Here is a 72,089-nt window from a genome sequence, read left to right as displayed (position 1 = left end):
CGCAACTTCTGTTCGAGCAGCTGTGGAGACATCGGCCATATTTAACTAACTGTTAAACGAGTTAACTGCCCGAAATCCTACATTTAAAATTAACAAACTGTTAACAATCTGTTAAACCAACATACATGAAAACATACATGGCCGGTTTTTCCAAGTATTGTTAGAAAATTTAACGACTGTTAAACTCTAAACAGTTTGTTAATTAATAAAATTGTATGTTTTCAACACCAGTTTGGTTTAACAGATTCTTAACAGTTTGTTAATTTTAAATGTAGGATTTCGGGCAGTTAACTCGTTTAACAGTTAGTTAAATATGGCCGATATCTCCACAGGCTGTTCGAACAGAAGTTACGAATTTAAATTCTGTGTCTCTCTGTCGGGAATGTTTAGCATATGACTGGTAATATAACATTTAAAAAATACTTTGGACTGGTTTAAATACATCATTGTTCTTTTATTTCTTTCGTATTTCGTATCCATAATAGCAATGAGGAAATGTAACCTTACTTTGTAATTATTATTCAGCACGTCACCTACAACTTTCACTTGTCAACTGTTTGTTTATGGAGCGTGGCCTACTATAACAGGTTGTCATTTTATGCAAGTTTCATGACTCACTCTATAATATAGAATTTAAAGATTAATTTTAGCCAATAAAAATTATCTTACATGTGTAGAATCATTACCTACTGCTGTTGAGTAGTTAAAATAGTGCTAACACGTTATAGTTAAGTGTTGGTTATCTTAAACAAAATTATGTTTAACAAATGGAAAATACATTATCAAAGCGACAAAAATAAAAAACACTGTTAATTTAACATTCGTTAAACAAAATTAAACATTACTTGGACAAACTGGCCAACAATTTTATTAATTAACAAATTGTGTAGAGTTTAACAGTCGTTAAATTTTCTAACAATACCTGGAAAAACCGGCCATAAAACTAATATTTTTAACATAACCACGGATGTATAATAACAGATTTTTTATAAATAGTAAATATATTGCTAACTTGTACGAACGCCCACCATTCATGGCGGATTGCAATGTAAAAAAGCGCCGCACAACAGCTGGTGCATGAAATTGACTTCCATGCGTGTATGTGTCTAATGTTATATTTTTAATTCCACTGCAAACAAGTATATAAATTTCACTTCCCCGACTGGATTATGATTTGACGTTTGAACGTAAACAGTTCAAACAGCCAAAACGTATTTACATGAATGCACACAGTTGTAAAAACAAGTACAGTCTGTTATTGGCAGTTGTTTACATCCTGCCTGATTATGATGCAAGATGTATTACACCTAGCAAGCTTAATCCCACACAAATTACATGGAACCATTAACCTTCAACCCTCACTTTGTGCTCACAAAGAGCACAATGCCGCTTGAAATTGAAACCAATGCTAGACTCACAGGCCATTGGACAATGGATGAAACAGTGCTAGTTTTCAAAAAACTGCAGTATCCCATGTTAACACAATCGATGAACATGCGTTGTTCCCACTCTCTTTTCATGCGTTCCCTTATCTTGTACAGTGACACTGGAAGCAAACGTTTACAAATTTTTGTTATGGCAGGCTTAACAGTGATAGTTGTGCCTTTGAATTAAATCTCTCTACATTTCTCTGCAAGTAACATTGATTGACTGATTGATTTAATCCTGCTATTGTTCTAGAGTTGAAATTAATTGGATGGTTCTGTGAGAGAGATCATTGTATTTTGCTCTGAATTCGCATTCGTACTGGAAGTAGCTATGCCTTCCCAGCAAGCATCACCCAAATGTATATAAGCCATATATTGAGGATTATCTGTACCTACATAACAACTGTATCTGACCATTACTTTCATATGTAGGCTAATTAAAGAGAAAGGACTATCAAGACTGGCACGCAAAGATTTTCATTTCAGTATTATTCCAGAGGGAAATAGTAAATGAATGATTCATATAAAACGTGATTTTGTTTAACGCGGCCAGTGTAAATATCTGTATCAATTTATTTAAGCTTTTTTTATTCCGTTATATTTTACTTTCGTCGATAAGCATTGGAAAAAAGAGAAATGACGAATATGATTGATTGCAATATTTCAGAGGAAATGTAAATTTTGATTCCTTTTTTCACAATCATATTTTTATGTGGAAACCCTGTTTCAATATTGAAATATATGAGTGTGGCTTATCTCTAAGTTCCATGGTGCTACAGCAGTGAACATATAATCGTACTAAGTTTTATTTTTGTACTATATATAAGTTATTTTGTGATAGGTTATCGTATTTAGTACTTAAGAGTAGATGGTGCGATATCGCAATTATAAATGCGCATGCCCCTACAGAAGAGAAATACGACCATATAAAGGATAGTTCTATGAGGAATTGGAACAGACTTTTGATCAGTTACCTAGATATCACATGAACATTTTATTGGGGGATTTCAATGCTAAAGTAGGACGGGAAGATATTTTTAAACCGACTATTGGAAAAGAGAGCCTACACATAACTAGTACTGACAATGGAGTTAGGTTAGTCAACTTTGCCACATCAAAAAATTGAATTGTCAAAAGTACAGAGAATGGAGAAATTTACACGACACAGAACTGCGCGCATTGTATTCTTCACCTGACATAATTAGGAACATTAAATCCAGACGTTTGAGATGGGCAGGGCATGTAGCACGTATAGGCGAGTTCAGAAATGCATATAGAGTGTTAGTTGGGAGGCCGGAGGGAAAAAGACCTTTAGGGAGGCCGAGACGTAGATGGGAAGATAATATTAAAATAGATTTGAGGGAGATGGGATATGATGATAGAGAATGGGTAAATCTAGCTCAGGATAGGAACCAATGGCGGGCTTATATGAGGGCGGCAATGAACCTCCGGGTTCCTTAAAAGCCAGTAAGAAAGTATATAAGTTATTTAAAAAAAAACGTCTGCCCAGGCATCCTGGATTGCCAAGAATACACAACAATATTATGCATACAAGAATAACTGGCTATAGTAATTAGATTAGTTTACGTAAACGTACAACATGAATTTTAGAAATAATGTAATAATTTGCAGATTACATTGTACTTCTGGAAAACTAAGGAAATTCAATATATCAGCTTCAACTCCTTACTGAAAAATATAATATGACAATTTCAACATCAAAAACCAAAGTTATGGCGTTTAAGGGACGAATTCCTGTTCATACCAAGATATGTGTTTATAATAAGCCTATTGAACAAGTTTCTTCTTTTAAATATTTAGGATTTCATATCATTTATGAAAATGAAATTAGGCATACCAGCTAAAATTTTAAATTATAACCGAGCAATGGCAGTCATCAATGAAGTGTTTAAAACCTCACTAGTGCAGAAACATACGAGGATTAAAACATTAACAAGACCAGTACTAACTTATGGTTGTGAGGCCTGGACTTTGAGGGAAAGAGATAAAACCCGAATAGTAGCCAACGTGATGAAATTCCTGCGAAGAACAGCTGGCTACACTAGATTAAACCGCAAGAGGAACAAAGATGTTCTTCAGGAGCTTGCAATATCTTCCATTTTGGATTACATCTATAGCTACAGAACTAAGTGGCAGCAACATGTTCATCACATGGAAAAGACTCGTATTCCTCGTCACATTTCTACCTACTGTCCAAAAGGGAAGAGAACACTTGGAAGACATATAAAGAGATGGCTTGAGACCGTAACGGGCCATTAGTAGGCCCAATGCTTGTTAGAATGATGATGATGATGATGATGATGATATATATATATATATACATACATACACACTGTATTATTACAATCACACACTAACGAAAAAAAGAGGGCAAATATAATATTCAGTATAAATGGTTTTTCAGGATTGTCACTGATCCTGTAATAGTTGAAGTAATTATTTTAGGAATATTGTCATGGATTCATAATTTCTGAAGAGTGTTAACAGTTAATTGTGGGATGGTGCCCCTCGTTCCCATCATTAAATCCTGCACTTCCCAGGTGCCTTCCAACTGGTATTTTTCTCGAAAATACGAAATAGTATTCTCCTTTTGGTCTTCCTGACTGCAGTTCTTGTTACTGCTTATAGTACATCCCAAGTATTTGAAGCTGTCCACTTGCTCTACTGCCTCATTTAGAATTCGCAAGTTTATCTTCTTTATTTTTCTTGTGACAACCATTGCCTTCGTCCTGTTTGCATTTATCTCCATCCCATACTGGCCACAGCTGTCATATAGCTCCAGTAGAATATCCCTTTGTATTGTCTCCTCTTCTGCTAAAAACATCATATCATTAGCAAATCTTCCGCCTACTTTCACTCTTCCCATGTTCTGAATAGTAAATAAATAGATTAGAGTTCCCGAGTAGCTCAGTGGTAGAGCGTTGGTACGTTAAACCAAAGGTCCCGGGTTCGATACCCGGCTTCGGAACAATTTTTCCCTCGAAATTATTCAAATCAACTTTACAGGGAGTTATACCTGAAATCTTGATTTGCATAATACACGTCACTGTTCGTTAACAGAAAACCACAATTTAAGTCACACGGAGTTAGTGTGCACTCAAAGTTGGTTGCTTGACGGTTGTCAGCCCACTTTGAGGTCTGTGGATATAGAGGGAAAAATTGGACCGGTGTCGGTTAGAGTTCCCGAGTAGCTCAGTGGTAGAGCGTTGGTACGTTAAACCAAAGGTCCCGGGTTCGATACCCGGCTCCGGAACAATTTTTCCCTCGAAATTATTCAAATCAACTTTACAGGGAGTTATACCTGAAATCTTGATTTGCATAATACACGTCACTGTTCGTTAACAGAAAACCACAATTTATGTCACACGGAATTAGTGTGCACTCGAAGTTGGTTGCTTGACGGTTGTCAGCCCACTTTGAGGTCTGTGGATATAGAGGGAAAAATTGGATCGGCGTCGGTTAGAGTTCCCGAGTAGCTCAGTGGTAGAGCGTTGTTACGTTAAACCAAAGGTCCCGGGTTCGATACCCGGCTCCGGAACAATTTTTCCCTCGAAATTATTCAATACAGTATTTATTTTGTCAAATTACTAATACGTGAACATGTCTGTGACATGATGCCTTACCGGTATGCGGAGGCTTGGGTTCTCGTCACAACAGACCACATTATACAGTTTTTTGCTTTCTTTAGACTCAAATGCATTCTACTAAATCGGCGGATCAGTGTAGCCGCAACGGCGGTTGGGGTGTGGCTAACTCGGAAATAGCACTTACATTCAGCTGGAATAAACAGTTTCCTCCAATATGCATCAGTGTGTCATCGAATACTGCCTCTTGAATAATGAAGCTACCACCAACTAGAATTTTCCGATAACATCCACCGCAACACAGATTGCACAATGCCCTGAAGTTCTAAACAAAAGTTTCTTTCATTTGACATATGGACTGCTAACACACCCCACATTGGCTTTCAATCAGTGATGTGACATTGGAGTGAAAGGTTGGTACTGCAAAACGGGTTGAAGGTGGTCTGAACTTAACAATATTTGTAGCTAAAGAAATGTTTTTTTTTTTTTAAATAGACATTTTCCTTAGCACAAAAGTTTCCCTTCGACCAAACCAATTTGCTATCTTAAATTGTCTCTTCAAGCATGCCTATCTTGTGCATCTTCTCCTAATAGAGACCATTATTCCAAATTTTCCGAGGAAAATTGTTCGGTTTTTTAGCATTTCATTCTTTTCCGATGAATAGGCAGCTGGCCTAATGCATCAACCCTAACCCGGAGGACCAGGAATGTTGTTTCGAGGTTACCTTCCCCTAGAACAGTTGCTGTTACTGTATCTAACGAGCTTATTCTGCCCATCCTATTGGTCCGCGGCAGGTATTTGATTTCCCTCCTACCTCTCATATCTGAGGGGCACTCTCCTACCCGCCATCTGAGGACGCGCCTTCTAGAGGTTTCGGACTCCCCCGAGGATGAAAATGTTTTTAATTGATAAAAAAGCAGTATTTACGAATAATAGGTTACAATTTGAGAATATATGATAAACTGTAATGAAATTAACAAAATTGTCACAAAATAACATTTGTTTTAGTCTACTTAACACCACAAGGGGTAAATGTAACCTCTCATTATTTTCCGCTTTTAACACTGATTGTGGGAAGTGTGGTGAAGTTCAGCTTAACTTTATGTCAATATGTCAGAACGTATATATTCTGCAGATGTAGTTTAAAATACCATACAGAGTAAACAAATTTATATAGACTTAAAGTTTAGTTCAGGTTTCATAATATGTTAGTGCTTACCAATAGTACTTTAACATTCAAACAAATGTAAAACAACATAAGGCCAATATTTAAGGACTAAATTACGATACACAGTAGCTCTACAGCTTATATTTTTTTTCAGCTATCGCACTTTAAACTTATCTCAACAAAATGAAAATTATAAAGTTAGTGAAATCTCCAATCTTATGTTAGCTTATAAGTTAAGTTTTCATTCAATACCGTGACTATTTGGCCAGCTTCGATTAGAGAAATATGTCCTCCAAATTTGATAAATTATTATATACGCTATGAATTTTGTTATTTTGACGCATAACTGCTTCCAAATCTTCGTAACTGTACTTCGAAACTTATTCCAAATAATGAACTCTGCTTCTCCCCTCAGATAAAATCCATATAAAGTCATGTTCTTTTGGAAACGTCTGGCTTATGGTATGAGTAATTTGCAATATCATTTCTTCAAATGCTTCGTAGGCAGATTAGGGGAATAAATTCATAAAAGTCTAATCAATTTTCCTGAAGAAATTAATGTCCCAGATAGATAATTATTATTTTTCTTTCTATTCACCTTTACAGAAGAATCTTCTGAAGCAACTGATTGTAGTACAGTTTTCAAAATCAGTCTGTTCTTTGCTATGTTTTTTTTTTTGTGTCTTCAATTAAAGACGTTAATGTATGTCTTTTATCATTAAAAAAACTCCAGAAGGGTGTCTGTACTTTCCTTTGAGAATCCAGCATTTTTGGAGAGTACTTATACATATTTTCTTGCAATTACTATATTACTACATAATATTTTCAAGAAAAAAATAAATTTTTACTTATTTAATTCAGAGAAAGAATAAACATTTATTTTTCTTCCTAATTTCGTATTTTGTAACTTGCAAATTAAACATTTGGTGTAGGAAATATAACAAATACGTTCAGGACTCTACAACCAAGGCAAGGTAAAGTCTCCGATAACGGTTCAGATCTCCAACTAGAGCACATTTGGAAACTGTTCCCCTAAACTCTAATGGACATATCTCCTTTGAGATATGAAGTTGGGCTTTCTTCTACTAGCAGTGTGCATAGGGTGAACACTTCTTTCAAATGTTGGGTAATCAAACGACCGGAAAGGAAGTACGTGCTAGAAAAATGAAATGAATCAAACGATCAGGGTTTAAGCTAGAAAATAAATAATTGTCGCAAAAATGCACAAATGAAGAATTATATTTGTGCAAATTGCGAAATGCTTGTGCAATATTATAAATAATTGTGAATAAAGATAAAATTACTAAAGTATAATATACTTAAGTAAGTAAATCATTAGGCGTAGGTATGTTTAGAATCAATTACTGCTGAAATTACATTACATTAAATACGTTATTTTATGAGCACTCTAAACATTGGAATTCTTTACTAATAGAGCCTTCAAGATTTATTGTTAGCAGAGTGCTAACTCCTTTTACTGAAAGGCGGTTTTTACAAGATTCATGCAACTAAATCCTCGCTCACATTTTACAGTATGCGATGAAATTATACAGGGTGTAACAACTTTAATGTTTAGAATTTCTGGAACATGTTCCCTGACACGTTCTAGGTCGATTAAACCTAACAGACCTATATCCAAAGTTCTATAGATTTGGAGTATTTGTACCCCAAAGTTAAATTTTTGAGTTTAATTTTATCGCTGAATACTGAAAGAAGTAACACCAATTTCCGAAAGTGACATGTCTATGTCATTATTTTTATTAGTACCATATTACAGTTTAATATCAACTACTTGTGAGTATGAAAGAAGCAGTGCAAAGTTGAAAAAAATATCCTTAAGATTCCAAACACTGTACTTCTTGAAATTTGCCAATAGGCACGTGAAAATACCTGTGCACTAGGAATCCTACGATTTGGGAACCGTGCTTGATATGCCAAAACAGCTGCTGTTGCATTGCCATCACACAGTCCATACACATGAACTAGGTCGGCGTATTCCTGATGTGTGTACACAAAAGGCATGTTTTAATGGTCAAAACTCAATAAAAAGACTAGTCACAATACGGTTTATTTTTCTCACAACTGTTATTTTAAACTGTTGTCTGTTTCGTTTCCTTAGCAACCTAAACAATTTTAATTTAATTTCTCTTAAAAGTAAAATTTCCTCCATTCACTGCTTTTCAAATGTTTCTTATGTATCTCTACTTAGTAATGCCATAAAATAGGCCTTGTATAAACGGTATAATGCTTGGAGCTGCAAGAAGTTCTATTTTTTCCAGCTCTGTTATCTCTGTAACCTCTAAATTTCGGATATAGGTATGTTAGATTTAATCAACGTAGAATGTGTCAGGGAACATGTTCCAGAAATTCTAAACATTAAAGTTGTTACACCCTGTATAAATCAATTAGAATAAATTAACTTACATGATTTGCACTAAATATTTGAAATCAATTCCTAAACACATATTGCTCAACACCTTTTTGAACATTGTCCATGCCTTTAGCATTTCATTTAAATTCAGATTAGTTCAAACACATCTCTGATTTCATTTTCTCCATTACTATCTTCGTTTCTGAAGTCCAATGTGATTGTCGCATTTTTGCACATTTACTTTCAAAGTTTGTTGCATTTTTAGAAGTCGAGTAGCAAAATGCGATAAATGCGACTGTGGCTTAAACCCTGCAAAGGATACAGGACTTTCAGTTTTATCTAGATAAACATGAAATAATACAGCACCCAGTGCAGTGTACTACACACGTGTGAGTGTTCATATCCCATCCTCTTCGTGAAATTTATTATGTATCGAGAACAAACTCAGTACTTTATTTATCAACAAAACCATCAGAACCAAAACAACTATTACAATCAGTTAAATATATAACATAAATGTCTGTTGTAATGTTTACAGAAAATTGTATTTCATTGTTCAACGTTTACCTCCCTTCTCTTCTTTGTAACATACGAGCAAACAAAAGCCTTCTTTCCGCGAAGTCATGTAATGTAAACACTGGGCGGCTATATAGGATTTCTCTGTTGGAGTAAAGTTGGCGTCCACTGTTTGATACAGACCTCTCTACCTGTACGCATGCATATTATGACACTTTCCTTCTTTGTGTGTGAACTGTAAACATTGGAAACGTTGTGTGGGTCGCCATGGTAACGATTCAGTTACAGGAAATATTACAGCAACAGTGAGCTAAGGTAACCGCAGAACTAACCGTCTAATAATGGGTTCATTTGCCAGACTTTCCTGGAAAATCGATAGAAACCTACAGACATCACACTTGGTTTTGTGACTTTCACGTTCTTGAAGCTGACCTACTGACTTCGAAAAGGTAATGATACGCCCGCTGGCTCTTGAAAACAGCCTATATCGATCTAACCGTCAGTTAAGATAAATATTAAAGTGCAGAGCAACTTCGCATTTCTTTACATAGTCGTGGATGAGGGGGCTCGAATTTACTTTTCACTTCTTGAAGTACTCTCCATCTGAGTATGAATATACATGAAGAAATACAAGAAGGACGTTCATGGAGACACATCTTGAGAGTAATGAAATAATTTCATCAGGTACTTAAAATAAGAGACCTCAGAAGACGCGGAGTTTCATTGAATTTCAAGATACTCGCTTTGATGAGCCACTATTAGAATTTTTTTATTATTAATGAAGATCATGGTAACTGATTCCAAATAATCAGAAAAACTATACAGAGTGTTAAAAAACATACAATATTTTGAGATGTGATAGTATTCATTACGACAATAAAAAATTCTAATCAATATGGACCTTATACTCAATATCTTCTGAGATATGAGTGCTTGTTCATCAGGCGATGCTCAATGTAATATCCATTACAAACATTCAATGTTCTGAGAGGTTAGCAAAACAAGAAAAAAATTTAATAAATATGGATTCTAAAATTAATATCTTCTGAAACATGTGTCATTGTTCACCAATATTATAGAAGATACTCAATGTCATTTCCATTAAAAGTGATCGTTCAGTATTCTGAGAGGTGGTAGGATTAATCAAAACCAGAAACAGGTCAAATAAATATGGGTCCTAAAATTAATATCTTCCGAAATATGAGTACTAGTTCATCAACATCATAGAAGATGCTCAACGTGATTTCCATCCAAAAAGAGCATTTAATATTCTGAGAAGTTGTAGCATTCAAGAAAACCAGAAACAAATCAAACAAATATTGGGTTCAAAAATTAATATCTTAGAAATATGAGTATTAGTTCAACAACATCCTAGAAGATGCTCAATGTGATTTTCATCCTAAAAGAGCATTTAATATTCTGAGAGCTGAGAGATGGTAGCATTACTCAAAATCAGAAAAAAGTCAGATAAACATGGGTCCTAAAATGAATATACTTCGAAGTATGAGACCTTGTTCGTCATTACAACAAAAATGGCCTAATAAGTATGGACACTAGAATTGGTATCTTTCGAGAACTTAGTATTTGTCCAACAACATCAGAGAAGGTGCTCAATGTGATTTCCATCCAAAAAGAGCATTTAATATTCTGAGAACATTCATCAAAACCGAAATAAATATGGGTCCTAAAATTAATATGTCCAGAAATATGAGACATTGTTCATCATCACAGAAAATGGCCTAAAAATATCGGCCCTATAATTTGTATTTTTCGAAATATGAGTACTTGTTGATCAACATCAGAGAAGGTGCTCAATGTGATTTTCGTTTAAAATAACATTCAGTTTTATGAAAGGTATCATTAATCTTTCATTTTTAATATCTTTCTTATAATAATGCATGAATATTTATTTCAATTTGAATTTATTCAAATTGAATATATAAATTACATGTATTAAAAGTATACAGTTTGCATTTGCACCCAAAAGAAAAGATGCTCGTGCTAGAGCTGTTCCAGTTAAACGTGGTAGAGAAATGAAATATTGCGAAGCGAACAAAATTTATTATGTGGAATGATATGTCAGAGTGACTCAGATGTTTTTGTAAACTTATCATTCTTTATTTGCTCTCCCTTTACTCGATATTATGTTTCACTTTTTCGTTATTGCTTCTTTGATGGGAAAACAAAACAATCGACAGGAGCATAGCTTTAATATGACCCATAACAGTTAAAATTTGATCTTTGCCGACGTTTTCCATTGTTGGTAATGATGGTGCTTGATTTCCTGTAATGATACATTGAAACCTATTTCTTACAATAGTAATATTGCATTCATAACAAGATTGGAAGCAGCTTCTTTGTCTTTCCCGACAATTACAATATCATCGGCAAAGCAGAGTAATGTGAAGGGATCATTCCATCTTTTGGAGATATTCCTTTCTTTCATTTCATGAAGTGGTTTATGGCCCAATTGAATAGAAGAATCTAGTTTAAAGAAGTTATGGTCCACCTATATAGTTATAAGACTAAATTCTTGTAAATACTAAAACTTGTCTATGCTTCATGCTATTCTTAAAATATGTAATGTGAAGTCTGTTACGTTCATCGTAAATTCTAATATAATTGGTAACTTATACATTTTTGTGTCCCTGGTGTAGTAGAAGAGAAGACCTTAGAACTTAACCCTGCAGTCTGTACCTATAATTATAAAACACCCTGTACAGTTTATCGCCAGCGGATGAAGCAGTATCACCAAAAAAATTAATTTATTAATCCTAGAATTTGGAAAGATATAGAACTTTAACACAGGACAGATGTACAGTATATAAAACCATTTCATAAACGATTAAAGGGTTTTATAATCTACAGTAGAGGACAGGCTTTCATCCACTGAAGATCTATATTTTGTCATAATGCAGAACTCAGGTGCATGATTTATTCATAGCAGTCCGCATCCAAGCAGGCGGTCAGCCGCCAGTTCGTCTCCTCCCCCAAGGATCTGGTCAAGCTCTGGATGACATGATACGTAGGTACTCGGCGTCGGCGAGAGAGCATCCGCCGCGTCGCGACGCTGGCATCAGCGTTGGGATAACGCTCTCCCTTCATATGCAGGACGTCGCTGATCTTAGTACACACAGTCACAGATATTGCGCAATTTTCACTTCTTGTCTCTATAAAATATTTCATCATGATTCTTACAATTGGGGAGGTTGCGAAAAAACCGGTCATTTCCAAAATAATATTTTTTTCAGGAAGTAGAAAAACACAATAATAGATAAAGGGTTGAAAATAATTCAATAATATTTAAAAAGCAATAAATAAATAAATAGATAAATAAATAAATAGATAAATAAATAAATACGTCTTTCTCATCACTAGGTAAGAGGCGATAACTCGCGTATAACTCAACCGAGGCGAGTGGAGATGTGGGTGTAATGTGAACTATTACGATGACGCTATACGAACGCAGGAGAAGTACAAGTGGCGCTCCGAGGTGCAGAACTCCACTGGCCTTGGTCGAGTAATACTATCGTCACGCAAAAATGCAATATTCTCTCGCCGCTAAAAACAGAAGGGGAATACAAGGCAAACAAGATGAATACAAAGAAAATAAGGAGGGACAACAATGACAACAAAGGTGATACAAGGACAACAAGGCGAATAAAAGAACAAATGGGAATATAAGGAGAACGAGGGAAATACAAGGAGGATGAGGCAAATACAAGAAGAACGAGGGGAATAAAAGGAAACCGAGAGAAAACATTGCGAGGTGAACAACGGCGAGAACAAGGAGGCAATAAGGAAAACTAGGCGACAAAGAGAAGAGTAATTTTTACTTGGTTATTTAACGACGCTGTATCAACTAAGAGGTTATTTAGCATCTATGGAATTGATAATACCGAGATGATATTTTGACGAGATGAGACCGAGGATTCGCTATAAAAAGGGTAATAAAAGGAGAACATAGGGTATACAAGGATAACAAGGTAAATGCAAGGATGAAAAGGAAAATGCAAGGAAGAAAGGGAATGACGAGAGAGTACAATACAAGGTGAACAAGGGGAAGACGAGAACAAGGATTCGAAAACGAGATCAGGGGAACTCAAGTAGAAGGGTAATATAACGAGAAGAAAGAAAACAGGGGAAAACATGAGAACAAGGGGACGATAAAGAGAACTAGGGGTATACGAGCAGAAAAAACAATACTAGAAAAATAAGGGGAAGAAAGGGGAAACAAGGAAAAGACAAAGAGAAGAAGGAGAATACAAGGAAAACAAAGATAATACAATGACAAGAGGAATACAAGAATAACAAAGAGAGTACAAGGAGAAGGATACAAAAGGAGAACACTGGGAATATAATGAGAACAATTGCAGTAGAAAAAGAGCAAGGGGAATACAAGGAGGACAAGGGGACGACAAGGAGGAAAGGAGAATGCAAGGAGAACACATGGAATAGGAGGAGAAGAAGGGGACTTCAAGAATAACAAGGGAAAGAGAAGGAGAACAGGGGGAATAGGCCTACGAAGAGATAAGAGAATACACAATTATACGAGACATCTGTGTGATTGAGGCGGCCATAGGCAAAAGAGAATGCTTGTTAAGCACCTGTCGACAGGTGATCACATCCACACTTATAGTTAGTTCTAAGTAATGATATGCTGCACATTAACAGCATAAGTGTAGACGTAGAAATTGAATATATGAGCAACATTTAAACGAGTGCTAACAAGCTGCAGCGTGTGCACAATATGTGTGTCAGATTCATCAGTAATGCTCACAAATTTGACCATATTACACCCTCGTTCAAATCTTTATCCTGGTTGCAACTTAGTAACCGTAGAACACTTCATTCGCTGTCTCTTCTGTTTCGAGTTCTCCACACTTCTATTCCAAATTATCTTCGTTCCCGGTTTAACTACTTATCCTCCAATAACAATCTAAACACCAGATCACAGGAGAGCCAAATCCTAGCAATTCCTGCCCATAGAACATCCCACTATTCATCCTCTTTTACTGTCTCAGTCCCCCGTGAATGGAATTCTCTACCTCAGAAGATTAGGGGCTGCCAGACAATAACCACTTTCAAGAGAAGGCTAAACGATTTCTTATGGGCGCAGTCAAATTGAAGTTATAATTGTGATAGAGTTTAATAATTTAATTAAATTTAGGTATGACTATCTTTACTATTACTATTATTATTATTATTATTATTATTATTATTATTATTATTATTATTATTTATTGGCGTTGTGAAGATAAAAAAATGTTATTGTATTATATTAATTATTTATAACATTGTCTTGTATTGCAGTATTGTATTGCTTTGAATTGTGTTGTATTGTATTAATTATGTTATATTCATAGCATTGTAGTAATTTTCTATCATACTGGTTGAGTGGAAGAGAAGGCCGAATGGCCTTAACTCTGCCAGTTAAAATAAACCATTATTATTATTATTATTATTATTATTATTATTATTATTATTATTATTATTATTATTATTATTAACATTCACATCTACATTTTCGTCTTACTATTATTAATACGACTGCTAGTGTTATTGTTGTTATTATTATTATTATTATTATTATTATTATTATTATTATTATTATTATTATTAAAATTCCATTACTTTCTGTATTGCTCTTATTTATGTGGGCTTAAGTGAGGGCGGCAATGAACCTGCGAGTTCCTTAAAAGCCATTTGTAAGTTGTATTGTTCTTATTGATAATATTTGCCATGTATTTTTATACTGGTTGAGTGGAAGAGAAAGCCTAAGGCTTTAACTAGGCCAGTAAAAATAAATCAACAATTAAATAAATTAATAAATAATTTAAATTGTAGGAAAGGTCATAGCAGTATCAGTCTTTATCACTTGTGAACATTCTGCGGGGTCTAATTTTGAACCATCAATAGAATGTCAACTGCATCACAAACAAGACGCAAATGTTCCTTAATATAGTCGCGACGCTATTATTCCCGGCGTGACTCCTTCTCTTTGCTTACGTCTTAGAAAGTGAAGGCTCTATAAAGTCTACGTAGGTAGTATCGTTCGCTATTTTTGTTCTTTCGTTTCCGAGCTACCATACGAGGAATCTATTTGCCACACAGTTAAACATTACCATGTCGTAGCTCCTATGATAATAATTCAAACACACTGTAATTCAGCAAATAATTGAGCGGCAAATAACGTCTTCGTATGCTTTCTGCGAACGCCAACGAAAGAGCAAAAATGGCGGACGGTTATATTATTTATCGAGCCTTAAGAAATGAATAACGTCTTCATCAGCGAATCACAAGACGCACACGTTTAAATGCAGCCGACCTGCAACGCGAAATTAGAGCGACGGGACTACAGTAGCCTATGTGTGTCGCGCACGAAACATGACTTCATGTCAATATAGTCTGTGAACAACTAAACTCATCTCCGTACGCCCTGGGAGAGAACACAGTTCCTACTCATGATCATGTAAAAACAGCATTAAATGGAATAATTCAATTTCTGTTTCCTTCTTAGCTTAACTTACAATCACATTTCTCATACAATTCAAATATACTGGGTGTTCAGTTCAAAGTGTGTCATGGCTCGCTGTATGCCGTAATGTGGCTAGCCGATGAGCCTAGACAATTCAATCTTCCTACACTTCCGCAGAGGTGTATAACCTGTGAGGCACAGAAGTTGCCTAGCAAGTACGGCGTTCATTCTGAAGAGTACGTACCGATACTTACGGTAACGCCGGTAGTGGCAGGAATGTGAACTGTTTGGAAATACGTACTGTCGGGATATGGGGAGAGGGTTAAGACGATTACTTACGTATTTGTTGACATTAACTTCGACGGTCAGCATGGACACGGCGCATTTGATTTGTGTTGTGGAATGTTACCGTACGCAACCGATGATAACAAATACCCTGCATACGACTTGCCGGCGAAAAACACAGTTCGAAAGAGGTTATGGTAGCACACAGACCGTACAGACCGCCATCTGTTGCTACGACGTTCAAGTTATAATGCACACGTTCTCAAGTTCAGATTGAAGAACGCCTTAAATAATAGGCAACTTCTCTGACATATAAGCTGAAACTCGCTTCAAATCGGTGACCCAACAACAGTGACGTCATGACACACTTTGAAATGAACACCCAGTACTACCGGTACATTTGTTAAGCTCTCGAAATGCTTTGTGGGAACTAATATAAAACATTCTAATTCCTTTATTTGCTGCGATTTTTCTGTAGTAAAGCTTCGATTATGCTGCGAATCAGGGAAATGTATTTGTGTTTGGAAATTAAATATCAATCTATTGGTTTTGCGAGCGTATGGATGGTAACGGTTTTATTACAGGCTTAACAGAGGGTTTCAGAAAAATGGTACTTTAGTGTAAGTGTATTCCATGACTTGAATAATGGATTTTTTAATTCAGCATACAACGTGTTGTGGCTCCATTGTGCTTTTTTTCTAATTTACCATTCATTTCATGGAGAGTGAACTTTTCCCTCCCTATCAAAGCTTTATTCTCAACTTCTCACTCAATGCAAATTTAAATTGGAAACGAGCAGCAGAATTAACGCATTCTAGAGATGTGATTTCGTATTTTCCGCTCTATTTTTAAAGGCTAAATGAACTGTAGATATTGAATTCACACATATAAAGAGCTGCGACTGACAAAGCATTTCACTGAAAAGATTTCACGACTTTTTATACCTATTTTCATTTATGTTTCATGAGACGATTTAGAGAACAGAAAAAATCAGTACGTTCAGGTAGCTTTTGGTCGATGCGTGGGTCATTCGATATGTGTGTTTTATTTGAGCACGCGCATGTGTACAGAATGGAGCTTGCTACTTGGTATAACCCGACCAGAATGTTATTGCATTTGTCCTTGACGGCGCTGCTGTTCGTATACTCTACGTTATCTTTCATCGATAGGAAGCAGCGGTTTGTTGAGGGGACGGACGAATGTGTACACAGATGTGTTCCGATTTCTGCCACGGGTAATAACATTCTGGTCGGGTTATAGCATTGGTTTCATTGCTGCATGGAAGCAGATTCGTGTTTTTCCCTCCTTCCTGGTACTTATGTTCTCATACTTTAAAAGGAGAATCAATTATAAGTTCCAACAACTAGAGGCATCTTTGGTACAACATTTTATAGTATCGACTGCTACATTGAAAACAAAGATTCAATGTGAGTCTTCAGGGTTTCACGGTGATTGTGATTAGAAATAAACTTTTGGGTTTTCCACTATGCTCTGCAACTGTACATTTCCAAACTTTTGGAACTACTGGTACAGACTGGATTAATCTATTCACGATAGGGACCTATGGCGGGCTTATGTGAGGGCAGCAATGAACCTCGGGGTTTTCTGAAGACCATTTGTAAGTAAGTACTGATATCAGTTCAGTTGGATAACTTAAAATCTACAATAAATGCAAACGTATGGGTTAAAGATTAATCTCTGATAACCAAGACTGTTGTTTTAGACTACAGTTATATTATTATTGGATGAGTGTTTGTGATCCAGCATTGCGGTCTTGTAGATCTTTCATGATAAACCTCCAGTTAGGCATATCACCTCCGCTACTCAACAGTGGGCGACCGAAGAATACTATGGAATGATAATAATCGAATAGAGACCGAATGGGATGATGTTGATAACTAACATGGGCATATGGGAGAACCGGATTCGAACTCCTGGATCTCCATGATAGGATGACTGTCTACGAAGGTGAGGCAGCCATGTTAGGATACTCCAAAATTAACTAACGCAACTTAGCTGTATGGTACATGCTCATTAACATATTACATACCATTGCTTTTATACCTGGTAAGGTTTATCTTGTCTCAGTAGCAATAAAACCAAGTCCCTTCAAATGAGGGTGGAGATTATAGGAGGATTGTAAATTTTCAGGATTCCTTTCAAAACCTTGTTATTGTACAGGCTGCCGGAACTCAGTTTCTTGACAGACAAGCTCAGTGACGGAACTACACAGTACGAAGAGAGATATTTTGTTATTTTATTTTGTGCTACAGAATGTATCAACTAGTCCCTTCCACCACTGGATGGATGGACGGCACCGCTCCACTCCCCCATCGCCATAACAACACAGACGATGTAAGACATCTCCTTTCTCTCTCTTTTCACAGTGAGACAAGATACATCACACAGCCTTTAGTGTCTTTAACTAGGTACTCTTTATCATTAAATAGGTGCATATATATTTTTTACGTTATATTTTCAAAAGATTTTTCGTAACATATAATTTTCGTCGTCATCATCACCATCATCATCATCACTTCATGGTTTAGCCAGCGATCATCAGAACACTGCTCTCTCAGCTAGCATCTCTTACCCGCGAACAAGACACAGCCCTAGTGTGAATTCGTGGCTGCTGACGGGTATGCTGTCTCCTATCCCTTGTGCACGACGGAGCATATTTCCTAACCCTTCATGCACTCTACCCATTTCAGCGAGTGCTGAGAATCAGTGGTTTAGGCTTTAAAGTCTGTTCCATCTTGACATTAAATTCAACTCCATCGCAATGTGAAAAATATGAGTAATGCAAGTTCCCAAGTAGAGCTACCAACACTACGTTGGTGGAGGGGCTGCCTCCTTAGAACCTCCAGAACTGTTCCCTTGTGTATTAACCTCATAAGCAGGGTCGTCTCTTCCTCCTTATCGAAGTCTTTGAGGACATTCTTCCGGTATCCCCGGAGATGGACTTCAAATTTGTCCCCTGGAGGATAGGTAGTTCATCTGCTCATCAGACCAAGATGGTCGTCTATTACTCCCAAGTTGCTCATAAGATCGTTGAAGCCTTCGCACGTAACCCTCTGCAGGGGGTCTCAATATAATGTGAGACATTGCGTCCCCTCAGAACTTAGCTACCAAATGGTGTCCACCCCCGCGACGTCGAGAATAATCATGTGTGTACAGTTATGACCAGGCTTAGGATCCGGGACACTTTAGCAACCAATGTATGCACAACTTGACTATAGAGTGCCTTGAACATAGTAGACAGACGTACTGTGAATGTAAACAACGACGTCAATGTGCTGCGTTATATTCTACTGTTAATAGTACAATCTAGTGACTGTGGAAAATGAAGTAGGATACATATCTCACAAGTTTTCATGTCCCTCGGCGACATTGAAGTCGTTAGCGTTACAATGAACAAACATATATTACATACTTGCAATAGTTGGAAAAAACTGTTCACTATGAATTGAAAATGCACTGTGATGGTCTGAGTTCGTTTCGTAGGGAGAGACGGAAGAATACTGTACCTCTGATCACGAACCGGATTGTACACCAACGCACAGGTAAACAAAACTCACCGCGCCACCTCACTCCATCTATACTGCGTTGCACTGTTAACTTCACTTCATTCTTAAGTTGTCTCGGATCCTAAGTCTGTTTATGACAAAATATCTGCCCTGTGCACCATGCACCGGGTGAGTAGCCTTATGTAAGAAATAAGAAAAGCCTGAAATCCCATAAGGGCAACGGCCTCCTACAGCTGAAAATCTATTACATTTGGGGAGCCAGTCGAAGAGAGCTAACAAATTAAACACATAAACAAACTATATAAGCTAAACACGAAAAGCTATACAGACTAAACACATAAATTATACAAACTAAACACCCACAAAAAAAAAACTATACAAACTGAAAACATAAATTATAGTGTCAACACACAACTATCCACACTAAACACACAACAAATTGTACAATTATACAGTCTTAACTCACACATAAACTAAATACACAAAACCCTATACAAAATGAACACATAAATTATAGTCTTAACACAGAAGAGCTATACAAACTGCACACATAAATTATACAGTCTAAAAACACAAACTATCTAATCTAAACATACAATAACCATACAATTAAACACAAAAATTATACGAACTAAATATATGAACTATACCAACTAAACACGGACTCAAACTATCCAAACTAACACACGTAAAAAGAACTATGTATAAGCAATACACAACTATATACAGTTTACATAGTGTTCGTAATTTCTTCCAGTCTTTTCCATCCCTGCCTGTCCCTCGCTGAGTCATACCCTAGATCATATATGTAACAGATAACTCCTCGCTACGTTAAAATCGGCAGCACTTTGAAGAAAACAACCGCCAGGATCGCCACCCGTCCGCTGTAAACGAACACGAGATGGCAGCACAGTCGCTAATGCAATTCAAATGGGAATTATGACGTGACTCCTTATGTAACAACTAGATGGCAGCGTAGTAAACCTGACAAAAGTTGTTAACCTCAAAGCCTATAAGCCCGACATATCTGTTACATATATGATCTAGGGTCATAAGTAATATATATGTACCTCGCCTCTTTGCCAGTTTCTGCAAGAAGTTCCAGCTGAACAACGACTTCATTCGTGATGTTTCCCTTGCCGCTATCAGAGGATCACTTGCCATTTTAAAATACCACCTGTACTTTGTTTCCTAAAAAGGGATACTTTTCCTCGAATATCTAATCTGTTTGTTTACTATGTTTAGGCCTGTTGTATGCATGCTATTATCTTTCCTGTACTTAATTTTCCCTTTTGTTCGTTCCCCTCCTTTCTCTTTTGTGATCTGTTTTTGTTTTCACTCAATATGTTTATTATGCTTTGTCCAATGAGGCAGTCCCGTCATTGGGAAAGCTGAAAGAGTGTCTTTCAATGTGTGCGTATATATATATATATATATATATATATATATATATATATATATATATATATAGGATACATACACATTGTATTATATTGTTTTCATAATTGTACTTAGTTAAGCAGATTTTTTCAAATTTAAGTCCGTGCTATAGTATTGTTCTTATTAATATATTAATTTTATTATACTTTATAATAAAATTTTGACTGATATATGGTTTAACTAAAATTTCAGATAGTGATTTTTACCTGTTGGTACCCTAAAGATTGCCTTGGTTGTGTAACAGATTAACTTGACAGAGAGAAAACATATTATTCGAAATATCAGAAAAGTAAAATGAAATATTTTGTTTGAAAAATCATTTACGTAACATTCTCATGTAAGTTAGAGGATGTATTCCATTCAAATATTATAAAAAAGATGAAGATGTCTGATATATTTTTCCTAACGTCTCGCAAATTCAACTAGACTAAGAGATTTTCCTCTAAATTTATACAAGATTATTGCTATTTCTTGCTCGAGATAAGAAACGTGGGTTGTTGTCAAAGCATCCATGTTTATTAAACTCTGAAGATATGAAATTCCGAGAACAGACAATGCTTGCGACCAAGCTCCAGACTAATGAAATCGGAAGGAAACTTGTGATGTCAAAGGCCGCTTGAATGATGAGAACCTAAGGATAATAATGAGGCCCAGAATATGTACTACGACGAACATGATTGTGGAATATCGGACAAATAGACGAAGGACATCTCTGTAATATGTGAGTGTGATGTAAGTAACATCGAAATAGTAAGTCTGAAACCTAATTTATAAAATTAGTATGTTTCGAAAGCTTCAAGATGTCGTTTCATGTGAAATGTATAGGTTTATCATATTTCATTCAGTTTTACTAAGATACTTCACATTACATAATGCAACACAGATCATAAATCTTACATATCGTCGCTTAAGAACCAATACCGCGTAACTGACAAAATGTAAATTTTACAGGAGAAGGAAAAAACTGAATAAAAACCATAAAAATAACGCAATAGTCTTGAAAAGTGGTGTATGGTTATGAAATAGCTTAACTAATTTGTAACTAAATGAAAATGGATGATCATGGCTGTAGACATTTGGCCATGTCACTTACGCGGTATTGGAACTCTCCCGTTGATTACATTTTGTTAGTTACGCGGTATTGTGAGGCAACTTTAGCAGCTTCAGGACACATGCTGACAAACGTTTTCTTTGCGTGAAAACTGCCTTCTGGAAATATTATTCGTGCTCTTGTATGTGTCAATGTGTTATCTGAATTGTTGTCCTACCATCTGATTTGAGGTCAAGGTCGGTAGGCTGTAGCTTGAATCAGCACTAGATTACGTTCCAGACAATGATTGCTGCATTCTTAGTCAATCAAATGCTGAAACTATGGGAAAGGAAAAAGAAGACACAGTTCAATGTTTATTGTTATAATAATAATAATAATAATAATAATAATAATAATAATAATAATAATTATTATTATTATAATTATAATTATTATTATTATTATTATTACAATCTGATACCAGGTACTTTATTTTCACACTACGTATTTGAATAGATAAGTAGAATTGTTACTAAAACGTTGCTGACAAATATAATTTTATAATAAAATAATTAATAATAATAATAATTATTATTATTATCATTATTATTATTATTATTATTATTATTATTATTATTATTATTATTATTATTATTATTATTATTATTATTATTATTATTGACAATGGACTTGACTGACTTGCGAATAATGAAAAGAAAATCATATAAAAATATAATAATGATGATAATTTTTCAGATACAATATTCGTTAAACACAATAAAGAAATAATTATAGGCCTATGCTGAAATTACAAAAAGTAATCCAGTAACCCTAATGTGGAATACTATCATAAAAACTATGGCACAATCGGTTCTATATACAATAATGTGACGGTAATTTAGGCAGGCTACGAATCTTTTTTTTTTTCCTGTGCTTTTGCACGAGAACATGACTTTTTTTTTACTGAAGGTACGCCATCAGTACTATTAGCTAACCAATATCGCACAGTTCATTTTTTAATTCCCAATGTACATAGAAACATCTTTTTGCAAACCTGAATTTTTTTCTCATCAACTTTTAGGTTGTAGACAAATGTTCTCTTTCTTCTCGATTCAGAATTTGTACTGTCAGGTCTTTTCGTAGATTTGATACGTAAACGGTCCTCTGTTCCCAAGTCATAGTTTTCCAGAATGCCTGAAAGATGTCTTCTCTCATTAGAAATTAAATTACAGCCCCTTACTTTCGAATTTTGGCACATTTTATAACTACATTCTGGCCCCAAATTCCTTGCATCTCTTTCCGTATCATGTGTTACTTTGCCACCTTTCGATCTCTTGTAGCTAAGATAAGCTTCCTCTTCTATTCTAAGTTTTCTATTTTTCATTTTCTTCCACTTACCCTTTTGTGGCTTTGAACTTATTTTTCTTTTCTGGAAAATTTCCATGAAACGCTTGTAGATTCTTCTCTTTACCTTGTTCTGACGAATGTAAAGATGTAGAATAAGTAGCACTCACAAATTCTTCGGGGTCGTCTACATCTGAAGACGCATCCGAAATTTGGTGTAAATCCTTCACTGACGGGGTATTGTCTTCAGTTTCTGTCCTATCCTATTTCTAGCTGTATTATTTTAATAGTGTTGCTTTAAATCATACCAGACTGCATAATACGATCATAACATTACCGGTAACACTGGACGGATAATCCCTGATCTGCAGCAGCCCATTTTGAGAAGGACGGTTTTCTTTTGCATTTGAATTATCAGGCAGTACACCTACGAATAAGATGAGATTACTAGTGTTTATAAATGTGATATAAATGGCTTAAAAACATGTGTAGTAAATATTATAATCAATTTAGATCTTCCTCCTACCGGAGGAAATGGAAGGAACCAAGCTCAGCACCACTGAATGTAGCGCAAATTATTTTAGTGGCCCATTCATGATTATTTATATTAAGTATTTAAATTAAGTTTGCTGTTATGATTCCGTAACTGAAGAAAAATAAATGTTTAATAACTGTGATACTTCTTATGCCATACCTTTGTTAATGTTCACAGAAGTTTCTCCCGTCTTGGATGCAGAACATAGCACAGATAGGATTTCGTTCTCGCTAAACTGACTGTCTGATTCATTGTCCATTTCTTCTCTTGTATCTGTAGGCCTATATAATAATAAAATATTAAATGTACTATATTTCAGTGAATGAACTTGGAGATTCTGCGGCAATTCAGCTCAACTAACATTCAATTGACATTAGTGAAATAATTCTATTATATTTACCTTTTAAATAATTGAAACTGAACACTTCTTTAATCTTCTCAGAATATCACACACTGTTGATGCAATTTTACAAGGCAGTAACGAGAACCAGCTTCCGTACTGAGGGCGCGCAGGGAGTAGACATAACAGCCTATCTGTTGTCAGATACGCGGTATTTCCTACAGACTTCTCGTGACTTCAGATACGCGGTATTGTACCCCCCTCCTTCGCACGCAGGCCATTCATGCAATCAAATTCCAGCGCTTGTCAATGCATGCAGATGTCAGTGGAGGTACCATCTGTGCAAAAAAACGGTTTTGACCAAAAATGTCAGTTACGCGGTATTGATTCTTAAGCGACGATATACAGTAGAGCTTCTCGTTTAGGCACAGTGAAAACGTAAAAAACTGCAGGTAATGTGTGTGGGGGGGGGGGGAGAACGAGCCGTACTATAAACACGAGGTATGCACAAGGTTTTAGTTATAATATTTATGGCGGAGCATTAATTAATTAATTTATTTATTCATTTGCTAATAATTGTAACATAAAATATAATATAAATACATTAAATTTTCGCCCATCCCTCAAAGAGTAGAACTCGTGCTCAGGGGCGGATTCCAAAATGAAATTAAACTTTCTAAAAACACAAAAAACAAAAGAACATAAATTGCATAACGTTATCACGTACACATTTTAACAAACAAGCAATTGTAACGTTGAAATAATTTAATATGATAAATAAAATTTTGCTACTTATATGATGTTACTTTCAAGCAGCATTTTTTACGGTCATGAATTTCATTCGCTGTATGACTAATATAATATCACAGTCTTCTGTGGCCGAATTAACAAAACTACAGTGTATTGGTCTAAAGTGACAACACTATTTCCTAAACGTAATTACAGTACTGTAGTTTTGTTAATTCGGCCACAGAATTCAGTGATATTATGTTAGTCAGATGAGAATGAAATTCATGACCGAAAAAAATGCCGCTTGAAAGCAACATCATATAAGTAGCAAAATTTGATTTGTTATATTGAATTATTTCAACGTTACAATTGCTTGTTTGTTAAAATGTGTACAGTATATGATAACATTATGCAATTTGTGTTCTTTTGTTTTGTGTGTTTTTGGAAAATATAATTTCAATTAATGCTCCGCCATAAATGTTGTAACTAAAACCTTTTGCATCCCTTATGTTTATCGTACGACTCTACCTTCTCCAAACACGTTACCTGTACTTTGTTCACGTTTTCACTGTGCCTAAACGAGACGCTCTACTGTAATTATCACCTGCATTATCATAGGTCGGGGCCGAGCAACTGGAATAATAGGCATAAGAATTAAAACATTGTTGAAATGAAAGGATATAAAAATCTCTTAAGACAACCAAGTAAATGTTTCATGTATTTTCTTAATTATTTTGAAAACGATTGATTTAATGTCCCACATAATTATTGATATTGGTTACATTTTACTTTTAAGCCTATATATTTTTCTCTAATAAACGGTGTTTTAATTTCCAAATAAGTTCAATGTTGAAACATGTTCTAAAATTTCTTTCCCAGTTAAATTTTGCTTTTAATTGAATATTTTCCACTGAATGCTGCATAATTTTTATTGTGGGAGTTTAAGATTACCTACATAATTTACAGACGATATACACATAAAATAGTTCACGCTGTACTTTTCTAAAAAAACTAAAATATCATCGGTATATCAAAATAAGTTGCGATTAAATTCTCGTCATATATTAGATCATATGTTTTCCGTACCATATCACATAAAACGAAAATATTTGATAGAGTAGTCGTTATCGAGACGATGGCGTATTCCAATTTTGCTCCAGAGCGAAGTTTCGAATTCCATTTAGGGTAATACTTTATGGAATTTCTTGCAGAATTTTCCGCAGTGCTAAAGCGAATATCAGGTAATTCCTTTTGTATTCCTTAAACTAATATTTTAAGAAAAAGAAAATACTCAGTGTCGTCATCACCAATTTCATCGACGATAGAAAAACATTTTGCATTTTATAAGGAACAATGAAATAATATCCTATTCTGTCAAGGATATCAACGACAAGGTTGACTAGCTACAAACTTATGATATGTGAAAAGTTAATATTCCAAGAAAATCTATTTTAAATCGTTCTGTTAAGAATAAATTGCAAGTGGGTTCATAAGAATTATGCAACTGGAATTATTAGCATGGAATTTTTTTTACGTACTACTAGGCCTACGTCTGTGAACTCTGGTCAGTGTAGAAGCTGCTTTTCGGGCTATGTGATAAACTTAAATAATGGTACAGCGAAAACTACTACGATTTTAGAGTAATAGACTTATATAGATGATACTATAGTATTATTATAGAGCAAGGAGTTCCGTAGCGGTAATGCGCAACAAAGTTACGCGCAACTCCATCCTCTCTCCTGAGTGACTCTCGAAGATGAAGTAATTTTTCGGTCGTAAGGCAGTATTCTACTCAGTTTATCTTGGCATCCTGTTGACGTAGCATATTCGTGTTTGGTGTCGTAAAAGTTTCGAAGAGATCTCCGTATTAAAACGCGAGTTTAATTAATTGAGCACGAAATTAAATTTATGTAATTATTTTTTAGGAACAAATGTACATTTAAAATCTCATGAGTAGGTCAAAATAAATGGAATGAGTCCAAAATCACCACCACCGAGCGAGTTAAATCGTTTTAACATCGCAAGAAAGAAGCCGCGGCTCGCGTCGCCAAACAATCTTCGAACTGAACTATAGGAATTGAAGAGTCCACTGCAAGAATGATGGATGTCACTTTCTTGTCGAAAGTAAACCAAGACTGTCAATGCATAACTTAAGACATATAGAATGTACATACAGAGTTATATGGCATTAACACTGATAGTCATTGTCCAGTAACGATCGGAAAATCACAGTTAAGCTTTGAGCGCTAAGCATTTCAAACTTTCAATTGCTTCTCCTGAAAAATTTATTCCAAATGACGTCCATCATTCTTGCAGTGGATTCTTCAATTGCAATCCACTTTTGTTATAAATAAATTTTCTAATTTACCGTTCAATACATGGCGTAATCCTATGTAAAACCCTGCGGCTTAAACAGACTTGAACCCATAAATATATATTACACAGTCAAAAGGACATAAATCATAAATTGTGAGTTTTCAGTAGAGAAAAACAAAGTGTCAGGAACAATATCATTATGATGGGCTGAATATCTGACGTTTCGCATCATTATGGAAGAGGCTAGACATTTTTTATCTCTTATACCATCTGAAGAACTACATTTTTTGTATGCACATGCCGATCATAACTCAAAATCACTGATTTCTGATTTATGCCTTTTTCTCCGCTCACCGTAATTTTTTTTGTGTAATGACAGGGCCCTAAACTTGCTGTTATTCGCCCTTAGTCTATGGTCGTACACATAGATGTCAGTAGTGTCGACAGTTTGCGTCACATCAGACTCGTAATCAATTGATGATGATGATGATGATGATGATGATGATGCCGACGAATTGTTGGAATGTCACAGGGTAATCAGCTCACCAGGAGGAAACTCTTAAACATGAAATAGACCTAGACTTACAGGTTTTCTAACTTTGCTGATAACCACATACCAAGAGTAAATCTATAGTAGCGTCGCTGTTATTTCCGGCGTGACTCCTCCTCTTTGGTTACGCCTTAGGAATTGAAGGCTCTATAAAGTCTAGGTAGGTAGTATCGTTCGCCATTTTTGTTCTTTCGTTGCCGAGCTACCAGACGAGGAATCTATTTGCCGCACCGTTAAACATTATCATGTCGTAGCTCCTATGATAATAAATCAAAGGCACTGTAATTCAGCAAATAATTGAGCGGTAAATTACGTCCTCGTGTGCTTTCTGCGAACGCCAACGAAAGAATAAAAATGGCGGGAGATTATTTTAAGTATTCATCGAGCCTTAGGAAGCGCATAACGTCATCAATACCGAATGAAAAGACACACTAGTTTAAATGTAACCGACCTGCAACGTGATTGGCTGACGGTAATAAGAGCGACGGGACTATAGCATGAACTATTGTGACACGTATTTTACTTATTTCATATGCCATTTTTGCACTCTACCACATGTAATTTTCTTTTGTAAATATGTGCTTCTGTTCCCCTCCTTGTTCGACATTACAGGTTTACATAATTTTGCTGAAATGGATCTCTAGACACATGAGCTGCAGCCTCTTCCTTTCGTCATCTTCTGTCTCATTGCGTTGTCATAGTTACCCGCAGAGTAGAAGCTGCTGTTACGATAGGAGACGGTGCGCGAGGCATAAAACATAAAATATGCCTTTACTTGTTACGAAAATGTTAGTCTATTTTCAAAAATCATAATTTCAATCTATTATCTACTGAATTGTCCGCCTCAGTGGTTTTAGATAGAATACACACTTCCCAACTAAGTAGTCTGTGCTTCGATTCCCGACGAGTACGGAGATTTATCTCCACTCCTCTGGACTGAGTGCTTGTACTGTGTTGTCTTCGCGGTAGCTGTACATCGTGCCAACTCCAGGACAAAGGTGGCTTCCAATGTGTAGGTCTTCTATGTTTAGTGTTTTTTTTTATTGACACGTTGGTTCCGATAAATTAATGACTAACATACAACAAGCTTAATTTGGAAACAGTCTGTAGCTTATCATACATAAGTTTATTTAATAATACAGAATATTATATCACAAAATAGGAAATGACAAACTTTTTCGACTTGTAAAAGTCATCTTCAGGTCAAATTGGAATCATTTAAGAACACATCATTATGGCAAACTATGGTATTATGCAATTATGCACATTGTTATGAATGAAAATTTATTTGTGCAATATGAAAGCATAATAGATAGATAGATAGATAGATAGATAGATAGATAGATAGATAGATAGATAGATAGATAGATAGATAGATAGATAGATAGATAGATAGATAGATAGATAGATAGATAGATAGATAGATAGATAGGTAGGTAGGTAGGTAGGTAGGTAGGTAGGTAGGTAGATAAACGAAATAATAAAATTTATTTCGTTTATAATTATATGTTGAATAATAATTCATTTTGGTAAAAAACCTTGTTCTATAATAGGGGATGCTCTGTCTTGTAAATTTATATTGGCTCATGTTGTCAGGTAGGTAGGTAGGTAGGTAGGTAGGTAGGTAGGTAGGTAGATAGATAGATAGATAGATAGATAGATGGATGGATGGATGGATGGATGGATGGATGGATGGATGGATGGATGGATGGATGGATGGATGGATGGATGGATGGATGGATGGATGGATGGATGGATGGATAGATAGATAGATAGATAGATAGATAGATAGATAGATAGATAGATAGATAGATAGATAGATAGATAGATAGATAGATAGATAGATAGATAGATAGATAGATAGATAGATAGATAGATAGATAGATAGATAGATAGATAGATAGGTAGACATAGACAGACAGACAGACAGATAGATAGGCCATGAGCAAGTTAATAGACATTGTATATAGAGAGGCACTGAAAAAATTATTAAAATTAGAATTATAATACATTTTGTAACTCAATAGCTATGCCGTACACAACTTGACAACGTCATCTGAAAAGTGTACGGCATGCAATGTGGTCAGGCATTACGCGAAGGGGATCTCCAGAAACAGATCGCATTTGTTTTTCGTATCACAGCTGCAACAGAAAAACAATATGAGCATGGAGTTCCAGCAGGATGATAAATCACCTCATTGAGGGAAAGTAGTTCATGAATAGCATTCGACGTCAACTGGTGAGATCATGGTGGCCAATTACACCATATGGCGTCCAAATTTTCCAAAACGCAAATTCTCTCCGACAGTTAGACAGAGGACAGAATTCAGCAAAGCAAGAGACTAATGGAAAAATTCACGCCGAAAAAGACAATACTCTTTTTCAAAAATGCATTTGAACGCTTTCAATATTTTAAATTTAAAGTTTTATATAGTTATAGTAATAGAAAGAATTATTGAAATGCTTCATGTGGAGTGTGGATTTGTACGGGGCAGAAACATTGACATTACGACGAAGTGAAAAAGATCGGCTAGAAACATGGAAATAATGGAGCGTTTCAAATGAAGGTGTGCTAGAAAGAGTGGATAAAGAAACAGTAATATTGAAACTAATCAGGAAGAGAAAAAGAAATTGGCTGTGTTGCTAGCTAAGAAGAAACTGCTTACTTAAGGTTGCACTGGAAGAACTAGTAAATGGGGATAAAGTCGGGGAGCAGAAGAAGATAAGAGATAACAGACAACATTAAGATAATTATATGGATCTTATGCAGAGACTAAAACGAAGGCGGAAAGGAAGTAAGATTGCAGAATGCTGGATTAGTAGTGAAAGACGTAATGCTGGGCAGAAAACTATGAGTAAAATAAAGGTTTTGACTTGAGGAAAGTTTGTATTGGAGTTAACCGACGAAAAGTGTTTATATTCTATTAGGTAATTACTAGGGCATTCAAACAGTAATGGAAACATAGTATCTGTTTCACACTAAATTTATTTACGTTACTTTTGGCATTACATACTTCAACCTATAGTCTGGCATGTCAACAATACGTTGGCAATTACTTGGAAGACGGCGGACTCCATCTGCAGCAGCATTTCTGGATATCTCTCCCACTGATCAATCTAAAGCTTTTCGGATGTCAACTCTTGATTGAAAGCGAATGCCTTGCTTCCATCCAACTTGCAATAGAACTTCTCTTCCACAGACTTCTTGTAATGCCCTGAAGCACTGAGTTGCATGTTTTCTCTTCGAACTTGAATTTTTATGAAACAACTTTGTTCGTACCTTCTAGTGCTGTATTGTTTACTACAAATCAGAAAAAATAACTTTATTTACAAAATATGGCTACTACGAGACTTTTAATGTCGCAAATTCATTAACAATCGGTGCTCTATTACGTAGTACAAAATTTAAATGGTCACTGCCAGGAACAGGGACTTACAGCATTGTTGCCATTACTTATCGAAACTCTAGTATTTATGAATATATAGGCTATATTTAATATTAGTTCAAGAAAATAAACTGTCAACAGTAATATCATTGACAATGTGCTAAGAGAACTGAGTTATTACAAAACCTCAAAACACTTAATGAGAATGATTATGTTCTCTTCCTAACACCAATTTTTTGGTTTTAATTTGTCATTAATTTCAAGCTTCCGTTTACTTTATGTTGAGGTTAATAGATGTAGATAATTCACTCTGCAAACGACTCTTCCTCCTTTACGCCTACATTTCTTGTTAGCACAATTCTCTAAATGAATTCTATTGTCTTGTAAGGCAGATCTTAGCCCCACCGTATCTTGAAAACAAAATTATTTAAACCTCTGTATAATAAATATTCTTATAATAAAATCTAAATATCTTTGTAGTTCAGAAATTCTGGCTCAATTAAGAACGTAAAATATGGAAGCATGTAATGATGTTTCTTACAAACATTTTGCACATTCCTGGGGTACCAGTATCCTTGAAGTTAAGAAGCATGTTTATACAATGTGGGATATTGAAAGAGGATCCGAAGAGAAATTAATGTAAGGTTGACAAGAAGAGAGCTAGCAGCTCTCGCCGGGAAGGTGCTGAGCATTCTTCCCTTCATGATCCGGGTCGGTGCCCAGGAGGTATTTAACTCCGGCTGCTTCCATGTGGACCATAAATTATTTGCTGCTAACAAGAACTCTAATTAATTGAACGAATATTTCTCCTGCAGACACCGCCTTATTTTTTGTTCCCTACTTTATTGCACATTCGATGTTATCGGAACACAGGTTACAGTGCAGACTAGAGTTTTGTGCGAGCTGTGCACAGGAATGATTCTAGGCACATTTATTTAAGATTCCTATATCCGTTTTTAATAAAGACATTTATATATTTACTTAGACTATGTATTATAATGCTCACTCACTCACTCACTCACTCAATAATTCGTTTATTTATTCCATAATATATTCGATCATTTATTCGCTTACTTATTTGCGTGATATATGCTTGCTTATTTGCTGTCTTACTCTCTTACTTATTTACAGTACTTATGTATTTATTTACTTATTTATTTATTTATTTATTTATTTATTTATTTATTTATTGACTCATTCACTCACTCACACTCACTTACTCGTTCATTTGTTCCATAATTATTTATTCGTTCATTTATTTGCTTACTTATTTCTTTGCTTATTTATTTTATTTATTTATTTATTCACTCGTTCACTCACTCGTTCATTTATTCCATAATTATTTATTCGTTCATTTATTTGCTTACTTATTTCTTTGCTTATTTATTTTATTTATTTATGTATTCACTCGTTCACTCACTCGTTCATTTATTCCATAATTATTTATTCATTCATTTATTCGCTTACTTATTTGTTTCCTAATTTGCCTATTTATTTATTTATTTATTTATTTATTTATTTATTTATTTATTTATTTATTTACTTATTTATTTATTTATTTATTCACTTACTCACACTCACTCGTTCATTTATTCCATAATTATTTATTCGTTAATTTATTTGCTTAATTATTTCTTTGCTTGTTTATTTATTATTTATTTATTTTTATTTATTTACTCACTCATTCACTCACTCACACTCACTCACCCGTTCATTTATTTCATAATTATTTATTCGTTCATTTATTCGCTTACTTATTTGTTTGCTTATTTATTTATTTACTTATTTCTTTATTTATTTACTTATTTCTTTATTTATTTACTTATTTCTTTATTTATTTACTTATTTATTTATTTTATTTATTTACTCACTCATTCACTCACTCACACTCACTCACTCACTCGTTCATTTATTTCATAATTATTTATTCGTTCATTTATTCGCTTACTTATTTGTTTTCTTATTTATTTATTTATTTATTCATTTATTTATTTATTCACTCACTCACTCACTCACTCACTCACTCACACTCACTCGTTCATATATTCCATAATTATTTATTTTTTCATTTATTCGCTCACTTATTTGTTTGCTTATTCACTTATTTATTTGGTAGCTTATTTATTTATTTATTTATTTATTTATTTATTTATTTATTTATTCACTCATTCACTCACTCACTCGTTCATATATTCTATAATTATTTATTCGTTATTTTTTCGCTTACTTATTTGTTTGCTCATTTACGTATTTATCTGTTTGCTTATTTATTTATTTATTTATTTATTTACTTATTTCTTTATTTATTATTTACTCAATCTCACTCAATTGTTTACTTAATCCATAATTATTTATTCGTTCATTCATTCCATAATTTAATTATTGGTTCATTTATTTTCTTACTTATTTTGCTTGCTTTTATTATTTATTTATTTATGCTTTCATGCATCCATACATTAATTAATTAATTCATTCATCAATTAATTTATTAATTCATTCGTTCATTCATTCATTCATGAATAATATTGGAGTAATAAAATGGTTCATAAATAGTTGAGATTCAGTACATTTTTACATTGCACTAGATTGGTGAATTTTATTGGTACAGTTTTCCAGGAACCTTTTCTCCACGCTGTTCTTCAATTGCAAATCTATGACAAATAATAATGTATATTCTGAATTCACTTCCTCTCCGGAGAAGAAGAATTCTATCCATCCACCTAACTACCTACACACCATTTACCTATCTGTCTGTCTACCCACTTACCTATTCACCTATCTAGACTTATTATGCCGGAAAGTCTTCTGCAATCTCCGGCATTGATTCTTATTATTCTAGTTGTAGACAAGATCGGAGATTGAGCGTTCTCTCAGGGTTTTTCTCTTTTTATTATTATGAAGGTTTTTATTCAACATACATGCATTTTATCCTATATTTCAGCTCAAATAATGTTTCAACTAATGAAGTAGATGACTCAGAGTATCGTACGTACAAACCTCGATGGTGCTAGACTGAGACACCCAATCAAACAGTATAAACTCTAGAATTCTCACGACCGTGAACTCTGAAACGATATCGGAAACACACAGAGCGAGAACAGAGTCCTCAGCAGGAATTGGTCTTCCAATCTGGTGACTGCTACGGGACTGTAACATTCCTGTGGTATCTCGGAAGTGGACAGTCCACCAATAGGTCTTCACTCAGTTTTCCCTCACTTTCAAGCGTTGTTAAGGTGGCAGTGGAGAAGGACGTTTATTTATTTATTTATTTAATTTAGTTTATTTATTTATTTATTTATTTATTTATTTATTTATTTATTTATTCTGGTGTAGTTAAGGCCACCAGGCCTTCTCTTATACAACACCAGGAATACAAATACAATAATAGAAATAAACAGAAGAATACACTATATACAAAATAAAGCTACACAAAAAATAAACAGAGAGAGAAAAAAGCACTATAAACAAAGTAAAGCCACACAAAAATATACACAGGTTGTAGTCACACATTTTTAAATGAGTGATTAAGTATCATAATTAATTGTATCCTAATTAACTAACATAAACAAGAAACTTGCAATTTTAATCTAGATTAAAAAAGAAAAAAAAACACAAATAAATACTTCTAGCATTACCTAAAGACATTAACTAAGACAAAAGTTTCCATTTTAATTTTGAATTGTGATAAAGTCCGGCAGTCCCTGACGTCATTAGGTAACGAATTCCAGAGGCGAGGTATTTCTATTCTATACAGTATAGGAAGATGAGTATAAAGACGTTCTATGATGAGGGATAGAAAGAAGTGCTTGATGTCGGTTTCGAAGAGTTGTAAGAAATTGAAAGCGCGATAACAGATAATTCGGAGTAGAAGTATGCATGATTCTAAACAGAAGAGACAGTGAATGTATTGTTCTTCGTTCCTTCAGACGCACCCATGAAAGTAACTGGAGGGAAAGTGTTATATGGTCAAATTTACGAGTATTGCAGATGAATCGTATGTACACATTATGAACACGTTGGTAAAACAGTTGTTTCATTCGAACTTATGAATAATAAAAATCGACGACAGCCTGTTTCGAAAAGTAGGCGAAAATTTGAGAATAGAATAAATCTTGAGGTTAGTGATTGAAAAATGAAATTTAATGACTGCGTTTAGCTACTGCATTTGTTGTGAGAGATACTAAATCAGCGTGATTTTAAGCCTAACAACTACTTCAGTAGTTGGCCGCTAACCATGTGCTTAATATCTCAAATTTTCATATTTTGGTCTACCGTAAAATGGGGTAAATTTGCACCATCTATGAAAATCTTTTTACGAGTATATAGTTCTAGGAGTGTTTACGTGAACCAAATTTATCTGTTCATCACTACCACCAATAGATGGTATATGTGTACAGTATTTTTCCATTGTTCGTGTCATAGAACTTGTTTACGGTATTTCTATACCTTAACAACAGAACGTGTGCATAATTTGATTGAAATATTTGTCAACAGTAATCCCACTAGACGTTTTGATTTATCTAGAGAAAATCAAAACTCGAGTGGGATTTAATTGACTATTACACGATTAGAAGTAACGAAGTATTCCAATACAATAAAATATTGACTTACGAAAATGCAACTGTCTTCAAATGTATTATTGTACCATCTCAACATTACAAATATTACGCTAGATGCATGCTAGATGGCAGTAGTGTCTTTATACAGACACTGTAATGATTACTAGCAATGCCTTCTCGTCGAGAAGTTCTCGATCTATACACGATGGCAATGTTACTAGTGAAGAAGGCTTTGTTGATTCAGTTTCATTTTTATTAAAACCACTACAGTTGCATTCCACTTCAATTATCCGGATCCAAGTAATCAACGTCACTTTACAGTTAATTTTAAATAAATCTTAGTATTAAACAATCTCTGATACGTGACTATCGTCCACACCTGTGGAGTAACGGTCAGCGCGTCTGGCTGCGAAACCAGGTGGCCCGGGTTGGAATCCCGGTCGGGGCAAGTTACCTGGTTGAGGTTTTTCCGGGGTTTTCCCTCAACCCAATACGAGCAAATGCTGGGTAATTTTCGGTGTTGGACCCCGGATTCATTTCACCGGCATTATCACCTTCATTTCATTCAGACGCTAAATAACCTGAGATGTTGATACAGCGTCGTAAAATAACCCAATAAAGATACGTGACTATCCATAATATCATATAGCAGAAGCTCTAACATAACCTAACTAATATACACAAGTGTTAGAAAAGTTTTAATTAACGACGATGACATAAAAAATAAACATGAATAATTTTAAAAGGAATAATTATTGAATGTACAATTTTCAAATTTGAATGTGGTTGGTGGTTCATTTGATGTTATATTGGACGTGTGCGTAATAGAAGTGGAACTCGTTGATTTAGGCCTACATGGTGTATTCAACTTATTCAGGATTTCAGAATGGTGCTCTTCATTTATTTGTAAATCGGATTTCAGAAGATGCATAGGTATTCTTGTTCTTGAATGCCAATGCGAGTCATATTTGAAACTGCTGTGCATCGACTGGAGTGGGTTGTAATTTTATATATATATATATATATATATATATATATATATATATATATATATATATATATACAGGGACATCATTTTATTTTTACTTGCATTTTTATTGTACCTGTATTTCTGAATGTACTTCACTCCAACCCCTTCACTAATGTCCTTGCTCCCGTCAGACACACAAATTTACGACCGCTGTTGCATTCGAAGTCTGTAAGCAGTGAAGTAAACACTGCAGTGTATAGTGTGTTTCATAAATATGGTTGCGTTTTCTATAGAAGAAAGAACCTATATTAATAATACCGTACTAAAAATTATATTCAAGAAACGATAAATTCAATTTCAGAGAATATGCTTCAAAATGTTTTTAATAATATGCGTAAAGAATTGAAGCCTGCATTGTAATGAACGGCAACCATTTTCAGCAACTAGTTTAAAAATTCAGATTAGCTTATTTTGAATTGAGGTGCCTAGAAGCAAAGGAATGCTAGTGACATTTGTAATAACATGAGTTATGTGCATCCAGTGTAAGCAAAAGTATCTAAAATTTTAGTGGCAAAGGGATATTTTAATCGCATCACACATTAAAATTTAAATAACATTTTCACCGGTTTTTCGAAAGCTTAAATATTTAAACCCCATTTTCTCAAAAGTAACTTAAGTGCACTTACAGCCCTTTACTTATGAGCCCCTCAATTTAAATCCACTCTCTATATTGTATGTTAACACCAATAATTAATTATGCTAAATAAAGTAGACAATACATAACGAACATATCCGCCTGAGAAGTTGAGTTTTTGAAAAAAAAATGATACTACTCTACTGTATTTTGATAAATTCCGTAAAAGTGATCATCAAACTGAAAATCGTAATATCGTATTTCCCTACAACATAAATGGATACACTACTTTTCTCTCCTCCTATACCTAGTAAAATGATTTGTTTACATATTGCACTAGTAACATCAAACTCCTGTAATGGAAGGGGGCAACAGTGTTTCCGAGTGTAGCCAGGTTAATGTTAAAAATGTTGGTAAAAATAAAGTGATGTCCCTGTGTATATATATATATATATATATATATATATATATATATATATATATATATATATATATATATTTGACGTCCAGGCCAGCGCAGTTTCAAATGTTGGCAAACAAAGAAACAAATGCTAGGGACGCGATAAAATTAAACAAATGCTAGAGACGCGATAAAATTCTGCGATAAGCAGCCATGATTGGTTGAAATACGTCCTTTCGTACCGTTTTATTGGTCAAAAGTAGTATGACGTAGTAAGAGTGTAATAGTCAAATTAATTACCTTTCATCACAGATGTTGCGCATAATCTCAAGATAAGTTATACATATATCTGTTCCTTACTCATCCATTTAGTCTTTCTAGTTTCGCTAGTGCAGCTGTTTTGTCGGCAAATACTGTTACAGAATAATTTTCTAATCAAGGTGAATCTGAGGCAAAATTGGGGTTACTTTGCACAATAACACAAACGGAGATTTTTTAAAAATTTAATTGCATTATTTTCATTTGAGGACCTTCCATGAAGTTTAGAAACGCTTACTATAATTCACACTTTGTATTACAGCTAAATTACTTGAATTTGTTTTTCTTTTTATTACATATTAAAGTCATACATAGTCTCTCACTGCCAAACTTGGTAACAATATCCAAATATGCCAGAGAAAGATGTTGAGAAGGATACTAGGCTTTTCACTGAGGGACATAGTTCCAAATGAACTACTCCAAAAGATGTCAGCAATTAATTCGGCTTGGACAAGTACCAGGGAATAAAAACAAACAGTGCTGTCATCAAGGCAGTGACAAATTCATTCAACTCATGCAAATGAACTAAAAGGGAGGATATTATGGAATGAATGGGAGGATGTAATTGGTTGAGTAAATCCACCCAAGAAAGTATCAAGTAAGGGCTTGCTTATATTTCATTCCAGAACTTGACACAAAATAATACATATAATTTTTTACAGTTATTCACGTGCTGTTATCTCGACTTGACATTCGAAAGAACTGAAAATATTTTTGAAACAACATTTTAGAAGAATGTGATAACTTATATTGATATTTTGTGTAGTTTTTTCAAAAAGTTTTGTTCGTGTTACTATTTATAGCAGTTTTTTAATCCGTGCTTCCATTTTTTCTGTTCCTGATAGTATATTTTCATTGTTTAACACGTGTATGGTGCAATGCAACACCAGCAATGACAAACTTTGCACTACCCCTCTTAAAACTCTGGCGGTCCAAAGTAACCCCCAACTATGGGTAACTTTGCACCAATTTTTGGCAGATTATAAATTTCAAAAGACACTTATTTTCGAAGATATGACTGGCTAAACACATTCCCGTATATCCTTAGAAAGTATAAAATAAATGCCCATCTCAAAATTAGACATTTAAAGACTACATACAGACTGACAACAAATTTTTAACTAGAAAAGACTACATACAGACTGAAAACAAATTTTTAACTAGAAAATAGTGCAAAGTTACCCCATTTTACGGTATGTTCTTTTAAAAAAAAAACCTTCAATTGCAGCGAACAACAAAAATCATCTCCAAATTCTCCATAAAAAATTTATCGTGATTCACTTGGGGAACTACGATAGGTAGCGAAATCAGTTTACAAAAACCAGCTACACAATAGCCCCAATTTGCTTTGATGATCGCCCACCCTTGCTTCGACATGTGGGCATGAGGCCAGCAGCTGGTTGCTTACTGTGAGCCCTTAAAGGGCTCTAGTGGCACGGATTATTATATTTATTAGTATATTACTAGAAAAACTCCAAGTTTATATGTTTATAATAGATTTCTTGAATATAATAATATGTACTTATGTAATTTTTGTGGGAATATTTGTATGTGAATTGAAATTTAGCTTTTACGCGTCAGGCTGCACATTCGGAATGATTTATGGGTTCATATTAGCTTTCCAGGAAATATGCATTTACATAATTTTCTGTGAAAAATATGTGGTTTTGTGTGAAATAAAATTCGGTTTTTACGCTTCGAACTTCACATTCGGATTTTTGAACTTTGTTAATTGTGTTTTATCGCGTGCAAAAAAATATTTAATTACATAGAAATCCGCTACCTAATAATTACAAACTCCGTTAATATACATACAAATTATTAGCAGTGTAATTTTGTGTTTATACTTAATTATAATAGATCGGGTCAACAGTACATTCATATAGTAAAAACGAGCAAAACAGCAGGTTAATACGAGCTAGGCAATGCTCAATCATATACAGATGGATAAATAACAATAATGATATTCAGGGTTATTCCCATTTGCTTACATACAATAGTCCTATACCAATTGATTATATTCCAGTGCTTAAGGCTATGTTTTTATCGGAGCAACGGTTCAAAACGATTCCAGCAACTGTTCAAACCACGATACCTCAGTAGCTGGGTGTGTTCAATTTGGAGCAACGCAAGGAGGAGTAATATTTTTTTTTTTTTAATTTCAATTGACCTGAATCATATCCCATATTGCAGTGATTCCCAAAGTGTAGGCCACAACCCCCAAGGGGTCGTGTAAAGGACTGAGGGGGTCGCGAGATGATAAAATACATATATAACGCCTTATTAACATATAGGTAAATTTTGAATTTTAAACATAAACAATTTTGTGCATGAAAATCAAAATATATTTCCTTAGTTATAAGATAAAAATAGGTATGGTAAGGTTGCGTATATCGCACCACTTCAGAATTTTTTATTTTCTGGATTCCTTTACAGAAATACATTCCCGGAACATTTACCTTTCATGTAAAAAAGAATCCTTGAATTTGATTCAATATTTTTAAAGTAGAATGACATTTTCGAAACACATGTCAGTGGTGCCATTTAGGCAACTAGTTTCCTAAATAGCACCTGCGGTTTCTTAAATCGCACCTCTTTAACTGCAGGGAACAGGATGAAGGAAAGCTTTTAATATTGAACATATTGAAGAGTATTTATTATGAATAATGTAATAAATGCAAATTACAAGTTTATTGAAATTAATGAAAGAGAGTAACGCATCTTCAAATGAAATTGAAAAAATAGAGCATAAATTACCTAACATTTAAAGTTCCTGAATGCGTTTTTTATTGTTAAACATTTGCCATGTGCTTCACCAGGCAGTTCAAACTGTAAACTGCGTCACCTTTTCTCCACGATTATCTCGAAGCCACCTAAGAATTGCTTCATGATTTATCTGTCTGAAATGGTTTGAAGATAGAAGCATCTAAAGACTGGGCCCCTGAGTATTATGACGAGGAAACTGAAATAGGAGCACATCATTTTCCCGAGATAATCTATCTTCTAAATTTTTGGAATGGTTCGTATAGGTGAACATACAGAAGCAGCACTTCTTTCTATGGCAGGTTTGAGTGGCAAATAAAATGTTTGAGCTATTCGACAAATAGTTCACTGTTGATGTAACCTGAATCAGAGCAAACAAATAACGATCCTGGAAGAACACCAGCTGATAATGTAGGATGCACTGTTTGACGTTTAAAAATTTTCATAGGTGGCACAAAATATCTGGTGCGCTTGTACAACTCACACTTGTTGTATTAACGCCCTTTTCACCACTTGATATTGCACCCACCTGATGGATTCCTCGTTCAGGTAAAATTTTTGGCTAGAATTGGTACAGTTGTTCATATCGCACCGGTGTGAATTAGACACCTACAAAGTGGTGCGAATTAAGAAACTGCGACATAAGTTATTATTTCCTTCATTCTAGCCTATAATCACCACATGTTCGAAAATCATACTAAGTTAAATGGTCTTTAATATTTCTTTTAACCAATAACATCTTAAGATTATGGATTCCTTTGCATACAAATCCGTTATTTAGTTACAAAATGTTAGCTAAATATACATCCACCTGAGCGATTATATTAAATACTCTATCACCACGTTGCTAGCACAAAGAAGCGGCAGAAATCAAGTGACATGGTGGAAGTTCATATGGTAGATTGTAACAATACTACACTACTACAGTAACTTGTTTTAAACTAGTAGTGGTGCCATTTAGGAAACGGTGCGATTTATGCTACTCTACCCTATTTAATGCGACAAATGTGCCTGGTTTTCGGAAATAAGCTTCTCAAATCTGGAGTCTGTATTCGATACACACAGTGATATCATTTTCAAATTTAATATTTTTCACTTTTGGTTTGATGCAATTGTATACATGAAACTCATTTTTCATAAGTACAAGGCAGCAAATGTTATAAAAACGTAAAAGCTTCTTTTGCTCTGGGTATTATTGTATTGCATTTATGACATCTAGCCACGAATAGCTTATACTGTCGAACAGGCTGTAAAGTCCAGAAAACAAAGCTAAACAAATTGGGATATGGATAACAGATAGTACAAGCATCATTTTCGATTTGTATTGAACTATTACAACAGCGGCACGGCTGTAATAGTTTCACGTACTAGAAATTATGCTTACATAGTATTTAATGTTTTTTCTGACCATATGTTTCTATTTTTGCCGTTGTGTGGGTGGTTTCCACTGGTTTTTGGACAGAATAATCGTTTTAATAACTTTATGCAGGGTGAACCGTAAGTAATGTCATTAATTTCGGGGGTATTCTTTGAGATACTTCAAACAGAAAAGTTTAACATAATTTTCTCGTTTTTGCTTCCTTTTCGAGATAAAAATGGTTTTATATGAAATATTTCAAAGCGTGTTTTGGGAAAGCCATTCCTAATATGCTCAGTCACTTTAAGAGAGCAGAGTATTATGGTAATAAATTATTGAATTTAAGAGAGTAGCGTTTATGATAATAAATAATAGAAATAATTTCAGTTTCTTCCTCTAAATGTGCAAAGGAGTTTTGTAATATTACATTTGTTCGGATCAAATTTATACACATTTAAGGGGTTAGGTACAGCTTACAGCAGTAAAATGTTGGAAATATTCAACATTTTTCCTCCATTACTGTATCTTGTACAATAATTAAAATTAGTATGTGTAAAACACTGTCTTTCTGCTATATGAAAAAAATATTTTTACGATTTCAAAAAAAATATTTACATTTTTTTTTTTCAAAATTCAGTTCACTGTGCAGTGATGAAGCGTTTCCCACATAACTAAAACACTATCCAACATTCTGTGATGAATTTTTTTTTATATCTTTATGCATGTCATATCTACAATATGATGCAAGATCACTTCTCTACTTTTGATAGATTTGCTGATAAAAAAATAAATTCATTTCAAAAAATGGTCAAATATCAGTAATTTCTTCTAACACAAAATAGAAAAAAATATTATTTGAAGAGTCCACTGCAAGAATGATGGATGTCACTTTCTTGTCGAAAATGAACCAAGACTGTCAATGCATACCTTAAGACAAATATAATGTATATATATATATATATATATATATATATATATATATATATATATATAGAGTTATATGGAATTAACACTGATAGTCATTGTCCAGTAATGATCAGAAAATCACAGTTAAGCTTTGAGCGCTAAGCATTTCAAACTTTCAATTGCTTCTCCTGAAAAATGTATTCCAAATGACATCCAACATTCTTGCAGTGGAGTCGACCTGGTTGGCGAGTTGGTATAGCGCTGGCCTTCTATGCCCAAGGTTATGGGTTCGATCCCGGGCTAGGCCGATGGCATTTAAGTGTGCTTAAATGCGACAAGCTCATGTCAGTAGATTTACTGGCATGTAAAAGAACTCCTGCGGGACAAAATTCCGGCACATCCGGCAACGCTGATATAACCTCTGCAGTTACGAGCATCGTTAAATAAAACATAACCTCCATGCAATGGACCCTTCATTTATTAAGGAATGTAGTTGAAAGAGCATGGTATTGTAAACACGAGTTTCAGCAATAAAATAAAAGCGAGAGAACGTGAAAAAGTTAACAAGTTTATGAGTTATGAGGGAAATGCTTCATCACTGCACAGTGAACTGCCACCATTTTTAATTTTGAAAAAATATATATATATTTAAATCGTAAAAATGTTTTTTTCATATAGCAGACGGACAGTTTTTTACACATACGAATTTTCATTATTGTACAAGATACAGTAGTGGAAATGTTGAATATCTCCAGTAATTTTACTGCTGTAAGCTGTACCTAACTCCTTAAAGGACAAAACTAAAATTCTTTCAAAATTTTATTATAATAATATACTACTCTTTGAAGTTAGATAAGCATATTGAGAATTAAATAGAGGTGGAGAAGTTCAAATATCTGGGAGCAACAGTAACAAATATAAATGATACTCGGGAGGAAATTAAATGCAGAATAAATATGGGAAAAGCCTGTTATTATTCGGTTGAGAAACTTTTATCATCCAGTCTGCTGTCGAAAAATCTGAAAGTTAGAATTTATAAAACAGTTATATTACCGGTTGTTCTGTTTGGTTGTGAAACTTGGACTCTCACTTTGAGAGAGGAACAGAGACTACGGAAAATATTTGGGGCTAAGAGGGATGAAGTTACAGGAGAATGGAGAAAGTTACACAACACAGAACTGCACGCATTGTATTCTTCACCTGACATAATTAGGAACATTAAATCCAGACGTTTGAGATGGGCAGGGCATGTAGCACGTATGGGCGAATCCAGAAATGCATATAGAGTGTTAGTTGGGAGACCGGAGGGAAAAAGACCTTTAGGGAGGCCGAGACGTAGATGGGAAGATAATATTAAAATGGATTTGAGGGAGGTGGGATATGATGATAGAAAATGGATTAATTTTGCTCAGGATAGGGACCAATGGCGGGCTTATGTGAGGGCGGCAATGAACCTCCGGGTTCCTTAAAAGCCAGTAAGTAAGTAAGTATTGAGAATTAAATAAATGGCCTTCACAAAACACAATAAAACAATTTTTCTTCTCGAAAAGAAGCGAAAAGAGCAAATTTACATTAAAATATATATATTTTTTAAATATCTGGAACAATAACTCCTGAAATTATTGACATTACTTAGGGTTCAGCCTATATATAAGGCCTCTGGAATCGAATCTCGGACACCTCAAGCTTCAAGAAGGCGTAATATTGTGTGAAATTTTAGTGAGAATGGAGCAAGATGCGATACATCAATTTTCCTGCATTTGTTGTAGGGACGAACTTCTTCCTCTACGTACTCGTATATGTGCATGAAATACCCGGCGCCCATAATTCAGGCTTATAGGCGCAAGAACTGCTTCCTGAGCTCATTCTAAAACGTTAAATATTTTTAGACTTTACGACTCAGCTCTCTTTTGGCGTCACTAGCGCCTCCGCCCTCTTCATTCACATCCGCCTTATGGAGAACTCGGGAGTCTGGAATTGAAGCAAAATGAAACACGAGATCGTAGGAGAAGGGTTTGGGAGTGTTTGAAATACGATACAATGCTATATCTCGATATCAAATTCGAGGCATCCTTTCTATGGCATCAAAACCTAGACTTCCTTCATTGAATGAGGGCTTAGAATGATGTCTCTATTCCTCCCAAGTGTACAGTAAGGAATAACGTCACTTTATTTGACACTCAGGAAATATCAGCCGGTTCAGAAACTACTCTCGCAGGGATGCACTGTGATCCTGAACATCTTATTTTTCTGAAACTTCCAGCTTCCAGAATAAATTCACTCAATACAATTGCGTCGTTCTCGACTGTGGCTCTAGAGTACCGTTGGTAGTCGCAGCGGACCCAGGTTCGATTTCCGATAAAGAAGCTCAAATTTACAGTCGAATAACATTTCCCTTTTTCAGGGAAATTTATAGCCGTTTGTAGAGAAAACTTATGCCTAAAGAAGAATATGTGCAACATTTTAAGTATTATTATTATTATTATTATTATTATTATTATTATTATTACTATTACTTACAGCAGAATCCGTATAGGTCACAATTCACTGCGGGCTAAAGCAGGGAGATGCACTATCACCTTTACATTTTAACTTCGCTCTAGAATATGCCATTAGGAAAGTTCAGGATAACACAGAGGGTTTGGAATAGAACGAATTACATCAGGTTCTTGTCTATGCGGATGACGTGAATATGTTAGGAGAAAATCCACAAAAAATTAGGGAAAACGTGGAAATTGTACTTGAAGCAAGTAAAACGATAGAGTTGGAAGTAAATCCCGAAGAAACTAAGTATATGTTTATGTCTCCTGACCAGAATATTGTACGAAATGGAAATATAAAAATTGGAGATTTATCCTTCGAAGAGGTGGAAAAATTCATATATCTTGGAGCAACAGTAACAAATATAAATGACACTCGGGAGGAAATTAAACTCAGAATAAATATGGCAAATGCCTGTTATTATTCAGTTGAGAAGCTTTTGTCATCTAGTCTGCTGTGAAAAAATCTGAAAGTTAGAATTTATAAAACAGTTATATTACCGGTTGTTCTGTATGGTTGTGAAACTTGGACTCTCACTTAGAGAGAAGAACAGAGATTAAGGGTGTTTGAGAATAAGGTTCTTAGGAAAATATTTGGGGCTAAGAGGGATGAAGCTACAGGAGAATGGAGAAAGTTACACAACGTAGAACTGCACGCTTTGCATACTTCACCTGACATAATTAGGAACATTAAATCCAGACGTTTGAGATGGGCAGGGCATGTAGCATGTATGGGCGAATCCAAAAATGCATATAGAGTGTTAATTCGGAGGCCGGCGGGAAAAAGACCTTTGGGGAGGCCGAGACGTAGATGGGAAGATAATATTAAAATGGATTTGAGGGAGGTGGGATATGATGATAGAGACTGGATTAATCTTGCTCAGGGTAGGGACCAATGGCGTGCTTATGTGAGAGCGGCAATGAACCTGCGGGTTCCTTAAAAGCCAGTAAGTAAATATTATTTTAATTGGTTATTTTACGACGCCATATCAACTGCATCTCAATGAGATGAAGGTGACAATGTCAGCGAAGTGAATCCAGGGTCCAGCGCCGAAAGTTACCAGCATTTGCTCTTAATGAGTTTAGAAAAATCTCTAAAGAACTGAACCAGGCAACTTGTCCCAACCAGAATTTGAACCCGGGCCCGCTTGTTTTACGGCCAGGCATGTTAACCGTTACTCCACACTAATGGACTTATTATTATTATTATTATTATTATTATTATTATTATTATTATTATTATTATTATTATTATTATTACGAGGGTTATTTCATAAGTCATAGCAACTATATTAGCCTATATAATCCAATAAAGCTGCAGGAATAGGAATTCGCTATATGCGATTGAAGATCATTGGATTGTGCTTCACAATGCTAGTATCAATTTGGGTCCGGGTACAGGAGGCAATGGGTAAGGAAATTGTAAGATGCGTAAATAGAAAGCATCGTTTTATTATGCACAAAAGGAAACAAAGTATATTACTCACAGCTAACACCCTTCAAAATAAGCCCCCAAGAATTCTACACCTCTTTGACAGCGATGATGCAGGCGTTGAATACCATCGACTGTGTGCGATTCGTCTATGTGTACCACTTCTCGTCGAAACGCTATTAAGATGTCCACCCTGTTTGCAAACCGCTTCCCATGCAGCGGCTTCTTCAATTGCGGAATGAGATTAAAGTCGCATGGATTGAAATCAGTCGAGTAGGGAGGATGTTCCAACGCACTATCACCCAATGCTTCTCGTAGCTCAGAATGACAATGACGAGCATTTCTGCCACGAATAACTGCAATTTGCACGTATGGCCGCTGTTCAACTTTACTAACATCCATCTTGGAGCATAGCCTCTTACTAACTTTTGCGTGTGCTGTCAACTAACCACCAATGCACACAGACACAATCTGGCGATGGCATCCCGTACAGGTTTTCAAACGTATATCCTGAACTAACCACGTGTTTCGTTATTCGGAAGATAAAATATAGTTGCCATGATTTATGAAATGACACTCGTATTATTATTATTATTATTATTATTATTATTATTATTATTATTATTATTATTATTATCATCATCATCATCATCATTTTCATCATTATTAATACAGAATAAAATTAATTAAAATATAATCAACAAATTATACGACAAAATAAAATTAAAAAGTCACAAATATTTTAATTTCAACAGGATACAACACACCGTTAGGCACCAATTCGAACGTTTAGTTCGTACATGTTAACTACCCTATACCGCCTATGTTAAATGTGCCACCAACTAGCTCATTCGGCAGAGGCGCTTGCTCTCTGATCCAAAGCTGCGCCCGGGCGTGGATTTTTATTCACGCTTGGGCTGATTATCTGGTTGGGATTTTCCAAGGTTTCCAAGGTTTAAAATATTTAAGGTAAACAAATGAAAATTCTGTATTTTGTTTTTATTCTTGAAGCTGAGCATACAGTACAAACTTAAATATAATTTATATTTTAACATTTAACTGCTTCCTATATTATTAAAGGTTTTATGTATTCGTGTAGTAGTAGAGACAGCTAGAGTACCTTGAAAAATCTGCCATAAATTGTCATCTGTTCTTTCCGAGAAACGGAACGAAATCTTCGTCGTGGAAAGCCGGTGAATAAACCTGTCAAACACATTATTGATCTGCAAGATTATTTTTACATTTCAAATATGGTGGGCTAAGGAACAGTCATCCAAGGTACCTGAGTTTTATCCCCCGTGTATTCTATCACAATCTTCACGATTTATAACAGATTATGTACAGTAGTGGCAAAAAAAACCGGACCGACCCTTGTAGCTGATTTCAGAGCCTTGTTCACTCCAGAGAACGATAGACTGGTAACTAAGACTTTCGTGGTTCGAATCCTGCCAGGAAAGGAAACATTTTTTATTTGTTCCTTATTCAAATTTATTCCCTATACTTTTCGATTGTATGTATGTATTTATTTACACTGTATTTATTTACAAGTACCCGGTGGCAATGGTATGCACAATATAAATATTGAATAATTTCGAGGGAAAAATTGTTCCGGGGCCGGGCATCGAACACGGGACCTTTGGTTTAACGTACCAACTGAGCTACCCGGGAACTCTACCCGACACCGATCCAATTTTTCCCTCTATATCCACAGACCTCAAAGTGGGCTGACAACCGTCAAGCAACCAACTTCGAGTGCACACTAACTCTGTGTGACTTAAATTGTAGCTTTCTGTTAACGAACAGTGACGTGTATTATGCAAATCAAGATTTCAGGTATAACTCTCTGTAAAGTTGATTTGAATAATTTCGAGGGAAAAATTGTTCCGGGGCCGGGCATCGAACCCGGGACCTTTATTTAACGCATGAACTGAGCTACCCGGGAACTCTACCCGACACCGAACAAATAAATGTTACACAGTAAAATTACAGTACACTATACAATTTTACAATACACAATACAATAAGAATACACAATACAATTTAACACAATAATTACAATTAATAAGAATACATAAAATAATCTAATTAGCAAGTGAACTTAATTTTACAATACAACCTACATATGTAAAGGCCCTACATAAGTTGCTGCGATATTTTACTACTTAATTAACTTATTATTCCCAGAACATGAATTTTACTAGCAATCGAAAAGTATAGGGAATAAATTTGAATAAGGAACAAAAAAAAAAGTTTCCTTCGCAGGCAGGATTCGAACCACGAAAGTCTTAGTTACCAGACTATCGTGCTCTGGAGTGAACAAGGCTCTGAATCAGCTACAAGGGTCGGTCCGGTTTTTTTTTTTTTGCCACTACTGTACAAACACTTCGATCTCTTGCCATTCTCGATTTCACCGATATTTCAATAACTCTAATTTCAGACTATCGCTTTCTTATTTTCTGTCTCTGATTCCGACGTAATTAATTCTGGGAAGGGCCACTGCAAGTCGCATTGAGTCTCTTGGCTCCTTCATCGTGTCACATCGTTATCATGTGCGATCTACCAGCTGGTGAAGCCGACAGCGTCCGATAGTGTTTTTCCATTCTTCTCATGGAAATGCTGCGAACACAGGATTAACCCGTGTTGCCAGAGTGAAACTTCCGAGAGACTGCGGAAGAAAGTAAACTCCCCCAGCAAGGGGACGCTGTGTTGACAGAGTGGCGTTAATGAACAAAAAGATTTGAAGCGATGAGGGAGAAGTAGAGAAGCTGAAAAAGAAAGAGATTGTGCAATGAAGATGTCACGCAATATCTCATTATATTTTTTACTCATTTCGCAACAAATCTGCTCGGCTTCATAATACAGATGATATTTCCGATATACATCATTCGGTATCTCGTGAAACCTACCTGGGCGTAAGGGGAAAAATAAATGGACTGGGAAGGTTCCCTCCCTCGCTACGCTTTCACTTGCAGATACCTTAGCTCCCTTACCAACACCGTAAGGTTCTTACTATGAGCTATGGAACACAAGCATTTGGTTTCACGAGTTAATGAATGACCTATACCTAATAGTTTTTCGCGTTTAACTATCGTTTACAATACAGGGAGTATAGAAAAAAAAGTGTACAATCGTGGAAAAATTATTAGACTAAATTAATTGTATATGTAACAAAGCTGTATTTATCGCAGAAATAATGAACAAAAATGTATTTTGCACAGAAATAATGAATAGACAATTGAGTCTGTAGGTTACTAATATTTTGTGAACATTCCCTTATTCTTTTTTAACACGTTGATTTTGTCAGGGATGCTGGAAACGAAAGTTTGACACTTTCTTTGAATATCAGCATCATTTAGCCAGGTACCACACAGTGCTTAAATGAGTCCATGTTTTGTTGTAAGCCTCTTTTTGTTCATTTTCTTCTTCAGTATAGATCACAGATTTTCAATTTCGTTCATGTCCGGTCTTCTTGCAGGCCATGGGAGAACAGATTCTTGAATAAATAATTAAAACACCAGTAGTATCAACACAGCCAGACAAAATATACTTAACCATTGGAAAATATACCAGACGATATAAAAAATCATATTTACAACAATAGAAACTCTATGAATTATACTGATAGTTTATATGACGAATTATACAGGGACATCATTTTATTTTTACTTCAATTTTTATTGTACCTGAGTTTTTGAATGTACTTCACTCCCACCCCTTCTACTAAGGAAGTTTCAACTCCACACAGAACCAAGACCGCAGATAGTAAGCAGTACTGAGTTACTGAGTATAGTACGTTCCAGAAATATGTTCGCGTTTAGCAGTGACGAAAGAGCTTTCAATATTGAATCATATTTTCGCACAGGTACTGTCCGTTTGCCTACGTCGCATCCCGATTTCCCCCACCTGCTTCTGCTCGCCCCTCTGTAAAAGCTGGGCTGTCTTAGCTCTTTTCTGAAAACATCAATTTCTCTTAGGAATTGGACGTTTACGTAATATTATACAGCTGTTTAATTTAACTTAAATAAAAGGGCCTCGTTAAGTAATTAACTGTCACGTGATTTCCTTCCTTTCTACAATCCTGTAGCATAACCACTTGGACGGACAGTAGATAGCATGTCTGAGTAATTTTATATTTTCGGGTCGGGCAGAAGTGAAGATTGAATTTACAGTACGTAGAGTAGATACAGAATTATTTCAACATGAGTTACTAGTACGAAGGACGAAACTGGTAATAATTGGAATTAGATGCAGTAGTCTATAGTGCGATAATATGCACAAAAGAACTGAAGCCTGTATCGAAATGAACGGCCACCATTTTCAAAATTGTGTTTAAATATTCATATTATGATTATTTTTCAATTTAACTTCATTCTCTATATTGTACGCTAATGTGCTGTAGACAGTATACACTGCATAATGAATACGTTCGCATGGATAACTCACTTCGTGAGTAAAAAACACTTATTCTTAATACAGTACTGTACTTTGATTAAAGAAAAACCTAATGAAAATTATCAAACTCAAAATCGCGATATTTCCTAGTTTACGTAAATGGATGAACTACTTTTCTTCCATCCTATACCTAGTAGAGTGATTTGTGTTTTACGCCAGTATCATCGAACTCCAGTCTTGGAGGGGGGAGCAAGCGGTGTTTCCGGTTCTCTAAAGGTATAGACAGGTTAATATTAAAAATGTTAGTAAAAGTAAAATGATGTCCCTGTATTATGTTTCCAAGAAAAACGTTTTAGTCTAATAATTTGCCCAAGTCTGTTTAGGCCTAATGGATTTAAGAGAATTGGAATGATTGCGTGAAAAATGTAAGGTAAAATCTCGGTTTTGGTTAGGATTTTCTATATGGGTATGAATTGGGTTTTACTAGGCTTACAAAAATTTTTTTTTGTTGCACAGATTACTACTACAAGATCAACATCGCTCTAGTCTACTTGCTGAGAATGGCAACGAAATAACTAAAATGCCGAACGATTATATCTAGTCCTTACAGAGACCTAGTTGCACCTCGTTTAAAGGCTAGAAATACCCGCGCTGAATAGTCTACAACATCACAGTCACGGTAAGGTTCGGCACGCAACTTCGGTGCATAAGAATTGCATGCGAGAAGGAAAAGAAATATCTGTTTTCTAAGAGGCATCTGTATTGTATGTCATCACCAGACATCGGATTCTAGGGCAAATGCCTATTTTGTTTCTTTAGGAGAAAAGTAAAAATAATTATTAATATTTGTGTTTCATGGAAATTGAAAGGTATTCAAAGAGTTTTATAGTGCCCTAAAATGCCCTAAAACGGTTATTAGAGCCTAATTTGTTAATATTCGCCTAAAAATGCCTAACTCACTGTAAAGTTTCGCATTTTACTCTTACTTTTTATAATGTATACATGCATTCACTGCGAAATTTAAGGCATTTAAAAAGCGGAAAGTTTGCTTCACATCGGCCATGAAACCATTGATAAAGGAAACAAAATGTTTTGAGTCTCACGACACTCGCAATAGATTTCACCGAATTTAACATTTTTGGAGGCATAAATGCCGACAAAGAACCAACCTTAGTTTTGAAGCAGGCAACAATCACATGTGCTGCTACCGATTCAGAGATATACTATACTATAAAAATGACTGTTTTCGGTCTGAAACCGATTAGCTGTACTGCCCTTCAGAGTGTCATAAAATCACAATTTTTGGAGAAAGAGTGTTTTTGAAATATTTATGAAAAGTCGTAAAACTGCGAATTAGTAGGTAAACCTTTACAAAATATTTAAAAGAATGGCCCTCCTAGTGTTAACACTACCAGGAAATGCAACAATAAGTGGAACTTTGTATTTTTGTCCAATTGAATCTCAATAACAACGGTTCATTTGAATGCTCGTTAACAGTTGCTCTTTCCCTCACCTTATTTGTGTTGAGAAGTTTTGAGCGGTAGGACGTTTTCCTGTAAAGTTTAACGCGATAATGCCGAAAAATATAAGTGCAAAATCTACATTGATCCGGCAATGGCTAACAGAATATTCAGAATTCACTTATGATGGAAAAATAATATTCTGCAAGATTTGTAGCAAATAGGTATGTAACAATAGTTGAAATATATAAATTCTATTAATTTTAATGAGTAGGCCTATAATATTTATACATTGACTGAGCTATCCTGAGGTATATTTCTTTTTAAGACCACTACACTTTAACCTTTTAAATTCCGATAGTTAAAGTATTTGCAGGTCATTAAAATTTTGATTGTTCGAACCCACTAACTTTGTGATAGAAATACGGCAATACAACAATTAGGATTTTATTTTAATTCAGTTTACTTTACATTTTTAGATTTCGCAAGAAAAGAAGTGCCACCTAAAGCAGCATGTGCAAGGACCGGCTCATAAGGCTAAAGCTCAGCAGAAAAATCAACTGCAACAAACTTTACTAACACAGCCTACTTCATCCAATCTCAGCAGCAATTTCTATGCTGATTTAACCAGAGCGTTTGTTGCTGCTAACATTCCCTGGAATGCAATTGAAAATCTGGTTTTAAGACAGTTTTTACAAAAATACTGCAAACAAAATATCCCATCTGAGTCGACCCTAAGAAAAAATTACTTAGACAGAATATACAATGAAACTTTAGCTTTCATTCGGGAGGATATAGGTGATTCTCTCTGTGGATGAAACCTCAGATCCTATGAATAGGTATATAGCAAATATGGTAGTAGGAAAACTTAGTCCTGATGGACCTTCGATTCCACACCTCGTATGTGTTAAGGAACTTTCGAAAGTGAATAGCCAAGCCATTGCTTATTTTGTAAATAAAGGCCTACAGTACAGTCTTTATACTCAGGTAATATAGACGATTCTAAAGTTCTGTTGTTTTGACTGTACTGATGCTGCCTCATACATGGTTGCTGCAGCTCCACTTCTTAAAACATTTTATCCTAACCTCACGCATGTAACCTGTATAGCACATGGCCTTCACAGGGTTTCTGAAACAATCCGGAATGAATTTCCTCTTATCAATTCGTTTATTTCTAACACAAAAAAAATGTTTTTGTAAAGCCCCATCCAGAATTTCAATATTCAGAGAGAACTTTCCAGATATCCCACTCCCACCTCAGCCGGTTGTTACGCGATGGGGAACCTGGATTCAGTCAGTGGTGTATTATTCTAAGTATTTTAAAGAAGTGGTCACAGTTATTGATAAATTACCTGAAACTGATAGTGCAGCGTGTGTGAAAGCAGTGAAAGATTGTGTGAATGACTCACGAGTGAAAAACGATATTGCCTACATACATCAAACTTTTCTTTCATACCTGCAAGCATTGAACAATTAGAACGTGAAAAACAATCTCTTTGTAGCCAAATAGCAATAGTAAAGGAAGCTCAAGTGAACATACATTCTGCTTTGGGCGAAACTGGGAAAAAAGTTAAAAATGAGTGGGACAACGTATTAAATAAGAATGTAGGATTTTCATTGTTGGAAAAAGTATCAAGAGTGATATCGGGAGAAAGTGTAAATGTTCCAGTAAGTATTGATGTTTCTATTGTACCTAATTTAAAATTTGCGCCTCTCACATCAGTTTCGGTTGAAAGAAGTTTTTCTGCTTTCAAAATGTTTCTCAGTGACAAAAGGCAAAAGTTAACTGTGGAGAATTTAGAAAAAATTCTGGTGGTGTACTGTGCAGATAATTATAATAAAGTCTGAGCATGGAACTGAATTTCAATAACTTAAAATGAGTAATCTTGATATCAATAATCATTATTTCATTAGTTTCAATACATTAAATTTGTGCAGCTCTGTTTATAAATATAATATAGTATTCTTTTTTAATGTTTAAACATACTTTTTTGTGCGTATTTTAGTGTATAACTAAAAATTTCAGTGAAAGAAATAAGTATGATACCTTGATGTGCCTAAAATGCCTATTTTCATTAAAATAGAGCCTAATTTTACAAATTTTGAGCTTATTTTAGGCTCCTAAAACTGCAATTTTTAGTGCCTAAAAATCCGATGTCTAGTCATCACATACACAGTTATAAACAAATTTAAAGTAATTCAACGTTTCCGTTTCCATTTTTTAAACTTAAGACTGATATCTACAGATTCACTAAGAAGCTAAAATTAGTAGGCCTATGGTTAGAAAAAGCTACGTAATATTTTGCTTTGGTGCACTTCGGATAGACATTGATAAGTAACGTTTTTATAAACTAAAATGGTGCTATTTCATTGTTTTGTATGGCCATCATTTCGTTATTAATTACAATTTTTCTTAAACGGTTTCCGTTCTCGTCAACAAGTCCACCTTCTCTTATTATTAATTAGTGCCTTTTGAAAGTAAAATTTTAAACCATCAATAATAAATAACTTTTTAATTTTTCACTAATCATGGTAGTACCAGTTAGCTATGTGATTGAATTTCCCTCAAATGAACGCATCTAAATATAACAGTTTTCCGTTCGTGCTGTTACTACAATAAATAACATATCAAACTATTAACAAGTATCTTGTTTCACTTACCCTGTCGTGTTGTATTACCAAGGAGACACAGTTTACTTATTTACGTACTTAGAGTACGGCATATTTTTTAGGGTTTACTCCAAATTAATTTTGTTCCGCTTTCGAGCATTCGACCTGTCCTTTATGAGTCGTCCACGCACGCAATTGGAGAGTTCTTCAAACATTCCTGCATGCAATTCATTGTTTTGGACTGCATGGAATCCGAGTGCGCTTCGCATCTTTATGTATGTATGTATGTATGTATGTATGTATGTATGTATGTATGTATGTATGTACGTACGTATTTATTTATTTATTATTTATTTATTTATCTATTTATTTATTTATTTATTTATTTATTTATTTATTTATTTATTTATTTATTTATTTATTTATTAAACACTACAATTGTGTATACATGCTGTGGCAGTGATATAGTAATATACGTTACAAGAGCGGTATGTTCACGTTTTCATGTTCGAGGAAAAGATTGAAAAAGCGAAACGTAGTTGAGCTTTTTTAATTTCCGAGAACATGAAAATAAACATACCGCTCGTGTATCGTACATTATTTTGTGCGAAGATCGTTTATTACATACCTGAAAGAGGAATTTCTAATTAGTTGCAATGAAATCTCCATGTTGGTTTCTGTTTAATGACGGCAACTTCGGAAAAACAAAATATCTTTCTTCAACATTGTTGCTATAAAATGTTTTCTGTGTTTACTATACTCCAGCAGGCCGTGATATACGTCTGTCTTTTTTTCCCCAGTCTATAAATGCGAACTTAAAACAAACGGTAAGGTTATGTAATGATTTATTTTTCATTTTAATATTTTAACAATATTATTTGTTTAACATATTGCAGTAATAACATCGGCATCTGGAATCTTGTTGATTTTTTCACGGCTTCCTTAATGTTACTTGTATCAGGAATGCAATAAGTTTCGTGGAGTAGTGGACTTTACTTAATTTTTGCAAATATTTAAAAACAATAATTAACATTGCAATTTAGATGAAATTGCAGTGGTAAGTTTCCAATTTATAATTACTACTATGTTAAACGTCTCTAAAAATATGTTAAAAGCCTAAAGCAGTAAAATTAATATGGCGCTTAAGAGGTAAGAAGAGGGAAATTGTTATGTGTGTTACGTTGGGAATACTGAATGTGGTATTTCACATTAACTGCGTATTGGTTCTGTGCGGAAAACAAGCAAATACGCACGATCTCGCACAAAATAATATACAATAATATTACAATAAATATCAACAAAATTTAGAATAATTGCAGGGATAAAAAAAGAAAATAAATAAAATAAACGTAAATCTAATTCTAACTATAATTAAGTAGATGCAATAAACTTAGGACTACAAATAAAAACTATGCTATAATAACGCCTACAATAACCAAAAGTAAACCTAACTTATAAGTACTTTTATTAAATCCAACTATTATCAACATAAGTAGGCTAATTACATATCACCTTAATGAATTATAGGAGACGGTTGGGCAAATTAAACAGAATTAAAATAACATCTTCTGAAAGATGAAAACAATTCTTCAAATTCTTCACACATTGTCAGCTGAAATGGCTGTAAAAATATCGGTTAGAATATAAATGAAGTCCACACCTGTGGAGTAACGGCTAGCGCGTCTGGCCGCGAAACCAGGTAGCCAGGGTTCGATTCCCGGTCGGGGCAAGTTATCTGGTTGAGGTTTTTTCCGGGGTTTTCCCTCAACCCAATATGAGCAAATGCTGGGTGCTGGACCCCGGACTCATTTCATCGGCATTATCACCTTCATCTCATTCAGACGCTAAATAACCTAAGATGTTGATAAAGCGTCGTAAAATAACCTACTAAAATAAAAATAAAAGAATATATAAATGAAAATAATAGGCACTATAGATCCTTCATGAACAAAATACAAAGATGGCTGAGAACCAGACTCTTCTACGTCCAACTTTTTATAAGGATTTAATTTAGTAGTCTGACCCAATATTTTGGGTTTGCCCTGCGACACAGAATAGATCACAATAAAATGTAAAATGAAAAATTATATAAACAGGTTTCAGACAAAAGTGAATAAGACATAAGAAAAAAAAAATTGAACCAAGTGTTCCAGTTCTTGTCTGCATATATGAATCGAACAAAAATATTCCTATCCATAAGGTTGCTATAAAGCTATTCCGAATTGTTTCATGAAGTTTTGAATGTCAGGAGCTTAAAATAGCTCTCCTGAAAAAAAAGAAAGAAAAAAAAAGAAAAAGAAAAGAAAAAAGTGAAATGGACTTGGAACAGTCTGGTTCTGGGCCATCGATATCATGACAATTTCAATGACGAAAATCAAAGTAATAGCTTAAAAAATAAATAATTCTTCACTCATTGCCCACTGGTATGACCATGGAACTGATACTGATGAACAATGAGACGAAAGTCGTAAATCTATAGCATGCATGGAGTAAGTCCAAAGATGCAGACTTATCTTTACGATCTCCACAGTAAAAAGCCAACGTAATTTCTTTTGGCAAGGCAAGGGAAAATAATTCTTCTCTTGACTATCCTTTGAAATGGCAATGGTAATTTTATTTCTGAACATCGGGACAGAAATCTTAGATCTATATTGAGGCTTATAGAGATAGACGTATCATGGCGATCTGCCTTTTATGACAGTTTTCAGCAACTAAAATGGGCATCGTTAACGGAAAGACTGAATATTGTCATGATGAGGGAAGCAGCGAGACGTTTGCTTTCCAACTCCCCCGGAGTGGTTGACGACGTTCTGTGGGTCCATCAAACTAACGAGAATCATGGCTTATCAAGCATCCCGCCCGCCTTCCAGCAGCGAAAATGAACATTAACACCCCCGGGAGCAGGCAACTCGGCGTCTTGCAGCTTCCAGCTCATTCACATCGGATTTATGGAACGGGGTGATACCATCGCATTTTGATGACTATGCACCATTGCTGAGGCTATTCTGTCAGGTCTTTAAGTGTTTGTTCTTTCCATACTCTGAAATTAGTCTGCTGTTTGCGTACTAAAATATCTCTCTAACATTTTTGATTTGAAACGTATATTTCTAGCTTACAGGTTTTTTACTTTCAGAGTACATGAAGTGTAGGCAAATATTATGATAATGTGTAGGCTAATTTTGATATTTTAACAGAATATGAAGAGTGAAGTTTGAATCCTTGCACTTTGCAATAGATGTGGATTTATCAAAAGATTGAAAGTTTCTCCTGGTAACGAATCGAATTACCTCTTTCATTTCCTTTGTTGATAATGCAAAAAATATGTAGACTCAAGACGTTTTCGCGCGCTCCTTCGGAGAGGGAAAGCCGTGTTTACCGCTCGCCGAAACGGAGAGGAAGGTGTGTCAGAATGACATAGACTTGCTATAGGTAGAGGAGAGGGAAACGACCACTCAGTTATCTAGTGGAGTGCAGTGTGTAGGCCTATTCTCAGTAACTGTTTCACGTTGCTTACCTACTGCTACAGTACAGTATGGAGGAATCTAAAAGACGGAACATAACATTTAACATTTAACGATTTTCAGCTCGAACTTATTGATCTTCAATGTGACCTAAGGGCTAAAGATCGTTTGAATAATACTACTAGCCTGGTTGAGTTTTACAAGACTAGTCTAAACATTAGCAATAATATCCACGACTACACAGGCTGGCTGTGAAAATGATTGCTATGTTTTTCTCAACATTTATATTTGTAAGCAACTGTTTTCTATAATCAACTTTAATAAAGGCAGACATCGAACATCTGTAACTGATGTTTCATTACGATCAGTAGGCTACTGTTCCTTTCAGCTGCCAACAGCATAAAACCTCGTTTTGATGTACTGATAAACAAAAATATAACAAAATGATATTGTACATTTAAGTAGCTATAGAATTTATATTGTATTTCTGTAAAATAAATATTTCTTTATTAATTAATAATAGTCCAAGATAGTTTTGCAAACACTGAACGGGAATTCATTTCATAAACACTCGTAATAGTACTTCCTTTTGTGTACAATTTGTACGAGATCACCCCTTCTTCCATTCCACCCTTACTGATATCTGCTTTCCGCTCATGAGCTGTGAGCCGGCTCGGAGAGCGCAAACCTTTTGCAGGCCTGCTGTAAATTATACATTTTTCCTCATTTTTAGTTACAGTTTCCACAGGTGTAGGTGGAATGAATTCTTAGACCGGGAGTAATAGGCGATGATATGAGAAGTATGAGTTATGGCGAGTGCATGTGTCCTTGTAAATGCCCCAGTGAGAGCAAATCTGTACAGAATCCGCCGAGAGTGACGAGTGAGAGTGAAGCAAGGTATCAACACCGATTTTCAATTAATTTTTAGGCAGGAATTATTGGCAATAGACTAATAGGACTTTATATACTATCAAACGGATTGAATGGTGCAATGTATCATCATTTCATAGCAAACGATTTGCCTATATCGCTGGAGGAAGTGCCATACCTTCAAAGGCTAGACAAAATGTTTTTCTCCTGGTTTTGAAGGCTCAATGTGCATACTTTGGTAAAATATCGGTCAAAGCGTGTGGATTTGTATGCTTATGATCAGAGACCGGAAGTTTAGGCATTATGGATCATTAAAATAGGCAGGCAAACTGGCATCATAAATAGCTAAAATATGCAGGCAAAAATACATTGTAAATAGCTAAAATACTAAATAAAAGGCAATTACAAAAACCTTGCACTAGACCCACAACCTTGCACTTTCCACAAAGGGATTTCGGCAACAAGAAAAGCTTTACATAAGTCGGGTACAAATTGAGATTTTCGACCCGATGTTGCAATTACTGTTAGAAGCAACGAAATCTTCTTCCCAGTAGCCTGTGGTAACTTTCGAGGAATATCACTTTTGTTGACGTCGTACAAAATTCTGTCCAATATTCTTTTGAGAAGATTAACTCCGTACGTAGATGAAATTATTGGGGATCATCAGTGCGGTTTTCGGCGTAATAGATCGACTATTGATCAGATTTTTTGTATTCGACAGATAATGGAGAAAAAATGGGAGTATAAGGGTACAGTACATCAGTTATTCATAGATTTCAAAAAGGCTTATGACTCGGTTAAGAGGGAAGTATTATATGATATTCTTATTGAATTTGGTATTCCCAAGAAACTAGTTCGATTAATTAAAATGTGTCTCAGTGAAACGTACAGCAGAGTCCGTATAGGTCAGTTTCTATCTGATGCTTTTCCAATTCACTGCGGGCTAAAGCAAGGAGATGCACTATCACCTTTACTTTTTAACTTCGCTCTAGAATATGCCATTAGGAAAGTTCAGGATAACAGGCAGGGTTTGGAATTGAACGGGTTACATCAGCTTCTTGTCTATGCGGATGACGTGAATATGTTAGGAGAAAATACACAAACGATTAGGGAAAACACGGAAATTTTACTTGAAGCAAGTAGAGCGATCGGTTTGGAAGTAAATCCCGAAAAGACAAAGTATATGATTATGTCTCGTGACCAGAATATTGTACGAAATGGAAATATAAAAATTGGAGATTTATCCTTCGAAGAGGTGGAAAAATTCAAATATCTTGGAGCAACAGTAACAAATATAAATGACACTCGGGAGGAAATTAAACGCAGAATAAATATGGGAAATGCGTGTTATTATTCGGTTGAGAAGCTCTTATCATCCAGTCTGCTGTCGAAAAATCTGAAAGTTAGAATTTATAAAACAGTTATATTACCGGTTCTTCTGTATGGTTGTGAAACTTGGACTCTCACTCTGAGAGAGGAACATAGGTTCAGGGTGTTTGAGAATAAGGTGCTAAGGAAAATATTTGGGGCTAAGCGGGATGAAGTTACAGGAGAATGGAGAAAGTTACACAACACAGAACTGCACGCATTGTATTCTTCACCTGACATAATTAGGAACATTAAATCCAGACGTTTGAGATGGGCAGGGCATGTAGCACGTATGGGCGAATCCAGAAATGCATATAGAGTGTTAGTTGGGAGACCGGAGGGAAAAAGACCTTTAGGGAGGCCGAGACGTAGATGGGAGGATAATATTAAAATGGATCTGAGGGAGGTGGGGTATGATGATAGAGACTGGATTAATCTTGCACAGGATAGGGACCGCTGGCGGGCTTATGTGAGGGCGGCAATGAACCTTCGGGTTCCTTAAAAGCCATTTGTAAGTAAGTAAGTAAGCCTTGGAAAATGCATTTTTGTGTTTGTAGATATGTTGCGATATGAAATATTCAGCTAGCTACAACAAAGTCGCAATGAAAACTGAAAGAAAAATAACCGTTAAAAATAACGTTAGACCCGCACTCATTGTTGCCTTGTCAAATAAACACAAGCGATAATTAAAACGCTTACTGTTATACATTTTTGCACGACAGCACTCATTGTTGCAGAGAGAATATGAACTGACTGAAAGACAATAATATACATTCGCTGAAGTCACTTTCATTGTAGCGGTTATAGAAATAAATTAAAATATACCTGTAGGCAATTTTTAATAATAAATTAATACATAATAGATAAATAATCAAATAAAGGCAAAAAAGCATTTATTTTGTAAATTAGGTATTATTAAAAGAGGCAGAAAAGGACAACATAAAACTGTGACGTTTCAATCACAATTCGTATAGATTTACTTTCAAAATGAAGATAAATTTAACATATTTAAAAAGCATTCTACCGAAGTTCCTGTCTCTGCTTATGATTTATGAGCAAATACATACCGTACATACATTAATTATAAACTTATTTAGCGGTTAATAATTATCACATTTATTCTGTACTAGTAGATTAAATTCAAGACTACATTTGGAATCTGATAGCTACTTCAAAATGACGTGACAATAGTAGGTATAGGTATTTTTAAAGTAGATGTAATTACTAATAAATATTCCTACTTAAGCTCGAAACATCAAGTACTGTACCGCGAGGTTGTTATGTGTCGTACCTTGTGTACAGAGTGTCGTATCAGCGCATTACCAGCAAACGAAGTGCATTACAGTGCAGGAGGTCTAAATTAGTAAGAATTTGTTAGTTTTATAATAATAATAATAATAATAATAATAATAATAATAATAATAATAATAATAATAATGATGATGATTTATTTAACCTGACAGAGTTAAGGCCATACGGCCTTCTCTAACACTCAACCAGGAGTAAAAACTGCGTTACAAAAACACTATGTTTTATGTCAGGCGCAAAATGACTGTTGACCAGTGTAATTTAATAATTATAAATTGTTAAATTTCAATACTGTGAAATGCATTGAGGTTCTCGACAGATTACTATTTCTTACTTTTGGTTCTTCTCTAATTTCTTGTGAGTACCACTGCTTTAAATGTTACTGGAGCAGCAATGTACTAAAGTGAATTTTAAACCTTAAAGTCATAAGGTAAAGCTTAGTTTCTATTTCGTTGGAAAAGCGCGGTTCTACTTCACGTTATGAAGCCAAAGAATTTTCGCAAAACTTTTGTTTACAGCAAACTTAGTACTAGGAACACTTTTATCTTTGCTGTCCCGACATGAAGCCACGAAAATCGTGGAATAAGAACTGGTGAATCCCTCCCTTCCCCTCCCGTACTGCAAGCTCTAGCACGCTCCGTTTAGTCTGCGTTGTTTATTTAAGTTAAATTCATAAGTCCCGTCTAAGAACACTAGAAATGTTAACATGGTTAAAAAAAACTTCCCAGTCTCACTGCATCGTAACAGCTGTTCCAGCTTGTGGTATGTTGTCAGGGACTGCCTGGGCTTTGTTACATGACTTATCGTGCTGCGCAGTTGGATGGGTCACCTACACACAAGGCGGAAAGGATGCCGACAATAGCATGTACTCCAGACCGAGGTCCTATGTGAATTATCGTGCAGTAGTCTACGCCCGTAAAAAACAATGCAACATGTTAGTAAAATATGGCCATCACTCTGTGTTCTATATACTTTTTGCACGAAACAGAGATTACGTGAAATTCCTTTGCATGTTAACTCTGTTTAAAGGTACTGAAAAGGCAGACATTTAACAAACGACGCTCAAATCGTAGAGGAAATTTTTGTGTTTTTATTTATACAGGCACATCATTTTATTTTTACTAACATTTCTGACATTAACCTGGCTATACCTTTGGATCAACGGTTGCTACCCCCTTCTACGACTGGAGTTCGATGGCGTAATATACAAGCAAATCACTTCACTAGGTATGGGAGGGAAGAAAAGTAGTTCATCCATTTACGTAAACTAGGAAATATCACAATTTTGAGTTTGATAATTTTAATTAGGTTTTTGTTTAATCAGAATACAGTACAGTATTAACAATGAGTGTTTTTACTCACGAACTGAGCTGTCCATACGGACGTATTCATTATGCAGTGTATATGTCTATAGCACATTAGCGTGCATTATAGAGAACGAAGTTAAATTGAAAAATAATCATAATATGGATATTTAAACACATTTTTCAAAATGGTGGCGGTTCATTTCGATACAGGCTTCAGTTCTAATGTGTGTAATTCCAATTACCAGTTTCGTCCTTCGTACTAGTAACTCATGTTGAAATAATTCTGTACCTACTCTGTAAAAGAGTAACTTACGTACTGTAAATTCAATCTTTACTTCTGCTCGATCCGAAAAGATAAAATTACTCAGACATGCTATCTACTGTCCGTCCAAGTGGTTATGTCGCAGGATCGTAGAAAGGAGGGAAATCACGTGACAGTTAATTACTTAACGAGGCCCTTTTATTTAAGTTATTTTAAACAGTTGTATGGGTATAATATTATGTAGATATCCAATTCCTAACAGAAATTAATGTTCTCAGAAAAGAACTAAGACAGCCCAGCCACTAGCCTTTACAGAGAGGCGAATAGAAGCTGGTGGGGAAAACCGGAATGCGATGTAGGCAAATGGACGACAGTACCTGTGCGAAAATGATGCAATATTGAAAGCTCTTTCGTCATTGGAAAACGCGAACATATTTTTGGAACGTACTGTGACGGTAAGGCTACTATGACTGTATATGCGGTCTTGGATCTGTGTGGAGGACGGTTGAACTTCATTAGTAGAAGGGGTGGGAGTGAAGTACATTAAAAAACTCAGGTACAATAAAAATTGAAGTAAACATAATATGACGTCCCTGTATATAGTAATTTTAATGTGCTATTAATACAGAAGAGTATAGTTTATATTTTATGTCCGAAATTATGAATTTTACATTTACTGATATTATTAAAGGCCTTTACGGATGAAAAACATTTTCTTTGCGGAAGCATAAATCCACACACTTTTATTTATGCATTCTGAAATTCATTGGCCATAACCGTTTGCTTTTGAATTCACGGAAATATCGGTCCGTGTTGGGGGTTTGTAAATCAAAATCATGCATGGAGGCTTCTCTATTTATCGGGGAGGGCTGGCACAGGCTCCGGAAATATTTATTTAATGTTTGTTACGTCAACAATGGACCGCTAACACCAGCCCGGATGCGATACAAACAGGTTTGATATAACGGATATTTTGGGTTTAGATGGAAAATGAAAAATTATCAACCTGTAAGTATTCATAAATATTATAATTTTATTTGCCCTCACAACATGTCAATATACCTATTTGTAAATAAAATTGGTTAAACATACAGAGATTCTGATACCACAATTTTGTGGGAAATCACAAATTTTTCATTTTATTCATTTCATCCGCCCCTGACACAGTTTTACTTTTTGGTAGAAAAACCTGGTATAATGCATATAATAATTCAAATAATGGACTTAAATTAATAAAAAAATGGTTTGACATAAATTATCTTTCTATTAACGAAAATAAAACCATAATTATTCCATTCTCATTATCTGAAAAATGTAACAAACCTCCTACATCTATATTAAGTATTAAATTACATAATTATGATTGCGGTGTAAATGTCCGATTATTAAGGAGTCCTCTGAAGTTAAGTATTTAGGCATAATTTTCGATAATCATTTAAAATGGAACCAACACATTAATTACCTTTGTAATAAATTAGGTAAAATAATATATTATTTTGTTTTATTGAGGAATTACTTGCCAATAAGTTTATTACGCACCATATATTTAACTTTATTTCAATCGGTAATTATGTATGGAATTATTGGATGGGGTAGCTCATTTTAATGCAATTTTAATGGACTTTATTTATTACAAAAGAAAATAATTAAAATATGTCTTCATAAACCTATTGATTTTCCATCTCAAAATTGTTTTTAGATTTCAATGTACTTAACATAAGACAAATTTATTATATTGTATTAATAAAATTCATACATCAAAATCGAAATAATTTTGAATTCTATTCTCATAGTTATGAAACAAAAGGTATGAATTCTTTAAGATTGTTTGACCCAAAATGTAACACTCTTACAGTATTTAATCACAGTAGTAATTTAGGCCCAAGAATATGTATATATATATATATATATATATATATATATATATATATATATATAAAACACATTTATATTTCAATATCCTAATCTTGTCAATTCTAATAGTTCTAATATTAAATTTAAAAAGTTATGTATGGATTTTATATAAACTGAAAAATTGTAAATTTAAATTTATATGTCATAATTGCATAATAGACATAAGACAAATTGTATTGTATACTTATTAATTTCAATTCAGGAATCCGCCCCTGAACACGAGTTCTACTCTTTCAGGGGCGAGCTAAAGTTTTTCTGTATATATTACATTTTATGTTACAATTTTTAGAAAAATAAATAAATAAATAAATAAATAAATAAGGACAGAACATAACTTTCGACACAGTTTATGTGTCGTTCCTTCAAACAAGCAATTATAGCCATAGCATTAAAAAGTTAAAAACTTCCTTTAAATCTATACTAATAATAAATCTGTAGCCGAAATTTTTCTGGTAATTTTCGATTTTCCAAAAATAATTAGTCCTAACATATATAATTAACCGCCCTGAAACCGAAAATCGTTTTTTTTTTTAATTTTTGTTTGTATATCTGTCTGTCTGTCTGGATGTTTGTTACTTTTTCACGCGATAATGGCTGAACCGATTTATATGAGAATTGGAATATAAATTAAGTTCGTTGTAACTTAGTATTTAGGCTATATGGCATTCAAAATATTTTATTTAAAAGGGGGCTTGAATTAATTAAATCGAAATATCTCCCTTACTATTAATTTTCATGAAAAATATTACATAACAAAAGTTTCTTTAAAAATAATTTTCGATAAGTTTTATTCCATACAAAATTGTTATAGGATTGATATTTAATGAGATAAATAAGTTTCAAAATTACAATAACAACGCCATCTAAGGCGGTGTAATGAAATATAAAACAAATGACTTCGTCTATAATGGGCCTTGGACAACAACAATCGAAAGCTATGAAACATACGGTAGCCTACTGAGAATGTTTCTCTGTTTGTATGAAGTAATATCGGAAGCTAAATTAACCGATTTGTATAATTAATTATTAATTTACCAATGGAAAGTGTAGTTTCTCTAGATGGACATAATGCTATAATGTTATTACAGTAACTTCTGAGTGAATCGAGGACAGGTAAGATTAAAATAGCTTCTTATGCACAGAAAACTTGATAGGCATTCGTTTCCTGTATTTCCTAAAATAATATTTATGACCAAATGAGTGGTCTCTGGATCAAAATGATCGCATTTAAATTTTTTTAATACAATTTAAATTAAGTAACATAATAAACGATTATCCTTCTATCAAACACGAATGTTCCCTGGATCAAATGTCCTATTTTAATTATGTAATTACTTTATATTTATTTCTAACGGGTGCAGCGGAGCGCACGGGTACGGCTAGTGTACAATAATTGTTGTGTAATGTAGAAGTGCGGTTATATTAATAGGAATGTAACAGATAATTAGACCTCGGACTTTCAATCCCTTAAAAACTTCCGCTAAACATTTAATCGTGTTGTAATGTAAAAATATGCTTATATTAACAGCCTTCGGGTCCCTCCTCCTTACAAAGAGAGGAAAAAAGTGTTCTTAGACTAACTGAAGCACATTATACATTCGCGGCAGTAGCTACCTATAAAACGAATATACCAAGAACCATAAATCAAGTAGGTCTACATCAATAACTTAGCCAGCACGTCTAAATAAAGACGCTTTAAATGATACATGTGGTAATAAATGAAACGTGCTAAAATACTCATTATTAAAGCTGGAATTTCTGTCTAAAGGAATATAAACAGACATTTGAAATTTGTCGTTTGATATTTTGTATAAAACTGTCCAAATTCTACGATTTTCTTTCCTTTTATCTATAGGATTGTTCCTTCTGCATTCATAAGATTCCGATATCTTTACTTTTAATACTTAGTACCATTATTATTCCCTTTCAATAAAAATTATATATTCAAGTGTTTTGTTTTCTTCCTCATTTAAAAAAAATATATATATATATATATATACATATTGGATACAGAATCTCTCTACCATGGTATTTCCTTTCAGATTTCTCATGTAGGCTACTGTATGTATAATTAACTAGACTGAGTTCAATGTATCGACAGCTTTCTTTTCATATTATTTAAGACTGCTTATATCCTAAACCCAAACTACATCTTCAGACATTATTACCGCAAAAATGTAACTTATGCTCTTACTTCTGGCTCCCTGTGTTGTGCTGTTATGTTGTGTGTATCATTTTATTTCTTTTTAAATACATTTTAAGCTCCAAATACGTGCGTTCATGAAATTCATATAAAAGCATTTTCAATGATAATTATTGTAAACAAATATCATTAAATAAGCGTACATAATATTTGTGGACTTAGAAAAGACGTTGGCAGGGAGGATTGGAATAAACTTATGGGAATTCTGAAGAAAATATGTGTGGATTGGAAGAAGAGGAAGCTGTTCAGTAATATTGATTATGAAACGAGTCAAGTCAGGATAGGAGAAGGTAGCCTATATCTGAAGGAATTGAAATAGGGAGAGAAGTACGAAATGGATGCCCTTTATCACCTACCCTGTTCAACATCTACTTGGAGAATTTAGTGAATAACTGTTTTCAGAACATGGGAAGGGTGATAGTAGGAGGAAGAAGAATAAAGTACACAAGATTTGCTGATGATATGGCGTTCTTAGCAGAAGAGACGATACTAAGGGATATGCTACTGGAGCTGTGACCACTATGGGCTGAAGATACATGGAAACAAGGCGAAGACAATAGTTATCAGTGGAAAATAAAGAAGATAAACGTGCGAATACTAAATGAAGCAGTAGAGCAAGTGAACAGCTTCATATACTTGGAATGTACTATAAGCAGTAACATGAGCTGCTGCTAGAAATTCAAAAGGAGGACAGAAATGACAAAGAAATCTTTTAATAGAAAAAGGAGCATCTTCAGCAGACCTCTGGAAAATTAACTAAGGAAGAGACTAGTGAAATGCTTTGTAAGGAGTGTAACATTGTGTGGAGCAGAAACATGGACATTACGACTAAAAGGATTTGGAATGTGAATATGGAGAAGAATGGAGCGTGTGAAATGGACAAACTGAATAAGTAATAAAGCTGTGTTGGAAAGAGTGGACAAGAAAGAATGATGCTGAAACTGATCATAAAGACAAAAGTTAATTAGATTGGTCAGTGGCTGAGAATAAACTGCCTACTGAAGCATGCACTAGCAGGAGCAGAGTATTACCAAGAATGGCTGAATAGCTGTTACAAAAATTTTAACTAAAAATGTCGCCAACTGTTTTCCCGTAAATCGATGACCATGAATCCATTAATGTAATCCTAGATCATATACAGAGTGTATCTAAATTTATGTCAAATATTTCGGGGAAGTGTTCGTAACACAAAAACATTACAAAAGGTTCATATGAGCATTGGTCTCAAAATAATTTATTTCAGAGTTACAAGACAAAATTTAATGTTACAAAAATTGCTCGAAGTGGCTTCCTCCTGATTCGATGTATCCCCTAAATCTGCGTTACATGCTCTGGCGTACTCTGTTGAAAATTCCTGGAGTGTTTCGTATTTCGTGAAATCCATTTGGATACGCTCTCAGAATATCAACATTAAGTACAGAGTCGCATAAACAAGGGACTTTAAGTGCCACCAGACGAAGAAATCCATTGGATTCAAATCAGGCGATCGAGCAGGCCATGCAATGAATCTCCCTCGACCAATCCATCTTTGGGGAAATTGATCATTAAAAAATTACGAACTATCAGAATGAAATGAGCTGGAGCAGCATCGTGTTAAAACACATTCGTTGGATGACGTCCAGAAGCACATCATCAATTAAATGATGCAAATCATTTTGTTCTGTTCACTCACAGAATACATTTTCTTCTGATTTCTTTGCTCTACAAAATACAAACAAACAAAAAACCATCAATCAGCGGTCAATGAAGGGACAAATCCTTTAATAACTCCCTAACGAATGGTTTTCAGACCCATGTTCTTATTGACTTTTTAAATTGTTTTGATGTTAAGAACACGTCCCCGAAATATTTGACACCAATTATATACACCCTGTATACCCAGAATGCTCGGCGTTATAGGTTTTGACTGTAACAACTTTTGTCAGGTTTACTATGCTGTCATCGAGTTGTTACATAAGGAGCCACGTCATAACTCCCATTTGAATTGCATTAGCGACTGTTTCTAAAATTTTCAAGATTTTTAAAAAATTAAAAGATTTGAAAATTTTAAACAAATTTTCAAAATTTTTCAAAATTCATAAAAATTTTAAAAATTTTAAAATTAAAAAAACATTTCAAAATTTTTCAAAATTCGAAGAATTTTCAAAATTTTCAAAAAAATTATCAAATTAAAACAAAATTTCAAAATTTCCTAAAATTTTCAAAATTTAAAAAAGTATAAAAAATTTCAAAATTTCAGAGCCTTGTTCCAAACGTTGAGAAATTGCTGAGGGAAAAAAGAATTAAGCAAATCCCGAAAAATCAGTGCTAATGCCACCGTTTCATAATAGGTAGTGAAAGAATTATAAAATAAAGGAAACTAAATATGGAAATTGGGAAAAAAGAACAATAAGGAAAGATAATAGAAGGGAAGGAAGAGAAATAAAAAATGTAGGAAGGCAAAAGCAAAGGACAAAATAAAAACCTTAACTTTCGTCATAATATAATATTGCACTGCAAGGAACGGTGAACGAGAGAAGAGTTCGGAGCAGAAGAAGATATCAGATGATAGACGACATTAAGATATATGGATCATATGCAGAGACCAAGAGGAATGTAGAAAATAGGGAAGATTGGAAAATGCTGGGTTTGGAGTGAAATACTTGCCATTTAGTAGAAAGGAAACTCTAAATTTACTTTTGCACTCTTTGAAACAGTTTTACCTACATATTTAATATCTCTATGAAGATAAATATTTACTCAATTTTCTGAAAAGGATAGTATTTGTCTCCGTTGTGAGCACTAACCCTGAGATCAGCACAAAGAATAGTAACATGAGAAGCATGCGTACTGGAGCAAATGATAAAGCCTCGTAAAAATGAAAACGCAAACTTTAACTTCCCGATATCGCGTAATACACAATGACATAGAAGACAGAGCTCGAAGATATTGTTCAGATACTCACTACGAAAACATTTTCCCGCAGGACTTCTATCCTAACACCTGCACTTTCAGTTGATTTTTATCTCTTTATACCATCTGAAACTGCTCTTGTGGTTTACCCCAGAATACATATTCATATATCTTTATCTTAGTTTTGCTCCACCCTAATATGCTATGATGATCTTCTTACTATAGGCTACAGTAAAATCTGAACAAAAATGTTTCGACCTTCGTAAAGGCACTCCGAGTTTCCCAATGATAACGCTGCTCGTGTTAAATGTTAGCGAAACGTCACTTCATATTTAGGATATACAGGAACATCATTTTATTTTTACTTGCATTTTTATTGTACCTGCATTTCTGAATGTACTTCACTCTCACCCCTTCACTAATGTCCTTGCTCCCGTCAGACACACAAACTTACGGCCGCTGTTGCATTAGAAGTCTTCAAGCAGTGAAGTAAACACTGCAGTGTATAGTGTGTTTCAGAAATATGGTTGCGTTTTCTATACAAGAAAGAACCTATATTAATAATATCGTACTAAAAATTATATTGAAGAAACGATAAATTAAATTTCAGAGAATATGCTTCAAAATGTTTTTAATAATATGCGTACTGAATTGAAGCCTGCATTGTAATGAACGGCAACCATTTCAGCAACTTGTTTAAAAATTCAGATTAGCTTATTTTGAATTGAGGTGGCTAGAAGCAAAGGAATGCTAGTGACATTTGTAATAACATGAGTTAAGTGCATCCAGTGTAAGCTAAAGTATCTAAAATTTTAGTGGCAAAGGGATATTTTAATCGCATCACACATTAAAATTTAAATAACATTTTCACCGGTTTTACGAAAGCTTAAATATGTAAACCCCATTTTCTCAAAAGTAACTTAAGTGCACTTAAAGCCCTTTACTTATGAGCCCCTCAATTTAAATGCACTCTCTATATTGTATGCTAACATCAATAATTAATATGCTAAATAAAGTAGACATTACATAACGAACATAGCCGCCTAAAAAGTTGAGTTTCTGAAAAAAAATGTTACTATTCTACTGTATTTTGATAAATTCCGTAAGAGTGATGA

The sequence above is a fragment of the Periplaneta americana genome, chromosome 17, assembly GCF_040183065.1.
Source record: "Periplaneta americana isolate PAMFEO1 chromosome 17, P.americana_PAMFEO1_priV1, whole genome shotgun sequence".
Classification (NCBI taxonomy): Eukaryota; Metazoa; Arthropoda; class Insecta; order Blattodea; family Blattidae; genus Periplaneta; species Periplaneta americana.
This window is presented reverse-complemented; position numbering follows the sequence as displayed.